Here is a 72089-nt window from a genome sequence, read left to right as displayed (position 1 = left end):
CCCGAGAATCCACTATTATCACAACAAGCGGTTACAAGTAAAGGAATTTCAGTACCTTATACCAACCTACAGTTGAAACCTTACCCCAATACCCAATTGGACTTGTTTTGTAGTAACAATCTCTCCTTTTAATGCACGACTCCCAATACGTGACTAATTAATTGCGTGGATCCCAATAGGCGACTTCAATCACCAACTAGAAAAGGTTGTTGGCTGTAATCAGTTCATCACACGATGTAGATCAAGAAACTCCTTGGTTACAAAACCCTATGGTGCACAAACACATCAGCTTCTTCACAAAAAAGATGAATTAGGGCAAATTTTATCTCTAGTCACAATTTGCATGAACAAACTTTGCTCAACACTTTGCAACTTGTGTCACATTTGACGACCCTTAAAATAATCCTTATATATGTCTAGGGTTATGAGAAAAGAAAGCCCAAATATATATTCACGGATTGGATGAAAAATAGTCCTGAAAAACTGAACTTCATAAACCTCGACAGATACCCTATCTGTCGAGTTATTGTCGAGCCACGGGCTGGAATAGCTCTTCAAGGCTCGATAGATGCTAGTTGTTGAATTTTAATGAACAACACTTTTCACACTTGAATCTTAGATAGACTTGCATGGCTTTAATACTTAAACTTGAAACCTTGTTTTTTGAAATATTAAACACATCCTAAATCTACCCAAATACAAGTAAAATGCGTTTTGTCAAAGGATTAGCCAATTATATAAAATAGTGACATATGTTCCTAACATGTGTAATATATATGTCCTAACAATCTCCCTCTTTGACAATCCGTGACAAAACCACAACAAACAAATTAGATATGAGAGAAGTTATAAATCACTCAACTCATATTCACTTATTGAATACAATAAAATCTATCTTAACACAAACTCTTGAAAAATTTTGCAAGAAGAAAGTTTATGACAAGTAGACTTTGACAACCTGTATTTCTGAAACAGTTTAAATAAAATTCATTAAGGCATCTTAGTGTGAAACAGAAATAATAGATTGCATATAAGTTATAAGAAGCATGTGAATAAAGAGAGAAAAGAAACAACACATGAAAGGGTAGGTGAAAAACATACATCAATATGTAAAGAATATAAGTACAATGTATGTCAAAATGGTCACAAAACCCATGTATAAGACATAAACGTATCTAAAGTAGACTGAAAGAAAAAAAAAATACATTATATCCTCACTACATCCCTCAAAATCAACACTCCCCTAACAAAAATCTCCTAAACTAACTCTCCCCCTAATTATGACTACTCTTATAACCAAAACTACTCTCCCTTTTTGTCACGAGTGACAAAAGGTAAGAGTGTTAAGTAGACATCTCGTCAGCACTGGAAAAGCTAGCATCTCCATCATCCTCATCATTAAAAGCAGTAGCATCATCATCATCATCCTCATTCTCATCATTAGAAGCCTTTGGAGTAGGTGGAGGAGAAGTAACGAAGCCACCCATGACTGCCTAGCGTTGTGCAATACGACCAACATGGGTGTTCACCTGACACAACTCATCACTGAGAGTGTCGAGGCGAGCATCTATGCACTGAAGCTGCACCATGATGTCCTCGAGAGTCACACCACTCGTAGAAGAAGAGGGAGCAGATGTGGATGTAGCTGAAGGAGTGGGAGGAGCTGCTGACCCAGACCACCTCGACTAAAATTGTGCCTCGCTCCTTTTAACGATAGCGGCATCTATAGCACCAATATAAGAGAAATGGTCGGATAGTGAAAAAGGAACAGAAAAATGGCGTAAAATCCTCGTGATAGCCGAAGGGAAGATGAGCTTATCACGGGTCGCCGAATCCCTATACACATCTATGATAGAAAGAATGAAGTGAGAAGGAAAATCTATACTAAGATGCTTAAGAAGGGAAAGCAAAAGCCGAGCACGAGGCTCTGTGATAGAGTTATAGTGAGATAGGGGATAAAGAACAAAAGTCATAACTATGTTAAAAAACCGAACGCCTTTAGCAAAACCCGAATAGTAAGTGAATTGACGTTTACCCCAATCAGAAAGGTGCTCATAGAAAGCAGAAATAAGCTTGTCTTTAGACACGGTCTTAAAATGATCACAATCAGGGCAGTCAGGATGCTCTACCCTAGGGACACGGAGCACATTGGAGACAATCTCCGGTGTGACAATTGATGGAAATATGAATGAACACAGCGAAAAATTAATGGATCAACTTCATTCACAATTGATAACATGTACTAAGTAAATTTCAGAATTTAGGAATAAGAGAGTGTACCTTGGTATGGTGAATTTCAAAACCAAAGATCAAAAATTCTTGAGAACACTTTCAATCTTCACTTCAATTCCACTTGTGCCTAAGAAGTGTGATCTCTTAATCAGTTATATGTATATGTTCTAGAAAGAATAAAAAGTGTCCAACAACCATATACATACCATTTCATGTTCTTACAAAAATTCTATATGTTTCTCTCCACATAACTGATTATTTAATTAGGCTAACCTTTTGGGCTTTTCCAATTGGGCCTTAATGTGTGGCTTGAAGTTGGACCAAAAGGGAACAAATAAGACTCTAGCACCAATGGGCCTTGAGCCTTTCTATCAGCTCTTGATAAGTCCAAAGTTACCATTAATTATATTTAATATCACTATATAAATATAATTGCACTCTAGCCCTTATTAATAAATTATATCCTAAGACTTTATTGTACATGTAACCCCTTCATAAAATATTTGTAATAATATAAAGTCATGAATGAAGACTACCACTTTGTAGATCACTACATCTTAATCCTTGAGTACCCAATTTAATAATTTTAAGTTATTCATCATATATTTATGAAATCCAATTTCATAAATATATACTTCAGTAATTCCTTACTAAAGTGGCTAGGCCTAACACTCTGAATAACCGAACCCATTAAACTTATTTCAAGATAATATTTTATATTTTCGTTAAGAGACTATGTATTCCTTCTTGAGAATATATGTTCCATCTACACTAAATGTGACTGCCCAATATACTAAGGTTTTGACCGTAACTTTAGATTTCACTCCTGATATATCAAAACAATCTACATTCTATGATCAAGTCCATTATTCTCTCAGGATTAAGAGTTCATGTAAATATAAGTCGTGAGATTTATTATTCATTTGACAGTCGTTAGGAGAATAACGAATCTCATAGCGGTCGAGTTCAATATGTTTTAACTCTTAAAACATATCAACACATCAACTAGAAATTTTCACTTCCATGATCAAGACAAATCATCTTAGTTGATATATTATAATTTTTGCAGATGAAATGCTCAATTTCATCATCGACTACAAACTAAAATTCTAAGTTTACAAAAAACTTGTGACTTATATCTTTTGTGACTTAATCACATAAATCACATACTATGCATCTTATGAATTATATGATAATGTCCGAATATTTATGTTACCATTATTTCAGATAATAATAAATCAACTTTATTAATCATAATATTAAGTCATACATAATGTCATACATAATGTCATACATAATATCATACATAGCATCATACAATAGGATTTAAGGGCATTAATCCTAACAACAACAATGTGCGTACCTCGAACTCGAGTAATGAAGATAGGTATTGAAAAATCAAATCCATGCATGTTGGAGTAAAACTCTTGGATTAGTATGGATGGACATGTGACCGAGACGTCACATAGTGATTCCCATTCCCTACTGTGAATGACAGTGGGAAGGTCAGTGTCGGAGAAGTTCGACAAGATGACTTGGCACTCAGAATGAATGTCTCGTCGAGAAAAGTTTTCAAAGAAGTCTGATTTGGCCTTCTCATCACAGAACCGAACGAGAAAGGAGTAGGATTAGCAAAAATGGATGCCCCAGAATGAAGAGAGTTCCGAGACGGAGTAGATTTGCGTTTAGGTGCCATAAAAGTAGACTAACGCAAACACAAGAGAGAGAGGGAGAAAACAAACAGAAAAGTCCCAAGCAGTTCAAATATTCCAAAATATATTGAAAAGAAAGAACGTATGCATGGAAATGCATGAACATGTGACATGCAATAAAAAAAGCATCATGGGCCCAGCCCAATCCAAACCTACCAGTACATAAACAGAGAACTTATATAACACACATCTAAATGCATGAAAATATAGTTTTTATACTCATGAGATGCAATGTATGAAGTTTTTAAGATCAAATCTTCAAAACCCATCCCAAAAATTTTGCAAAAACCTCTTTGATTTTGAAAAACCCCAAAATTTTCAAAAATCCCAAAAACTTAGGTTAAAAATCATGAAATGCATGAATATGAGGGATTTAGACACTTACCAAGTGAAGAAAACTTGATTAAGGCCGAAGAATCCTTGAGGAAGAGGTTTAAGATGAAAGAGAGAGGTTTTGGGAGGTGAAAAGGCTAGAGAGATTGAGAGATATCGAGCAAAATGAGTCTGAGATTGCAAGCGCCCTTTATATAGCACCTCAATAATTCTCAACAAATCAAGAGGTGTTAAGGATCTGTCGAGCTTTAAAGAGTTTGATAGAAGTAGCTATCGAGTAGGTGTCCAGGGTAAAAGAAGCTCGATAGATTGAGGGTAGCTATCAAGAGGTGTCGAGATTGCGATAAAAGCAACTGAAGAGCTCGATAGATAAGCTATGTGTCGAGAGTTGTCGAGGAGCTATCGAAATTGCTTAAAAACAATTTTTCAAGAAGAAGAAAACATAAAAATGAATGCAATCAGCCATGCAACTCAACTAAGGATCCAAACAACATTTTGATCTCTTAAAAACATCTCTCAACAAAAAAATGTTAAGCACATAGATCCCAAGACAGACACACACACTAAACAAGTCTAACCAATTTTATATTTCAAAAATAAGTTAAGACAGTTTAATGAACATACATTCACATAAGTATCCCTTGTAAGTGCCAAATCACATTGTACCTGCACATGTATTAAGAGTAGTAAAGAATATTGTGTATTGTATGTGAAAAACATTGCAAGATTGCATAAGTGTCTACTTGTTATGGCAATTTGAGATATGAGAAAATCACTTTAACTCACACACAATCATAACTGTTTGATGGGGACTATCACTTTCGAGGTACATCCTATAACTCCCACATCTCCTAAAAAATACGCTAGCAATCACATATAAAGCATTTTGATTCTTTTTGCTTTTATTTTTCTTTGCATTTATATCTTTTAAGCAAATCATGTATGGACATATAAGAGAGAGAAAAGAAATACCTAATGATGTTAAACTTTTGACATTACACTTTTGCTATGCCGAAGCATACAGATGTCATTTTATGATTGGTGGGCAATATTGGTAAGATGGTTATTTATGCATTTCTCTTAGGATTTTCTAGTCCTTCCAGTAAAAAAGAGTGATATGAGTGTTAAGTACAAGTGATTACTTAATCTTACTCATCACACACACGAGCCACAAAGCTCACTTGCTTAGTTGTGCATAGAGATGCTCATCTAAGTTACAAAAGATACAAATTTTAGAAAATTTTGTTTCAATGACCATCCAAGGTACACAAGTACTAATGTATACAAACACACACTGTTTTTGTATTTTTCAATTTTTTTTATATGAAAAACAAAATAAACCAAAACTGAAAAGAAGAGAAACAAAAACAAATTAAACAAAACAATGCATAAAACTAGATTGACTCAAAACAATAAAGCAAAATACATAAGTAATGTAAACAAACATAAGAAGAGAAGAGAGAAAAAGTGACAGAATCACTTGGAGCCCTTTTCCTTCCATACTTTGGAAGAACCTTTCCTTTGAGTGAATCCTTGAACCGGAGGTGAAGGGGAAGAATTGAAACTGTTCAAGTTCGAAAGAAACATGAGGGCTTTGAGAAGATCTCCAAGGGGAGCAAAAGAGGATGGAAACTGATTCTGGTTTCCCAATGTCATCATGTCATTGCTCTATTGAGTGGCTAACCATTTATAGCAATTTGGTCGAGTATGACCGGCTGCTCCACAGTAATGACATAGATGCTGCTTCTTCTGTTTAGGCTTTTGAGAGTTTGCCTTCTTAGCTCTAGGGTTTTTAACTTCTTTCTTATCTTGCTTAGGGGTGCTCCTAAGATAGATTTACCCTTGTCTATGTTCTCATTAGCTAAATCATTTTTAACAACATTGTTCTTAGTTTCAACATTATGAGTAGGAGGAACAAAAATAGTAGTACTAGTAGAAGTAATACTAGGAGAAGAGAAATCATACCCTAGACCGGTTCAATCAGAAGCCGATTTCTAAAGACTGAGCATCTCATCGAGCTTGGTGCTTGAAGTTCTTTCCAGTTGAGCTTTGACTTGGAATAATTTTGCCTCAAGCTTCTTGGTCTTTTCAGCTAAAAAGTTATTCTCAAACCTCAGTGCTCCAATAGTCTGATTTGCTTCATCAAACTTTGTAGAGATTTCTTCTCGCTCAAACTCCACATCACTAAACTTCTTGGTGGCTAACCTATACATCTTCTCATACTTTTCTAAGACCTTGTATAACTTTGCATAGGTTGTGTGGATGTCATCTTGTTCATCCATCTTCTCAAACTTGGACTCCACCAATTCTTCTTCTTCTTCATCCATATCTTCAACAACCCCTTCAGTAGGATTGACAGTGACAATGAAGGCATTCTGGATTCCATCATCCTCATTGTCAGAATCATCCTTAGGTTCAGTGTCACTCAATGTAGCAGCAAGTACCTTGCTTTTTCAAATGGTCTTGAGATATGGGGGGCACTCTTGTTTCATGTGACCAAAACCTTGACATCCAAAATATTTTGGTCTTGAGGGAACAATATACTGACCACCATCCCTAGCATCCTTCTTCCCTTTGTCTTGGCTCTTGAACTGTGAGGAGCTAGATTGCCTATGGTCCTTGTCGAAGCCCTTCCCATTTGCATTCTTCATGAATTTCTTGAATTACCTAGTGATGTAGGACTTCTTCTTAGAATCTTCATCATTTGAAGACTCATCTGTGTCACTGCTCTTGGCCATCAGTGCCATGCTCTTGCTCTTACTCTTACTCTTGCTCGATTTCCCAATTCTAGACAAACCCAACTCATAAGTCTGTAGATTGCCAACCAGCTCTATCAAAGGAATTTTGTCAATATCCTTCGATTCCTCAATTGTGGTGATCTTGGCATGAAATCTCTCGTGTAGAGATCTGAGCACCTTTCTCACAATCTTGGGTTTAGGAATGGTTTCCCCAAGATTAAAAGCTGAGTTCACTATGTCTTTGAGCTTGGCATAGAACTAATCAAACGACTCATCCTCCTTCATCTTAATTTCTTCAAAGCTTGTAGTGAGCCCCTAAAGTTTTGAATCTTTAACAGCCTTGGTTCCTTCATAGGTTGTCTAGAGAATGGTCCATGCTTCCTTTGCAGTTTCAGTGCAAGATATCTTCTTGAACTCCTCATTTGTGACCGCACTGAATAAGACATTCAATGCCCTACTATTGAAGTTTGCCACCTTGATCTTAACATCATTCCAATCGACCAGCGCTTCCTTCGGCTTGGTCCAGCCTATCTCCACAGCTTGTCACACTTTCTCATCTAGAAACTATAAGAAAGCTCTCAAGTGTACTTTCCAGTATGCATAGTTAGTGCCATTAAATAAAGGAGGTATGATAAGAGACTGTCCTCTATTCATGACAAACATGGATCAATGGATCACATAGCAAAGATTAACCTTAATTAGAGTGTGCTTGCTCTGATACCACTTGATAGGCCAAAAACATAATGACCCCTTGTGATGAATTAGTTGATTAATTAGCCAAGTTTATTAATTAATCAAATTAACATGCAAAATGCGTGGTGTATAAACAAATCACCAATAACTAAAGTATGCAGTGGAAAATAAATTGACATGGTGATTTATTTACGAATGGAAAAAACCTATATGACAAAAACCCCACCGGGTGATTTTAAGGTCATCACTCCTGAGAATCCACTATTATCACAACAAGCGATTACAAGTAAAGGAATTCCAATACCTTATACCAACCTATAGTTGAACTCTTATCCCAATACCCAATTGGACTTGTTTTGTAGTGACAATCTCTCTTAATGCACGGCTCCTAGTACGTGATTAACCAATTGCGCGGATCCCAATACGTGACTTCAATCACCAACTAGAAAAAGTTATTGGCTGCAAAGTTCTTCAGTTCCTCACATGATGAAGATTGAGAAACTCCTTGGTTACAAAACCCTACAGTGCACAAACACAGCAGCTTCTTCACAAGAAAGATGAACTAGGGAAAATTCTATCTCCGGTCACAATTTACATGAACAAACTTTGCTCAACACTTGTGCAACTTGTGTCACCTTTAACGGCTCTTAAAATAATCCTTATATATGTCTAGGGTTGTGAGAAAAGAAAGCCCAAACATATATTCACAGATTAGATGAAAAATAGTCCTAAAAAACTGAACTTCATAAACCTCGACAAATACCCTATCTGTTGAGCTGCTGTCGAGCCACGGGCTGGAACAGCTCTTCAAGACTCGATAGATGCTAGCTATCGAATTTTAATGAACAACACTTTTCACACTTGAATCTTGGACAGACTTGTATGGTTTTAACATTTGAACTTGAAACCTTATTTCTTGAAGTATTAAACACATCCTAGATCTACTCAAATACAAGTAAAGTACATTTTGTCAAATGATTGACCAATTATATTAAATAGTGACATATGTTTTTAACATGTGTAACACATATGTCCTAACAATCTCCCCCTTTGGCAATCCGTGACAAAACCACAACAAATATATAAGATATGAGAGAAGTCATAAATCACTCAACTCATATTCACTTATTGAAGAACTAATTTAAAGGTAGCTTATGTCGGTGCCATGTAGCATATGCCTATCAAATCAGTGTACACTACCTTGGAGAGCAAGCACAGAAAACACAAAATTGTATTTATTTTTTTTTTTATCAATTCAAATGACTAAATTATGTGCTTTTTGGGTGCATTGGACATTTTTTTTTGAACAAGTTTATACAGGTAATGCCAAACTGATTTGTTTGGGCTTGGGGGAGATACTGCCCACATCTCAAGCATATCCCTATGAATTGCAATACCAAAAAAAAAAAAAAAAAAAAAAAAAAAAAAAACCTCTAGACATTGAAATGTATGGCTTGTTGCTCACACTTGCTGTGCTGCCATGAGTGTTTGGTACTCAGTTATCAAACCTGTAGCTCTCTCCATGATAGATCATGGCTCTTGCTAAATGTGTTTGAAGTAATATTTATTTCTTGAATTCCATATGGACCATGCCATGACTGCCCATCTGTCCAAGTCTACACTTTCTAGAATGTGCTGCAGATGTTTGAAGAGGAGAAAGAAGTCCTCTGCCTCATTACTACATTTCTAAACCCGTCCCTTGATCAGTGCCCACATGTTCCTTGCAAATACGCAGGACCAGAGTACATGTGTTACGGTTTTAGGTTCGTTGCGACAAAACTCACAGGTTGCTTTGATCTACACTTTCTTTCTAAGCAGGTTGTCCCTTGTTGGCAGAAAATTTGAGCATGCTTTCCATAGAAAGGTTTGAACCTTTAGTGGGATGTTGAGCTTCCAGATGTTTCCCCATGTTGCACCATGGACTCGAGCCGAGGAGTAATGTTCAAGCCTTTCCGATGTCTTCAGTTATAGAGCTACCTGGAAGGCTATTTTCACCGTGACTCTTCAAGTCTTTTTCTCAACCCAGGTTAGGGAGTCTTGTGAATCTAGCTGGTTAAGGGGAATAGCTAGAATTTTTGCACATGTCCTTGGGGTGAAGGTAGAGATTATTTTACCTCAGTCCCATTGTCTTGTGCTCTGATTCATCAAGTCATAGACCTTCATATCCCTATCGGGCTCGTGTAAGAAGATTGGTGTATTTGGTAGCCATTTTTGTGAGGTAACACCTACCATTTGGCCATCACCCACTTGCCATGTAGACCTTTCCCATATCACATCTCTTGTTGCCAAGAGAGATCGCCAAACATATGATGGATTCAACCCCAGTTCTGCCATTAAGAAGCTAAAATTTGGGAAGTATCTTGCCTTGTACACCCTATAGAATAGTGATTGATTATGGTGGATGAGCCTCCATGCATGCTTAGCTAGCATTGCCAAATTGAATGCTGAGATGTCCCTAAACCCCATTCCTCCCTTTTTCTTTTGTATACACAATTTTTGACAATTTATCCAACGGATCTTCTGCTTATCCTTCGTTGTCCCCACCAATAGTTTGACAGAAGTGAGTTGATTTTGTCACATATGGCCTTGGGAAGTTTGAATAAGCTTATGGAATAGGTTGGTATGGCTTGGGCGATGGTCTTGATTAAGATCTCTCGACTTGCTTTAGATATAAACTTCTCTTTCGACCCTATTACCCTTTTGGTTATTTTTTCTTGAAGCTCTTTAAAGGTGTTAACCTTTGATTTTCCACTTGCCATTGGTAGACCAAGGTATTTCTCATAATCAGACATAATTCTTGCCCCCAGCATCTGTTGGATAGCTCTCTTGAAGCTCTTTAAATGTGTTAACCTTTGATTTTCCACTTGCCATCGGTAGACCAAGGTATTTCTCACAATCAGACATAATTCTTGCCCCCAGCATCTGTTGGATAGCTCTCTTCACCTCCAGTTTGGTATTTGTGCTAAAAAACAAAGATATTTTTTGTCTATTAATTGCTTGGCCTGAAGCTGCTTTATAAGTCCCCAAAATGTTAAGTAATCTTTGGAACTCCTCTATAGTGACCCGGCAAAATAAGAGGCTATCATTAGTAAATAAGAGGTGAGAAATACATACCTTATGTTGGCTAGATTTTATACCTCTCAAATAGTGGGTTTCTTCGGCTTTTCTTATCATGGCAGATAGACCTTTAGCACAAAGTAGGAACAAATATGGAGAGAGTGGGTCTCCTTGTTTAAGGCCTCTTAACGGGGAAATGAAGCCACATGTTCCCCATTTATTAGGACTAAATACGAGGCAGTAGTGATTGTCTCTATTGTCAAATGCACCCATCTAGTGTCAAATCCCAGCTTAAGCATAATTTGTCGCAGAAAGCCCTATTCCACCCAATCATATGCTTTGCTGATGTCGAGCTTGACAGCCATTTAACCCATCTTTCCTTTCTTTCTATTCCTCATCCTATGTAACAACTCATATGCTACAGTAGTAGTATCAGTAATAAGACGATTAGGCACAAAAGCACTTTGGGCATCAAAGATCACCAAATGGAGTACATGTGGCTAGTACCTTCGACACTATTTTGGAAATCACATTACCAAAACTTATAGGCCTAAAATCAAACATGTGTTTTGGCTCATTAATTTTTGGGACTAATACAATATAGGTAAAATTCATCTTATGCAACATGTGACCAGAATTTAAAACTGAAAGAACAGCTACTGTAACATCTTGACCAACTATATGCCAAATTTTTTGGAAAAAAAAGGGGGACATACCATCAAGTCCAGGAGATTTTGATGGGTGCATTTGGAATAGGGTTTGCTTCACTTCCTCTGGGCTATACCTTTGGAGTAAGGTATTGTTTATTGTTAGAGTAATGAGGTGATCCACCGAGTTCAACACCCCACTATAATCTGTCGGGTTGAATGTTGTAAACAAATCTTGAAAGTATTGCTCAGCTATTTTTGCTATTTGGTCCTCGGATGTGCATCATTCCCTGGTTTGAGAAGTGATCTCGGAGATTTGATTTTTCCGAAGACATTGGTTGACTCTTTGATGGAAGAATTTTATATTTTTATCACCCCTGGTAACCATTTGGATCTTGATCTTTGACACTAGAAAAGTTCATCTTGGTTGAGCAGTGTATTAATGTCATTTTTTAGTGTTTTGATTGTTGGTAGATTTTCTAAGTCATTTTGTAGGGATAAAGCCTCCAACACCGACTGCTTTTCCTAAATTTTTTTTTTTAAATTCCCAAAAATATTACAACTTCATCGAACCAATTCAAGCCTACACCTTTTAATCTTTATAAAACGTCGAAACATAGGGTTGCTAGCCACATTCTCGGCTTCTCGTGCTCCACGGACTACCCCCTTACAATCTAAATGGTAAGCCCACTTTTCTTCAAACCTCGTTGGTATTTTTTTCTTCCTGCAATTCTGGTTTGGTTATGACAAACTGAGGAGGATCGGATTGTGGTTTAAATAAGTAGATTGGATGTTAATGACCTTTGCATGTGGGAAGAGCTCTGTCCATTCTGAGGTTGCACAAGCCCTATCCAATCGTTCTTGAACAAAAGCATCCCCCGGTCATCCATTGTTCCATGTAAAAATATTGCCTTGAAAGCCCAAGTCTAATAGACCACAATGGAGCAGAGCTGACCGAAACTCCATCATTGGCTGTTGTTGTTTTGGTAAGCGTCCCTGCTTCTCGAAGGAGTGTAAGATCTCATTAAAATCACTGCAGCATAACCATGGGATAGAGAATCTTGTATGTAGGTGTTTAAGGAGTTGGCATGATTCCTTTCTCCATTGCTCCTCCAGCCATCCATAGAAGCCTGTCAATCTCCATGGGGGGTTTGAGTTGTTGAATATGAAGGCATCAATAGGATTCAGTGAGTAGGTTTGAATGTGCAAGTCCACTTCCTCATTCCATAATAATGCCAATCCACCTTTCCTTTGTATACTTGGTACTACTAGCATGTAGCGGTAAGGTAAATCAGCTTGGATCTGTTGCATCTCTTCCACTAATCGTTTCATTTCCATCAAAAACAACATTTTGGGAGCTTTTCCTCACAAGATGAGAGATTACATCGATTGCAATTTGGTTCCCAAGCCCCCGGTAGTTCCAACATAAGAGATTCATTGGGCTTGGCAGGGTTGGTCTGTAGTCTCCACCATTTGAAATTGTTTGACATTTGCAATAGCTAGAGTTTTGCTCCACTTTCCCCTTGAGTTGATCTTCTTAGTGATTTTAGATTCATCATGCAACACTCTTCTCTTTGAGTCGCTGGAAACAGAGTCCCTAAGGTTGATCGTTGTGTGAGGTTTTTATGTTCTCTCTATCTTTTTCCACGTGCTTCCTTCCCTGGTCATGTGATATCTCAAGTGGCTTTTTAATTCTTTCGGGTGGGGTGCGTTGGCTACAAATGTATTCTACTGGAATGCTGATTAGGTTCTTAGGTGAGTTAGGGACTGTGTCTCCATTCATGCAATTAACTTCTTCCTTAATGATAGTTTCGGTTTGGGAAGAAGACAGACTTAAGATTTTCGCCCCACTTAATCTGCTCCTTAATGATTTGGCCTCAATCAATAATTGGGGATTCGTTGTCCAATTGTTTGCACCGTTACTGAATTTGGCATTGAATGCACAATTATTAGGGTGTTTAGGGCTTTGTGTTGTCTAAAACAGCTCCCTCTCGATGCTGGGTTTCTCCAGTGAAGCTTCAGGTCTCGGTGACTGCCTTAGTTCAAAGCCTTTCCTCGTAGTACTCTCTTCCTTTCTCCAATGACCTACCTTCAACCATTCGCCGTGCGATAATTCTTCTAGAGACAGATCTCTTGGTTTTGAGCATTCCTTTGTTTCGTGGCCGAAGAATCCACAGTGGAAACATAATCTAACCAGGTATTCATATTTGAATTTGATTCCTTGAAACCAAACCCCCCCTACGGATTGGTTTGTCCAAGGGGATCTTTATACGAATTCTGATAAAACGAGCTTGTTCTGACATGAATGCAGTGGTATCAACTTCCACCACCTTCCCTATCCCTTTCCCAATATCTTTGCCAGTCTCCTTCGTGATAAGGTCAAATGGTAAGCCCTAAATCTGAATCCATATTAGAAGTGTGTGAAATTTCATCGGGGTAGTTGTTATACCTCTCTCCCATCTTTGGAGTACCAAAAGATAATTATTGAAACTCCATGGTCCATTATTCATGACCCATTTCATCTGGCTGTCTAATGTAAATTTAAATTGAAACAAATCGTCCCCATTGTCAATTATCCTCAAATCTGGCCCCATTTTCCAAACTGCCCTGAGCATTAACTTGGCAGCCCTTTGGTTGTACTGTTGAGTTGTAAGAAAGTGTCCTAAAAGACTTAGGGAGCATTCTTCCAAGATTTCCTTCCTTCGAGTAGTCCTGACTTGACACACTTCGCCCTCCTCCTTCGTCATTAATCTGTTGTAATCTTTTATGGCCTGTTTGGAAGTTAAAAAAAGGAGGGGGAGTAGAGTAAAGGGAGGGAGAGTAATTCAATTACCCTGTTTAGAAGTTTTTTAAAGGAGGAGGTGGAGGGATTTGAAGGGCTTTAGAGGGGTTTCAACTACCTCTAACCCCTCATTTTTAATTCCCCCAAATTGGAGAGATTTGGAGGGAGAGTAGAGGAGATAAATTATTAATTAAATAAATTTCCTAATTTATCCTTTCTAAATTAATAAAATTACAACGAATAATTTTTGTTTGTTTCTTGAGAAAATTTAAGATTAATGAAAAAATAAATTGCTAATAAATAGTACTTCACAGTTCACACCTTTTGTAGTTGTACATTCATACCAATAGTCGGCACCGGAACTCTGCACAGAAACCGGCCGATCGCGCCTCGGACTCACTGCCGGCGACATCTCGTTTGTATTCCGGCGAGGACCAGGCCTCGATCTGAAGCTCGAAGGTGGCGATTCATTTCCACCGCGACTAATGCGGCTCGCCAGAGACCTTGCTGGCTTCATTACGACGATCGGAGACTCGTCGTTCCGATCGTAAACGAAGTTCTGGTGGCCCATTTGGTTTTTAGCATTCTTTGAATGCAAAAGGCCTTTGAGTTGCAGAGCTTTGAGAATATGCTTCAAAGTCTCCAAATCTTTGGACGGTTCTTCAATCCCTCGCATCAATTCGGCGACAAAAACGCACCGTTTGTCGATGCCGGAACTCTGCACAGAAATCGGCCGTTGATTGGGGGCACAAGACGGCGGCGTTAATGACATGGCGAACGTGACGTTGGGACTTTCGTTTGACCGATTCGGGTCGTGGTTGCTTGACTTTTTTTCTTTTCATTTTTTTTTTCTTTTTCTGGGTAAAGGTGGTTGCTTGACCTGCTCTAAAGCTTCTTGAAAATTTTTCATAAAAAAAAAAATTATTTTTATTTTTATTATAATTTTTTAGGTAATAAAAATTATTTTATAATAATTAATAGTAGTTTTATATTTTTATTAGTTGTAAGTTCATTTTTAAAAATTATTTTCTTCTCTTCTCCTTTTTAATTTTTAAAACATTCAAAAAAGGGGAAGAACTAATTACTCTCTTCCCTCTTACTAATTTTAAAAACATCCAAACAAGGTGGAGGAGAACTATTCTCCTCTACTCTCCTCTCCTCTACTCTCCTCTACTCTCCTCCCTCCCTAAACTTCCAAACAGACCATTAATGAAGTCCCCATCCATTTCGAAGAGAGTGAAGCTAGAATAAAGCAAGGAAATTTCTCCCAATAGATAGACGAAAAACTCACCTTAAGTGAGAGGAAAAGCTCACCTTAAGAGAAAATAAGGTTTAGTGATCATTCTAGCCAGCTATCTAACTATATTAAATTAAAAGAAATATTAAAACATGTAATAAACAATTCATAGCATTCAAAGAAACTCTTGGAATGGAGTTGATGGGGATATTTATAGGCTTATAAGAGAAAATAAGGTTTAGTGATCATTCTAGCCAGTTATCTAACTATACTAGTTGACTAGATCAATCACTAAAATGGAAGATAAAGATTTTTCCGGTTCTGTCTCAGTGTGGCATACACCACCCTCACTCTAGCATACTTTGATATGTGAGTGCCGTACGCTACTTTAGAGCGTTTATCATAAATCAACTAAGAATGAGCTTTGATCTTGCAATTTGAATAGTTAGGCTTCATCAAATGATGCCAATCATTTTGGTGAAGATTGGGTCTTTCTTCCTTATCAGGATCGGGGACTTTGAGAATAGGCTGTAAGAGAATAAGGTGTCTACCCCCAGACACTTAACAAGTGGGAGGTACTAGCTAGGTTCATGGCCTTATTCTCCTACTTGTCAAAGATAGTGGTAGGATCCTGACCAAGGCTACCATATGAGCTAAAGAAGGAGAATACATGCATACGATAAGTACAAGGAGAACATGAATTAAGGATCGACATGTTGATGCTACACTAGGGGTGATGAAAAAAAGGATTAAGATGCAAACTTGGTCAACAATAAGGGAGTCCGGATGTTGTCACACAAACTCGTTGATTTTGATGTTCATGATTGCCCATTATTGAATAGACAACACATAAGATAAAGATAAAGATTAAGATTTGGTGCAATAGCTACCATGCAATACCACTCTTAATGGCCAAGATTAAAAGTAAAAAAAGTTACTTTTAATATCAACTCTTGGATCAATACTTTTGACTTATAACCGTTCGATTCAAATCCTAAAGATACGTTAGTAATACAAAATATATGCATAGTAGATGAATTGGTTGGGGATGGCATTGAGCACTCAAATTTGGAAGGATAGATAGCTATTGTCTCCTACTATTGTTGACACCCCATTTTGCAACTCACATTTAACCTCACATGGAGGGTAAAAGAGTAATTTCAACTTGGAGATAAGCATCTTAATTTGTGGCCATTAGATCCTTAATTTCATTTCATCAAGGTGATCTTGATATTTTAATGATCAAATTGATTGGTCATAAGCCTCAATTGGACTATTAGATTGAAAATTATCATTAAATCAAGTTTTGATGACTAAGATGTACTATCACAAATTAAGTCCAACTATATGTGATTATGAACAATTAATTCTAATTGGTTAAATTATATCAATTTAAAATTAATGACGTGTCATAATTTGATTGGTTAGGACTATTTTTTATGGTAAGGTTGCACACACTTAATTAATTAGATAATTAAACATTAATTATTCAATGAGTAATTTGTGTAATTATCTTTTTAATTGAGGTAAATTTGGAACTGATTAAGTTTGAAATGGAAGTAATTGGAACCTATTAATGTTAATTGGAAACTAATTTGGAGCCTATTAATGTTAATTATGCTGAAACTATTTTCCAACAAATGACCTCTGCTCACCATTTCGTTGATATCTCTCAGAATATTTTGAATTTGTGAGTGAGATTAATTTTGCTAGACATCTAGGACTTCAATTTGAGCACAAGAATAAGGCAATTCCAATCAAAATTGAGAAAGATATGATTTTTTGAAATTAGCTCTGAAAACTGTTACAAGAGCTACCGAAAAAACCGAGGTTTTAGACATTTTGCTTACTCATCATTCCCACTAACCTCCAAATTTAATTCAATAGCTTTCTCTAAATATTGAAATAGGATCTAGGTTCATGATTCTCTTTGATTCTTTGTCAACCCTCATTAAATACCCTTCCATTCATATTTTCTCCACCATTACTATATAAACCTTCATTCTCCTCCATTCCAAAGCACATAGATTCACCCTCTCTTCTCCCTTCTTAAGTTCTAGTGAAGTAGAATAGTCTTGTCATATCTTGGTCTTTCTGTGACTTAAGGTATTAAGTGAGACTCACTCTCCCTCTCTTAGTTCTTCTTTCTCTATTCCACCCTTAGGACCTTCGCTAAAAGCCTCCTCCTCCACTGTGTGGATCTTGCATGTAGGTATAACCCCTCTCCATAACTTGTTTTTTATGTTTCTACAATGAGAATTTAAGATTAAAGCATGCTAATGATTATTTAAATTCCTTGAATATGTTTGAATATGCTTGATATTCTTAAATGCTTATAAGCGTTCTTCACATGTTTTTGGTTGTTCATAACATGTTTGTGCATGACACTAACTTTGATCTTAAATCCACATCCAAAATATAATAAATATGTTAGTTTCATAATTATCTTAAATTCTTGAATCTAGGATATCACCATTCATACACATTCACTAAAATTTATTTTTCAATCAAAATGCAATGATTAATAAATGGAATTGGAGTTTATCACATGCACACACATTAAATTCAATATGCAAATTGATTGATAACATATTGGATAATATGATATGCATGTTGGCCACCATAGTTTAGAAGATCGATTTCACCAAGCAAGGTGCATGGGTGCCTAATACCTTCCTACCTTGTAACATAACTTTCGAACTTAGATCAAGGGTTAATAAATCAATACTTATTCATGTAATTTTTAATTTCTAGATTGTAACTAGGAAATAAAGTCATTTATTTTATCTTAAATTGTATTTAGGACCAAAACCATGTAATTTTCTATGATTAATGTAAATTCAGTTTCAAATTAATAAAATGATAAATTTTTCAATTACGATTTTCTTATTTTTTTCAACAATTAAATAAGTGGTGTCTCTATTGTAAAACTGTTAATCTAAAGGAGAAAATATAATCTGTCGAATCTCCATTTTGAGAGGCAATAACACAACTCCACCCATTTACGTGGGTTTGGCCCAATTCTAAAATGGGCCGGGGGCGTGGTCTCTTATAACTGTTTAGAAAATAGTTTCCCCCTCGCAGATGATTGCTTGAGGATATGGAGATTGCCATTCTCATAGATTTTGAGACAATCTCTTAAAAGGAGATTCTAATTGATGAGAAATTCCTTCCCTACGAGGTTGAACTAATTAAATTTATTTCTCTTAGTCACTATAATGCCTAGTAGGAATTGATATGGACTTGAACAGTGCATGGAAGCTATATAGTGCGTAGTGCCTATCTAATGCAAGCGGAAACCCTTGTATTGGAAAGACATAGCATAAGTACCTCCGAGGGATATCATAGTCTTCTAAGGCGTTGGGTGTGATCTACAAAAGTGCCAAATCATATTTAAGTGTTCATGTGGTGGGGATTGCATAATATTCTACCCATGAAAATGATCGAATGGATTCTCCAAATGCATTATCCCAAAATATTCATACAATATTGGGGGCAGGAAGCAAAGATAGTCATAGTTACCTTATTGTTGTGTCACGAGCCAAGGATGTTGTTAGGACATATGTGTTTCACATGTTAGGAACATATATCACTATTTTATGTAATTGGCTAATCTTTTGACAAAACACACTTTATTTGCAATTGTAGATTTAGGATGTGTTTAATACTTCAAGAAATAAAGTTTCAAGTTTAAGTGTTAAAATCATGTAAGTCTGTCCAAGATTCAAGTGTGAAAGGTGTTGTTCAATAAAACTCGATAGCTAGCTCGACAACTAGCATCTATCGAGCCTTAAAGAGCTGTTCTAGCCCGTCGCTCGACAGCAGCTCGACAGATAGGGTATCTGTCGAGGTTTATGAAGTTTAGTTTTTTGGGACTGTTTTTCATCCAATCTGTGATTGTATGTTTGAGTTTTCTTTTCTCACAACCCTAGACATATATAAGAATTATTTTAAGGGCCGTTAAAGGTGACACAAGTTGCACAAGTGTTGAGCAAAGTTTTGTTCAAGCAAATTGTAATCGGAGACAGAATTTGCCCTAGTTCATCTTTCTTGTGAAGAAGCTGCTATGTTTGTACACCGTAGGGTTCTGTGATCAAGGAACTTCTTGATCTTCATCGTGTGATGAACTGAAGAATTTTGTAGCCAACAACCTTCTCTAGTTGGTGATTGAAGTCGCATACTGGGATCTACGCAATTGGTTAGTCACGTATTGGGAGTCGTGCATTGAAAGGAGAGATTATCACTACAGAACAAGTCCAATTGGGTATTGTGGTAAGGATTCAACTGTAGGTTGGTATAAAGTACTGGGATTCTTTTACTTGTAACTGCTTATTTTGATAATAGTGAATTCTCGGGAGTGGTGACCTTAAAATCACTCGGTGGGGTTTTTGCCGTGTAGGTTTTCCCCATTCGTAAACAAATCACCGTATTAATTTATTTTTCATTGCATACTTTAGTTATTGGTGATTTGTTTGTGCTATAACGCGCTTTGCATGTTAATTTGATTAATTAATAAACTTGACTAATTAATCAATTAATTTATTACAAGGGGTCAATATGTTTTTGGCCTATCAGATGTATGGAGTACGAGCAAGTTGGGAAAGCTTAGGGATATTAAAGGACCATTTGTAGATGTGGCTAGCTAGATAATGGACCATCTAAATAAGCTAAGCATTGAATTATTTTTTGTATGACTCTGTGGTTGTTATGGGATTGTTGAAATGAATTTGTGGTTCAAGGGGGGAAACCATTAGGATCTCTCAAGTATCACATGACAAGCAAGAGATATGGTGGAGTTTGAGGATTCATAATCATGTTCTCAATTGAGTGGCATTGCAACTTTGCCATTTAGAGATGGGAGAGATATCAAGTTTTGAGAATCTTTAGATTTAAGAGAGAAAGAAACAAGAAACAAAGGAGAGAGAGTCAGAGATGGGAGAAATGAAATACTAAAGAAGGAGAGCAAGTTGTGTGGCAACTGTGACTTATGACGCATATGGCATATCTAATCAGATATCTCCGATCAATTTCGGTGGCCAAGGCATGGTAAGACTATGCCTACTTTTGCTGGTGATGGCGTGGCATCACTGTCTAGAGCAAAGGAGGCGTGACTCATGAGACACGCTTTCTCATAGTCTCACTTGCTATTAGATTTTAATTTCAATTTAGGGTTTTTTTGTGTGGTAAATTTGAAGAGTTTTTACGGACTGGATTTTTTTTTTATTTTTTTATTTTTGTTTCTGAAAGGCTTAAACTATGGATTTGTTGATAAATTTTTTGTTGTTGTTTGGGCTATTTAGATTAATTTTTGTGGTTATTATTTGGGCTATTTTTTGGGTTTTGAGGGTCAAAGAAACTATAGGGGGGCAAAGTTTTGTTTCAATGGGCTCAAATTCTAAATAAACCTTAATTATACCTACTATTTTGAAAAAAATAAAAAAATTGAGGGGGGGGGGGGGATGCTGTGGCCCCCCAAAGCCAAGGAATGGCTTCGTCCCTGCTTGTGAGAGGTAAAGGTTGATTGCTACTCCCATGCAATCATAACGACCTTTAAGTCGGCGAACCAACTTTTAAGGGGGTTTAGGCCATATTCTATTTGACATCAAAGTCTTAATTGAGTGTTTTAAAACCTAAACACTTCCTATGTTGCTATAGAAATTGTAATAATGCAGCATTAGCTCTTGCTCAAGATGCAAGGCACTATATTGATTCAAAGGTAGGGGTGACAATTTTTATCCAAACCTATTATCTCCCCATGACTCATTTAATTTGGGTAAGTTTTGATCCAACCCAATTAAACATTTGGGTTAAATGGGTAAAGACCTAGAGTAATCTAATTAAATGAGTCTAAATGGGTAAACCCACTAGGTAACCCATATTTATTTATTTATTTATTTTCACCCCTTAACGTTAATAGGAAAAAAAAATGTCTACCCCTAAGAACCTAAACACATCTTCCAGGTACCTTTCCCTCTCCAAAGAGAAAATCTAAACAGACTAAACCTTAACTAGAAAATTTCTTATTGATTTTCTTGAGTTTTCTTTCATTTTTCCTGCTACCAAGCATATCCTAAGATGGTCTGGTTTCTTTAACCCTCTTTTTCTATTTGATAAACTGTCTATATTGTGCTATAAGATTGTTGAGATCCATTTCTTGATCTTAGAGTGTGGCTAAGGTGATGGCGTTGCAGACTATTGAGGTCCAAAATATAATAAGGAGCCAGGTCTATAAAAGAAAGAAAGACCTAGCCTATGGAAATGAAAAAAGGAAGAAGGCTTGACCCTTAAAATGAAAAAGGGGAGCCTAGCCTATAAGAAGAAGAAAATAAGTTCTGGGCTTTGGATAAAGAGGGATGAAGGAGGCTTGGCCCAAGGGCTTAAGGAAGGCATGATACCTAAGGAAGTCTAAAGGAACAATTAGGATTTGGGCCTCGGTTGCATAGGATCCACCAACCTTAGAGAGTAGGTCATTGAGGAGAGCCGGAGGACGCCAACCAGGATGTGGACAACTCAGGATATGGCATGGTCATTTAAAAAGGAGCACGAAGGACGAAGAAGGTCCTGTCAACATCAGTTTCCCATGACCCAAAAGAGAGTGATAGAGATAGATGGTGATTTCGGAGCCAACACCTGTTGAAGGAACCTAGGACCTCGGGCAAGGCAGAAAAGGTGAACCAAGAAGGAAGATGGCCAAGAGCCTTTTCAGCTACACCATTAGCAAGAAGGATTTTTCCTCATTTCAGGGAAAGAAATGAATCGTGAGAAGTCAACATCAAAGCTTCGAAACTTTGAGGTGACCCTTTTAAGATTTTGGATGAAGAATGAGAAGTTTTGACCTTAGAGAAGAATTTGGATTTACTAAAAAAAAATCTCCTACAAGAGGAAAGTCAGCAGGTGGGCTTTTAGCTATCAGTACCTAGGAGAGTGAAGTAAGAGAAGAAAGGGGAAAGGATCAGCCACCAATGCTTCAAATAGAACATTGGTCCTGGTACCCAGAGCACCAAAAGGATGTATTATTTTTTTGAAGAACATTCAAACAACACTATAAAAGAGGTAAAACCCAAGATACAAAGAAACACCAAAAAAGATCCTTGAGCTTTTACTTGAGATAGAGTGGGAAGAGTGAGGCATTGTAAGAGATCCTAGAGCAAACGTTTCAAGAGTCACTTGGATCAAAGGGATTCAAACTTTACAAGTCTTGAAAGCCCAAGTGGAATATTCAAGTCTATGATTTTTGAACTTTATTGAGCCTTGTGGAACATCCCAGCAAAGTAGAATGTAATGTACTTGAACACTCAATATAATAAAATATAATACCACTCTATTTGGAGGATCTTTGTCACTCTCTTTGCTTTGTATTTTATTTGATATTCCTTAATTATTTACTCAACCAATATAATACATTATACATATATGTATATTTGTGTCGTGGAATTCATATCTTGTGCACAAATTGGCTCATAAACGGCCTAATAAGGTTGCGGTGAGCCAAGCCTAGTCTAACCAACTATCAACCACACCCTTGAAGACCTAGGATCCCTTGTCATTATTGGGCCTAGGTAAAGACCTATTGGGTAATCTAATTAAATGAGTCTAAATGGGTAAACCCACTAGGTAGCCCATATTTATTTATTTTCACCCCTTAACATTAATAAGAAAAAAAAAATGTCTACCCCTAAGAACCTAAACACATCTTCTAGGTACCCCTCCCTCTCCAAAGAGAAAATCTAAACCTTAACTAGAAAATTTCTTATTGATTTTCTTGAGTTTTCTTTTCATTTTTCTAGCTACCAAGCACATCCTAAGATTGTCTAGTTTCTTTAACCATCTTTTTCTATTCGACAAATTGTCTATATTGTGCTATAAGATTGTTGAGATCCGCTTCTTGATCTTAGAGCATGGCTGAGGTGACGGCGTTGCAGACCATCGTTGACAACGAAGTCACTGGAGTCCCTCCTTGCCGCCACACTCAAGGGGGTTCACTACGAAACCATCATTCAAAACCATGACTTCTCCTTTGAGATCAAATTGCATTGACGATGTGAAATTCAGTGAAGAAGCTTGAGTGCGAAATCAAAACTAAGAGAATTGGAGAGATTTGATTTCTTATTGCTTTGTTTGTTTAATTTGTTGAGATTAGATTTTTTGTTTGATTACTGAAAAATCTAGAAATCTCTCTCTCTCTCTCTCTCTCTCTCTCTCTCTCTCTCTCTCTCTAATCATGATTAACTAAATTTGATTTTTTGATTTATGCAACCAAAGATAGGGATAGGAGAATTTTATTGGATTTTTAATTTTATGCCTTTCATCCATAAGGTGGGTGTTTTGGTAAATTTTTTTTTGATTGGATATATCTTGGCAATTTTATAAGTTTTTGGTATTTGTAAGTATGTATATATAAATCAAATAATGAGTTAAAAGGGGGGGGGGGTGTGTTGGTGATTGAATGGGTTGGGTGAGTAATGTGCATTTAATATTTATTTAAACAAGTAATAAATAGGTAAATAGATAATTATGTCCTTCATCCATTTTTGACCATACCCAAAATGCACCCAACCCGCCCAATCCCCTATGCAGAGGTGTGGCAGGAGAACTCTTTCCCATGCACTGTTTTTGTAATGAATACCAATGATCAAAAGATTAATAAAACAATTCTATCGTTTACTCTTCTTAAAAAAAAAAAAAACACTATTAGACAACATGAAAAAGCTAAACACTTGTACCCTTCCTCTATATCTATCTATCCCATGGATGGAAGAACATTGACCTTTGGTGTCTAACTTCTGAAATTTTCTATGCATTCACAAGTTAAGGACCACACATATTAAGGCTTTTTGAAATCTCTTCTCAATATAAATGATAGAGTAATAGAATCGATTTTTATCTTCCCTTTTTTAGCTAATTGTCAATCACTAACATTACATTGTTTTCAGCATAAGATGCACCACTCTATCAAAAAAGAAAAAAAAAAAAGAAAAAAGAAAAGAAAAAAAAGAAGAAGAAGCATAAGATGCTCCACGACCCAATCATCTTTGAACCAAATTAGCCTAAAACCTTTTTCCATCATAGGCCAAGCTTAAGCCCATAAACACAAATTGGCCCTTTCTACAACGCTTTCCAAAATTGGTTACTCACAAAAGGCCATACCCATCTCCACAAACCAAACAATATTCAAAGCAAAGTAGAAAAAAGCAGCAGCAAAAAGCCCCATTTCTATCTCTCTCTCTCTCTCTCTCCGCAATTCGACTCAGCAGTCAGCACAGCGGCAAATCACTCTGATGTGACACACTCTCTCTCTCTCAGTCTCTGGTACGTACTATTCTCTTTCCCTCTCTCATTTCAACTTTCTCCAAACCCCTAATTTTCTCTTCCACTTATTCCTTTTCCTTATTCCTAACTTTCTTATTGCGAAATTGGATTTTCGAAAACCTAGACCTAATTGCTTATATAACTCAATAATTAAAGACAAATGCGAACTTTTTCTACTAAGAGATGCGTTAATTTCGAGCGGAACTTCGAAAATTATGCTTCATTTTACTTTTTAATATTTGCTTTCAATTCGCATTGTAATATTCGAATGTGATTGTGTTGTAATATTAAGCTAAGAGAATAATTCGAATTTAAATCAGCTCGGTAACGAGTAATTAATATGTACTATACAGTATTGCTTTTTTTATTTTTAAATAGTAAGTATTAGAAGCTTCTGTGATTTCTAGAGCTTGAGTTTTATTTGAATTAAGGGGTTTGTACTGTGTTATGGAGTATGGGATTGAGAAATGTTAAGCTGAGGAAATGTTTATGTGCCTTTTAGATTGAATTGTTTGGGGGTTTGGTTGGTGATTTAGTTGGATTTTGTTCAGAGAGTAAAACCTTAGGATATGGGTTCATTTGAAGTGTTCTATTTGCAAAACGGTTTGGTTAATTTTGTAGGAGTAGTAGAATTTGTAACCTAAATTGAGATTGAATTGTGTTTGCTTTTGGGTTGGTGCTTCAATAGGTTCTTGTTCAGAGACTAAAATCGTAGGATACGGGCTCGTTGGAAGTGTTTTATTCTAAGTTGGGTCGGGGTGTACATGGCTGTGGTTTATGGAGAGGCATCCGAATGGGTTGGGAGGCTTTCAGCCAATATACTTGGTTTGAGATTGGGGTGGGAATAGAGTAAAATTCTGGCAAGATTGTTGGTGTGGGGACCAACCATCTCAACTGTCTTTCCCGGTTTTGTATGAGATTGCCATTAATAGAGAGGCTTCAATAGAATTTTTCTTGGCTAGGCAGGGGGAGGGGGAGAGGCAGACTTGGGATGTACGTTTTACTTGGAATCTGAATGATTGGGAATTGGATTTAGTAGTGGATCTCTTTCATATTTTGGAATCCAATACACCTTCAATGGATAATGAGGATCACATGAAATGGAAGTTGAAGAAGAATGGAGATTTTGATATCTGTTCACTTTATTATGAGTTGCGAGTTCCCCTCTCCATTGTCTTTCCTTGGAAAGTTATTCGGAAAGTTAAGGCCCCTTGGCGAGTTTCCTTTTTTGTTTGGGTTGTAGCTTGGAATAAGATACTCATGGGTGATTATTTGAGAAGTATGGGTTTTGATTTTGTTGATTGGTGTGTTATGTGTTGTTGTTGTGGGGAAGCATTCTTTAGACATTTGGAATTTATTTCCATTGTGTTTGATGTGGTGTATTTGGAGGGGGTAATAGGTGGATGTTTGAGAATGTGGATAGTTCGGATAACCTGCTGATTCTTTTAGTGGTTCTTTGTTTGATTGGTCCTGAGCTTGGGGACTCACATCTAGTGAATCCCTCCCTCTGTTTATTAGTTCTCTTCTCTCTTGTAATTAAGTTTGTCTTTTGTATATATATATCATTCTTACTTATCAAAAAAAGAAAAAGAAATCTTGCTTGGTGATTTTAGCTATATTGGTATGTAAGAACTTAAAACAGAATTCAATGAAGACTGCTACTTGTGTTAGTCAAAGTTGTGTTGATGTCAGTTTCCAAATGTTGGAAAATATGTGTTTCAAATTTCAATTCTTTGTTTTCCTGCCTTTTGGGTTGTAATTTTGTGTTAGTTGGAAGTGATATCCTCTTTAGTGTTGGTGGTCATTTTATTTTAGAGAGCTTATTGTAGTGCTGGATAAAAATTGTATATGGTGCCTTATTAATTTATCAAATTTCTAATGATCACAATAACTCTTTGGTGGGTTTTTAGGTATTGAGTGTAGTTTAGTATCAACTCTTTTGATAGTATGGATGGGAACAAGCGAAATTTTTTCAATAAACGCCCCAACATCCAATTTAAGAAGAAAGGAAATAACAGGAAAGGTAAATGGAATAATTCAAGCCGTGAACAGTCTTTAGGGAATTCTGAGTCTGTTGACACCGTCTACCGTATACTCTGCCCCTCTAAAAAAATTGGTGGTGTTATTGGGAAAGGTGGCAGCATAGTCAGAGCCCTAAGAGAAGAGACACAGGCGAAGATTACAGTTGCCGATTCTGTTGTTGGAGCTGATGAGAGAGTAATTATTATCTATAGTTCTCCTAACAAACTTTCAAGGAACCAAAATGATGAAGAAGATTCAGCTGGGGAGAATGAGTTGGAGCCCATGGAGCCTCATTGTGCAGCCCAGGATGCTCTCTTAAAAGTTCATGACAGGATTATTGAGGAAGATCTCTTTGGTGGAATGACATTTGAAGATGATAATGAGAACAATGTTGTCACTACACGACTTCTAGTTCCAAATTTCATGGTAGGATGTCTTCTTGGAAAACGTGGAGATGTTATTCAAAGATTGCGAAGTGAGACAGGTGCAAATATTCGTGTTCTTTCTGCAGATCATCTTCCTACATGTGCTATGAGCACTGATGAATTGGTACAGGTAATATTTCTATTGTTTGATTCTTTTATTTCATATTATTCCTGCTCTGCTTTTAGCATATGAAACAATTTTTCTGCACCAGAATTTCATAGTAAGCATGCTCTTATTTTACCTTTAAAGTTGTTTTTTTAATTGGTTGGAATTGAGGCTTGATTGAAGGATATGATTGTATCCATATCTCCCCTACAAGCACACCACATTGCTGAGCCTCAATTAAGGCTTGGTTCGACTTAACTAATAATACCTTTCTTCTGCAACCCCCCACCCCTTCCTTCTTTTTTTATTTTATTTTTTATTTTATTTTAATTTTTTAAATTTAAATTTGAAATGGAGTGGTTTGGCTTGATGATCACTTCCTGTTTTCTGCATTGAGGTGATTGTCTTAACAAAGCGAGTATTATAGGCTTTTCTTATGCTTGGGAATTTGTAGCAGTTACTAGAGATATTTTGCCTTAATGTGCATGCTGATTTTCTCTTAAGTTATGACATGATTACCTAAATGCTTTAATATTGAGAGTCAAATGAATGTACTAGAGCCATTGCATTTGGTTTCAGAATTACTGTCAATAGTCAATTCTTGGCATTGTTTTCATTTACAAGGTAAATAGAAACAACCTTTAATATTGAGAGTCAAATGAATGTACTAGAGCCATTGCATTTGGTTTCAGAATTACTGTCAATAGTCAATTCTTGGCATTGTTTTCATTTACAAGGTTCTTAAAACCGGACCGGACTTGGCGGTTCAATCAGTTTGATTGTGAACCAGCTGGTAGTCTGGTCTGGTTATGCATATGACTGAAAAATTAAAAAAAAAGGTCCAGAAATAATTGGTAATCACTAGGTCAACCAACAAAACCAAGAACTAGAGTGGTTAAGCCGGTTCTAGTTAATGATTGAAAGCGACAGAAAAAGGTGTTGAGCTCAACAGCAATGACACCCGAAATGCTTGCAATGATGTTGATATGGACTTGGAAGGTTTGAGCTCGCCAGGAATCTCCCCTAAAGGTTGTTGCAACGGTTAACTTTGGAAGCTCACTGTTGTCTCAATGATGGAGGCTAAAGGTTTTCATTGTGTGGATGGAGGCCAACGGCTTGAGAGGGTTTGGATGGGTGACTGCAAAAATTAGGCTTGAAGCCTTTGCGGTTGTGTAAGGGGGTGCCTTTGAGAAAGTTTGCTTACCTCTTTTTATTTATTTATAACTTTTTTTTTTTTGTTTTGGCCTTTGTATTGATAGTTGAAGAGAATATATGCATTTATTACACAAAGAAAAGGAATGGTCCACTTGCATTGCATCTAATTTGGCACCCTTTATTTTAGAATTAGTTTCTACAAGAAAAGCCTATTATTCCTATTAAGTTGAGGGTAATTAAATCCTTTATTTTCAATTACAATGTAAAAAAAGGATAAAGGGAAAAAATGGTTATAAGTTATTATTATTTTTTTAATGTTAATTTGATTTTTTTTTTTTTAGACTTAATTATAAGGTATGAAACCTCATTCAAAACTGTTTATATATATTTTTTTGATTTTTTTTTTTTTTGTAAATATGATGAGTTATTAATATTATACATTTATTTTAATAATTTCTATATTTGTATAATTATTGATTTTATTATTTATGACATTACCAGTTCAACCATCGATTTGACCCTGGTTGGACTAGAAAACTAGAGACTAGTCTCCTTTCCTGTTCTCTATCCACTTTGGTTTCTAAAACCATTTTCATTTGATTGTGTGGTTTTTTTTTTTTTTTTTTTTTTTTTTGTTGATAATGCAATAGTTAGGGGATGGGGGATTTGAAATCTAGATGTCAAAGGTGCTAGTTTAGCTATAAGGCTCTTGGCCATTTGATTGTGTTCTAGGTTGAGTATGTTTGTAAGTCACATATATAGGCATTGAGTAATGCTATGTTCGTAACATTCTTATAACACTTTCACAACAAATTTTAAGTGGCAGTATAGTTGTTAAAACGTGAATCGTATCGTGAATCGATTTTTGATTTTTCCGTATCGTGTATCACATCATATCATATATCGTAAGAGACACAAACACTTAATAAAATTTATAAAAAATTATAGATATACATATATAAATGGTATGTTCATTATAAATTTTAAATATATTCAACTAATGACTAATTTATTCATCATTTATGTAATAATATTTAACAAGCTAACTAAATAAATCAACCTAGCATGTGTTTATAACATACACATTCAAATGGTTTAAATTTAAAAGTGATAATATATTACAAATGATCAAAAAATAATAATTTATTTTCATCACATTGTCTAATAAACCCCATCTAAGTCAATGCTGTCATCATGTTTATCATTTTGTAAACTTATCTCTTTATTAAAATTTTCTTCATCGTCATTAACATTTACTATCTCTCCTTGCTCTTTTTATTTTAATAATTAAAAAAAAAATCTTCTTGGCATTCTAGTTTCTTGGACTTATAACAATAATGACAAAAAAAAAAAAAAAATTATATTGTCAATTAATATCTTATTCATAGTATAGAAAATAAATTTGCAAATATTAAAGTGGAGTGTAAGTGGGTACTGTGTAGTCTAAATTTTATAGGAAAAAGAGAGGGGAAAAAAAACTTATGAATATGTTATTTTATTAGGCTAAATTAAGTAAACTAATAATTTTGTGTTAAAAACAAGTTTAACAACTTGTTAGATTCAAATAAAAGTACCAATTTTAACAAAAAATCTCATTTTAAAGCATTTTTCTATGTATTGTACGATACGATACGATTCATACGATACGTATCGCGTATCGTACGATACTGACAATTATGAGTGGCAGGTTGTTACAAGGTGTTATTGGTGGGACAAAAAGTAATTTTAATGATAGATTCAAATTATAACTAATAATAGCTAATCATCTATGATTTATTGTGAAAATGTTGTGAAAATGTTGTGAATGTAACCCTTCTCATAGGCATCACACCTAAACTTCCTAAGCATTAGACCTAGGGTTCCTTGGCATCAAACCTTGGAGAAGGTTGTATCACACAAACCAATCACAAGCTTCATAGCTTCTCTAAAAATTTGAAAACTTTACTATTATTCTAAATAGAAAAGCGTTACATCCCTTTAAATAGAAGACTAATAGCTATTCCTAGTTGAAATTGGACTTTATTTAAAACTCCTAATAAGACTTTGAGTTGGACTCCTTGGGCTTTAATACTAAAGCCAAACTAAATTACTAAAGTTAAATGAAACCAAAATAAGACCCAATGGACTATTAGCACAGCCCATCCAAGAAATTATGAAATTACCAAATTGCTCCTACCACTTAAAAAATAAGTAAAATTGACATTGACCCACTGCCTTCATCAGATTGTTTGCTGATTTGGCTTCTTGGTTGTACTAAAATGTGTTGCAAAGTTCCATTCTTGATAGTGGGGTCCTTAACTTGGATTCTTTTGTGCGAGTCCAAAAAAGTATTTTGATTCAGTTTTGGGTGACGAGGGTGTTATGACTTGCGAGGCTTGTCAAGACACCTGTGTCGATCAAGATAGGAGTTGCATGAAGTTTGGGGACACTTGAGACATGCGGAGCTGCTGGATAAGTGCTGAAGAGTTGGCCAATTTCCTTCTTTCAGTAGGAGTGTTTAGTGATTGAGTTTATCAATAATAGTTTTTAGTTTTATTTATTTTTTAATTTTTATAAATAACGAAATATTTGATTACAAAAGAAGCCAACCTGAGACATTGGGGATTTACTGTGGGAGCAAAAATCAAGAACCAAAATTATAATGATTAAGTAAAACAAGAATGGAAAAACAAGTAAAATGCAATAGAGCCACACTCCAAACAAGGAGATTATGGCAGACAAAAAACTTAATCTCTAACAAGGACCATTCACATCCCTCAAAACATCTAGCATTCCTATCACTCCAAATACACCAAATCAAACAATGCAGCATGAGTCTCCAATAGCCTATATTGCGATGACGCCCAAACTTACCTAGCCAAGACTCAAACAACTCAATTACCTCATGTGGCATAACCTAGTGAATTCCAAACAAACAAAACGCCAAAGACCACAACTCAGATGCTATGGGGGCAATGAAGAAGAAAATGATCCATCGACTCCCCACACCTCTTACACATATAACACCAATCGAGAACAATAATACGCGCCTTTTGTGAAGGTTATCTGTTGTAAGAATTTTACCTAAGGAAGTAGACCATGAGAAAAAAGCTACCCTTGGAGGAACCTTCGATTGCCACACCATTATCCAAGGGAAAGAGTAAGAGTAGGAGGGTAGAAAGAAAGATAAAATCCTTAACCTCAAAACCTCTACTCCTAGTTGGTTTTCAACAAACTTTGTTTGGGTCACCACCCCCCCCCCCCTCCTCATAGTCGAAGAGTAGACAATGCCCATAAATCGATCAAAAGATTCTTGCTCCCAATCTTGAGATGGCCGACGAAATCAAACATCCCAATGAATCCTCCCACCAGACCAACCCATAACCTTCGCCACTGAAGCATCCCTTGCCCTACTAAGACAGTAAAGTTTTGGAAAAGCCTCATTGAGGGTACAATCCCCATGCCACACATGCTTCCAAAACTTCACTCTAATACCATCACCCACCTCATATCGTAGGAGTTTAGAAAAGATCAACTAGCCACTTCTAATAAACCTCCAGAGGCTAACACCATACGCACTTGTCACCTTTTTCGTGCACCAACCACCCCATTAGTCTTATTACATGCTATAGCAGTGTAATGTTGAATGAATGTCTACAACCACATGTTAAAATATTTTAGGTAATTATTAATAAAAAAAAAGTTTTTTTGGAAGTGGATAGGATAGGTGATATTATCACCGAATTTCATTATTATCAGATTTTATTTCAATTATTGGTACTCTGATAGGTGATATTATCACTAAATTTCATTATTATCAAATTGTATTTCAATTATTGGTACTCTTATTTAAGCAGTGGAAAATGAATAATAAGACAAGAAAAATTAAAATCTCTCTCTCTCTCTCTCTCTCTCTCTCGTTCTTGGAGGTTAGTCACCTTGAATTTGACTAAATTTCTGTTAGTCCATTAAGTGTGCATTTGCGTAGTGGCAGCGGTGCGCGTTTTGCATTTTTTTCCTTGGGCCCCATGAACTATTCACAGACTAGTAAGTACAGAAAAACACAGCAATAACTTTAAAACTGGGTCCTACGGGCATTATTCATAGTTTAAAAATTATTTTGCTACAATGTTTTCAGCAATAAACGGTATCCAAATAGACCTTAAATACAATTAGATTACGTCATTTTGTATCAGACTGTCAATCTGAAATGACTTAATCCGCTGCATCTCATCTAAGATCCATGGAGGTACCAAGATTCAAAGGAAGAGATGCTTTTTGGTGTATTCTCAAGGTTAATGAATTCCTTGTTCTCCACAACACCTCACTAGACCGCATGATTTTCATTGCTTAGCATGGTTTCAAAACATGGAGGCATCAAGCTTTTCTACAAATTGGGTGGAGTTCATAGGAGCCTTACAATATCGGTTCTAAACATCATTCGAAACTCTTATCCAACCACTCGAGTGTCAGTGATCAAGGGACCGCGAAGATGCATGAGCCAACAACTCCAACAATTCAAGAGTCCAATGAGTTCTTGGAGATCAATGAACAAACAATCATTCTAAAATTCAATGAAGGTTTGGACATTGTCGAACAAATGAAAACTCAAGAATCTTAGGCAAGTTTGAAGTTCTTTTGGGAGTTCATCTAAGGATGGTTGATCAATGTAGGTCAAATAATCTTGAACTCAAAACCCCTGCCAAAATTGGGTGTAGTAACAAAGAGATCAAAATGTCACTAAAGTATGGGTCTATTAGAAGATTGCCTTTGATGAAGAAGCATGGGGAATACATATCCACAATCGGTAACAACAACACAATAGTGAGGACAAGATTGTTCTAAGGGGAGAGGAATCTTATGACCCAAGGCTTGTTAGTAGGACACGTGTGGATCGAGATGAGTTCCATGAAGTTTGGGGAAACTTGAGACATGTAGAGCTTCTTGGTAAGTGTTGAAGATTTGGCTCATTTCCTTAGTTTAGTAGGAATGTTTAGTGATAGAGTTTATCAAGAAGTCTCCCTAGTTTTTAGGAAAATGATATGGTAGGTGATGTTATCAATTGTTTCATTTGTTTTAGTTGCATTTCATTATTATTAGACTGTATTCAATTATTGGTACTGTTATTTAAAGCAGTGGAAGATGAATAATAAGAAAAGCTTAATTACTTTTTTTTTGATAAGTAATTCAATTTTTATTGCTATTGAAAAATAGAGTCACCCAAGTATCCAGGGAGTGTATAGTTGGGGACCATACAATCAATCACACAAATTATATGAATCTATCAAATCACTAATGGACCATAAACACTGACTATGCAAAACTGACATCCAATCCAACAAAGTTCTAAAAAAAATAAAATTTGAGATCAGACATAGTTCTTTTTGTGTTTTAGAAACTCCTATTGTTCCTCTTCCTCCGTATACATCACATCAAGCAATGCGGAGCAGCCATCCACAAATGACCATTCTGATGATGGCAAAAATGACCTGGCCAACAAGCTAACATCTCAACAGCTTAATCGCCATCAATCTCAATCTCTCTCTCTCTCTCTCATTCTTGGAGGTTAGTCACCTCGAATCTGACCAAATTTCTATTTAGTCCATTAAATACAATTGGGTTACATCATTTTAGTGTTATGACCCAATTCTGTCAGGACAACCTAGGGGCGGATGTGGATGTGCAATGTTGCATGAATAGCATGGACTCAATGATGGATTGCATGGATTTACACATTGGCACCCAAATTGGATAAAGCCAAAGCTATGCTTGACTGTTTAAGTGCTTGGCTGGTTCTCCTTTTGCTGTAGGATTGTTTAGTTGTTAGTTGATAAGATTTGTCAATAACGAGATAGGAGATAAAGATTTAAACTATTGTCAGTAGCTATTACAATGTCAAACAAAAAAACAAAGCAAGTCTTGGAACTCAAAAATAGAAATTAAAATGTGTAAAAACCCTACATGCAAGACTGATCAAACAAATATTTTTACTCATATAAAAAAAAATCAGTAGCTATTTCATTCTATCGTGTCAGTATTTATTTATTTTTATCAGGCTTTGGCTTCTCGTGATCGTGGTCGCCTTTATAGATCGTTATCAATGATTAGGTACATTGTGATCGAGACCTGGAAGCATACCCCTCATTAAGGGCTGCTCTTCCAGCTTCTGGTACATAGGCATAGATAGATCCATCCATTAAAGCTAGGGTAGATGCTTCATAAGTTGATAAGTTTGAGCATCAGCTTACCTTTGCTGGTTCCAGCGGCTAGTCTGGGAGGCCCTTATTTATATAGGTTTGAATCTATCTTCCTTGTGTACAATTCCATCTTTGAAGATGAAGTAAGCCAAGTTCTGGAAGTGAAGGTGCTTTTGGTAAGTGGCAGAGGGAACAGAGAATTCCTTGTTCAGTCGTTTCTGTCCATCAGTTCTTGGGAGGGGTTGGGGCTATGTTATTTAAGGAGGAGGATGGATGAATGAAGATGACCAAGCAGAATTTTAACAATTTCTCTCTCCCTCTCACTCTCAAGTCATTGGAGGCTAGTTCTGGATTGGAGGTGACTAGCCTCCAAGAGAGAGAGAGAGAGTAATTTTGCTGTTCTTCTTATTCATTTTATACTGCTTTAAATAACAGTATCAATAATTGAAACTCTAATAATAATGAAATGCAATTGAAACAGATGAAACAATTGGTAACATCACTTATCCTATCTTCTTCCTAAAAACTAGGAAGTTTTCTTGATAAACTCTATTGCTAAACATCCCTACTAAACTAAGGAAACCGGCCAAGTCTTCAACACTTCTTATCTAGTAGCATTCCACGTCTAAAGCTAAGAGGCACATGTATGAGTACGGGTACGGTATGATATGGGATACGCCAATATGGCAATTCTTGAAAAACTAGGATACGATACGGCGGGGATACATGTATTAATTAATTATTTGATATATTTTTTATATATTGTTAAGCATTTATTTTTCATATATTGTTAAGCATATATCAATTTAAGAGCAATAATGGATAATAAAGTGAAATTGTGGCATTAAATGATGTTTAGAATACAAACCAAGATCCAAAAGAGTAAATAAAAGATAGCTAGATAAGTGTTTAAACTTTGAATCCAATATATAAAAAATGTAAATAAAAATTCTTACAAGTTTGGGCTTTCTCTCACTATTGAGGGGTTGGGTTACAACTGTATCCAAGTGGTATCATGGACGGATCGACATCTTTTTTTTTTTTCCTAAAAGAAAAGAAAAGAAAAGAAATAGTTGGGACATGCATGTAGAAGTATCCTAGAGGTATCTAATATGATATGTATTGGATATTGGTACTTAAACAAAAATGGAGTATCCATGCTTCCTAGGTCTCAAATGTCCCCAAATTTAATGGAACTCTTAACTTGATCCTTACCTGAAATTGAATCAAAATACATTTTTGGACTCACACATAAAGAATCCAACTTAAGGATCCTACTATCAAGAATGGAACCTTGCAATGACAACACATTTTAATACAATCACAATGTCAATTCAGGAGACAATCTGGGACACAATATGAGAAATCTCTTTCTGGTTTGGCTGACGGAAAACCAGAAGAAAACTTGAGATAAAATGGCCATGAGGCACTAGTTTGTCCACATCAGAAAACCAAAAAGTTGTTCCATCTTTATTTTTTGTTTATATTAGAAAAGGAAAAATTTAAAATTAAAATATCTCTTTGCACACCATCCCCACCACTATTCCAAGAGCCCCAAATCCACCACCTGTTGATGCAGTCATGGAAGATTGATTTGCTACTGCTTTGTAAATTATGGGGTCCATGTGTAAAGTGCAATTGAAGTAAAATTTGTTTGGTTTTAAAGGTCTACTTATGAGTCTTTTAGGATTCAAAGTTTTTTATTGAATAAGGTATGGTCAATGTTATATTTAGGGGCAAATCTGTAATTTCTGTGAATTAAGGGTGTTTTGGCAATTTAGTTGAGTTTGTGTGTTCTTTTCTCCCTTTCTCTTCTCTCTTTTCTTCTTATTCTTCTTCTTCTTCATCTCCTCTTTCTTGTTGTTCTGTTCACGGGTACTGATCATACAGCCCCTGAACACCATAAAAAACCCCTTCATTTAGCTGTTAAAGCTGAATTAAATTGGAGGGCTGAGGTGAACAAGACACACGTGGCTTAAAAAGTTTGGGGGTGAAAGGTTTAAGAGAGTTGAAGGGGTTGTTTAGTTCTATTAATTATGGCTCTACCTCTGCTAGGCGAAGTGGTATTAATTGGGATCGGTTCTCTCTGTTGCTCAATGAATTTGAGGTTACTTTCTTGGAATGTCAATGGGCTGAATGAAGTTGAAAAGAGGCTTCAAATTTGTAATTTGTTGTGATCTTGGAAGGCTGATATTGTGTGTTTGCAGGAGACCAAACTATAATGGATTACTAGAGATATTGTTCGAAGTATATGGTGTTGTCCATACGTAGATTGGTTGTACCTGGGTTCTGAAGGTGTTTTTGGGGACATTTTATTGATGTGGGATAGAAGGGTTGTGGAAAAGGTGGAGGAAGCGGTGGGCCATTTTTTGGTTTCATGCAAGTTTAAAAATGTTGGTGACCAATTTGAGTGGGCTTTTACAGGCGTATATGGGCCAAATTTGAACAAAAGGTGTAGGTTGATGCAAGGTAGTCAAAGGCGCCCTTAAGGCGCCAAGGCCTTGTATCGCTCGAGGCGACGAGGCGCCAAAAAGGGGCTAGCCCGAGTGAAGCGAGGCGCCAAATTCTAAATACTGTTATTTTACATATAGGATTCCAATCTAATGTATTTTATGTATAAGAATATTATATAAACAAATCTAACGCCATTTCTAATGGATAGGAGCTGGTCTATAAAACTAGTTTGTGGGTTTGAATCCCAACTAAAAAATTAGTCTCCATCCAAATATCAACAGTCAACTAGGTCTAGATAATTATCAAATATCAACTAAGTCTAAATATTAACCATAAATCACCATTTAAAAATTAGTCTCCATCCAAATATCAACTAAATCTGAATATTAAACTAAAATATTGTTCATAATTTCATATTAGAAAAAAGAAAACTCCTAACAAAACATTGAAGATTGAACTTCATGACTATCCATGACAAAACAAAAGCATTTGAAGATTGAACATTCTGTAGCCTATTTAATAGCTTGAATGTGGTTGTTAATTTTAATCTAAAGGTCATCATCAGACTCTTCGCTCAGGTTTCCATCACTTGAACCAGATTTATAACCATCAACATTCTCTTCCTCGGTCTCATCAGAATCAATATCTTCCTCTTCAATATTTGGTTGTGATGTTGAGGCCTTTGAGCTTGCCCTTGATTTTGTTTGAAATCTAGTATTCTTCTTGGTTCTCCAACACCAGCAGCTCTTGCCACTACATCCCATGACAAACCATCATCATCATCATCAAAAACCAACTCATCTTCAACATTCATAGATGGTTCAGCACCCATTTCCCCCAACAACCATTCATTACTTTCATCTATATCATCTAAGGAGATGGGATCAATAACATCACGCTTATCATATCATACCTTCATCCTTTGATTATACTTCACAAAGACCAGATCATTTAGTCGTTTTTGTGCAAGTCTATTCTTTCTTTTTGTGTGAATCTACAAGCATTTATGAAAACGAAGTATTAGACTAGGAATTTTCAATGAAATAAAGTAGCTCATCAAAGGATAAAATCTACTTATTATACTTGAAAACTCACCTGCTCAAACACACTCCAATTGTGCTCACAACCACGTGCACTACAAGTCAAGCTCAAGATTTTTATAGCTAATTGTTGCGAAGTCGGAGTTGAGTTCCCATACAAACTCCACCATTCAGCTATGTTAAAAAAATAAGTATGAGTAATGATATATGATATATCATAGAAGTCAGATTTTTTATTTGTAAAAAGTGCCACTGTTCTAGTTATTATAAGTTAGATATAAATGCTTTCTTACTTGGAGCCCTTGTCTTTCTTGATCTTAAAGCCAATTGAATGCCAAAGAGTCCTTCAACTTTCTTATACATGGGTAGCTTCGCAATGATCATGTCCTGAATTTCAGTACTAGGAACTAGTCTTTGTATACAAGAATACAATCCTGCTGTAATTTCATGATTTGTTGCTATGTCAGGCTCGAAATAGAAATACTCTGGGTTCAAGAAATGACCCGCTGCATGCAAAGGCCGATGTAATTGACATTCCCATCTCTCATCAATGATTTTAAAAATATCTGAATACATTTCTTCATCCTCATTAAAAACTTTTATAATAGCTTCTTTGGCCCTATCCATTGCCTTATATATGTAACCCATAGCTGGTTTTCTGTCATTATCAACAAGGCGAAGAACTCGAACAAGAGGGCCCATAACTTTAAGAATGTAAACTATAGTATTCCAAAAAGAAGGCATCAAAGTCATTTCTACTACTCGTTTAGCATTTGCTTCCTTTGTCCATCTACTACGAACCCACTCCTCAAAAGTAACATGGCCCTTAGGTTATGCTTTTGCTTATAAATGGATTTTATTGTATGATATGAAGTGCAAAACCTTGTTTTCCCAGCCCTAACCAGCTCTCTTTGGTTTGTGTATTCTCTCATCATATTTTACACACCCCCATGGTTGTAGATATATCCAGTCAATTGAATGGCTCTTTCCAAAGTTTTTGCAATTCTAGGAATTTTTCCAATGTCCTCCAATATAAGGTCAATCTGTTCTACAGATGCATCAAGTAATTTGAAAGTTTTTCCCTAGTTTTCATAAAAGATGATGCATCAATTAACTTCACAAACATGGTTCTAGATGGGCAATTCGCCAAAGAGTTCATCAAGGTCCTATTGGTTCTACTATTCCACCCATCAGACATAATAGAATAGCCATATTTCCTCCAAGATTCCTTGTGATCGCTCAATAACTCATCAGCCATATTTCCTCCAAGATTCCTTGTGATCACTCAATAACTCATTTGTGTAAGCCACCTCATTTTTGAGAATTGGAACTCTTAACTCATGGTAACTAGGAGGCTTCGTATTTGGACCATACTGCCCAATAGCTTCAACTGCCCATTTAAATTCACCTAAGCAAGCAACATTGAATGGTATACCGGCTAGATAAAATAGCTGGCCAATATATTGACAAGCTTGTGCTCTTTTCTCTTTGTCAAGTTTATCATTGATGTTAGTTTGCTTCATCTTACCATGTTTTCTAAGCGCAACCACTTTTTATGGCTTTAATGTTACAAAAGAATCCATGCGACCTTTCAATTTTTTAGACTTTGGTATTAATTTCACAGTTTTCACTTGGGTGCTACTGCCAACCCCTCTCTTACTAGAGCATGATTTTTTCCCTTTTTGGATAACTTTTACTTCCTCTACCTCATCATCATCTACATTCTCAGTTTCAATCATATTATCTATATCATCAAAATCAGGCATCTTGTCATAGTTCTCCTTCTCACTCTTCTTCTCTGCCATATACTGCACATGCTCTTCTCTAACATGATCAAGACATTTTAAACACTTTGTACTGTTTTTAAAATTCTCTACTTGATGCTACTTTGCTTTATGTATCCTTCCCTTTGTGACTTTATTACAAAAGAGGCAAGTCACTACATTTTTGTCTACAACAAAGGCTAAATAATTATATTTCCATCCCGGATCTTTTCTCCTCCCATTATCTGAAGCCATTCTACATGTTAAAAAATAAAACCCAATACAATACATTTAATAGGATTCTATATTAAGCTAGCTATGTATCATTTACTATGGTTTAAGCTCTAAAACTTGAGTGAAGTAATGAGTTTGAGAAAAAGGAAAAATACAGGAAAAGAAAATAAAGAAAAAGATAGGGGAGAGTTGCTATAAGACAGTTAGACTAGAGAAGGGTAAAGGAAAAAAAAAGCAGAGAAAAAACAGAGAAGGAAGAGTTGGTGGAGATAGTTAGAGTCCAAGAGAGAAGGGTAAGGGGAAAAAAAAAAACCAGAGAAAAAACAAAGAAGGAAGAGTTGGTGGAGATAGTCAGGGTCCAAGAGAGAAGGGTAAGGGGAAAAAAAAACCAGAGAAAAAATAGAGAGGAGAGAGTTGCTGGAGAAATAGAGAGGAAAGAGTTGCATGCTCTGAAAGTGTGGACAAAATTACCAAGGCAGTGAGAGAGAACTCAGGAAAAAAAAAAGTGTAAAAAAAAAACTAAAAGAATTGGAAAATATTACTTGATGTTGGTTGACTGCTGGCAGCCACTGGCCCACTCTCTTCCAAACCCTAGAAGAAGACGAAATACCCGTTGCTTTGCTCTAAAAGTTGATGAAGAGGAGTTGTCCCTGAAATTTCTTATTGGGTCTTTTGTTTTATGCTTTTTATTTTTTTATTTTTTTTATATTAATTTATTTGATATAGTGGGTGACAGCTCATCCCCACTGAGGCAATAGTTTTAAAACCAACCATGCACCCCTTTAAATTTACAAAACATGCCATTAGTGGCTTTAAATTGCAAAATTTACTCAGGCGCTTGCCTCTCACCTCTTGCCTAACAAAATATATCTGAGCAAGCGCCTAGGCTCTAGAGGTGAGCGCCTCAGTGCCTTTGAGGCGCTTTTCTGGCGCCTCGCCTTGCCTAGGCGCCTAGGCGAGTGCTCGGAACACCTTTGACGACACTAGGTTGATGTGGGAGGAACTAACCGGGTTGATCAGTTGGTGGGATTTGCCATGGTGCTTAGGAGGTGACTTTAATATAATCCGTTTCCCATCAGAGCGATTGGGGGCTGCTAGTTACTCTCAGGCTATGTATGGATTTTTTGACTTTATCTCTCTTCATGGGTTGATGGATATACCTATGGAAGGGGCCTTTACACCTGGTCCAATACATCCTCATCTTCTCGACTAGATCGGTTCCTTTTCTCTCCGCTTTTGGCAGATCACTTCACATAGTTTACACAAAAAAGGATGTCTATAGTACTTTCAGACCATTTTCCTATTTTGTTGGAATTCCTTTCCGTTTTGAAAATATGTGGTTGAGGGTAGAAAATTTTGTTGATAAAGTGAAGATGTGGTGGGCATCCTATTTGTTCCAAGGAATTCCAAGCTTTATACTAACTAAGAAGTTGGCTGTCTTGAAGTTGGATTTAAAAAAGTGGAACGAGATGGAGTTTGGCAATGTCACATATAAGAAACAGGACCTTTGGAGCAAGTTGAATGTTTTGGATGCTAAAGAGGAGACATATAGATTAACAGCTGAGGAGAAGTTAGAACAAGTTAATCTTCGTACAGATATTGAAAAGTTGAGTCTTTTAGAAGAGATTAGTTGGAGATAATAGTCTAGGGTGTTGCAGTTGAAGGAAGGGGACGCCAATACTAGATTCTTTCATAGAATGGTGAATTCTAATAGAAAAAATAATGGTTTTGAAAGCCTAATGGTTAATGGTACCTTGTCTTCGAATTAGGGTATGATTGCAGACTGCATTACTCAATTCTTCATGAGTTTGTATTCTGAGCAGCAGGTTGATTGACCATTTCCAGATGTGTTAATTTTTCCAATGATATCCGGCGATAATGCGGATTGGTTAGAGACCTTTTGAAGAGGCAGAAATTTTTGATGTCATTCAGAGTTTTCATGGTGATAAATCTCCTGGACCAGATGGCTTTCCAATGGCTTTTTTTAAAGCTTGCTGGGGGGATTGTGAAACCTGATCTTATGGCCATATTTCATCATTTTTTTGCTAAAGGTCAGTTTGAGAAAAGTTTAAACGCAACTTTTATTACTTTCATCCCTAAAAAACATGCAACAAGTGAGATTAGGGATTTTCGGCCCATTAGTCTTGTTGGGGGGGTTTATAAAATTATTGCTAAAGTCTTGGCTAACCGACTCCGCACGGTTATGGGGGATATAATCTCAGCATCTTAGAATGCTTTTGTGAGGAATAGATAGATCCTTGACCTTGTTCTTATTGTTAATGAATGTCTTGACAGTAGATTGAAGTTTGGGGTGCCGGGGCTGATTTGTAAACTGGATGATGAGAAGCTTTTGACCATGTAAACAAGAGTTTTCTTTTGTAGATGTTAGAAAGAAGTGGGTTCTGTGCCAAGTGGAGACAATTGATTTTCTTTTGTCTATCTACAACTCGTTTCTCTATTTTGATTAATGGCTCTCCTTGTGGATTTTTTGGTAGCTCCAGAGGTTTGAGACAAGGTGATCCATTGTCTCCATTGTTTGTTTTGGTGATGGAAGCTCTTGGAAGAATGTTGATAAAACAGTTCATGAAGGACACATGTCAGGATTTAGTGTGGGTAACTTGGAGGGAAGATCTGGGTAACTTGGAGGGAAGATCCTTGGTGGTGTCTCATCTCCTTTTTACGAATGAAACTAATTTTTTGTGAAGCTGATCTAGAACATATTTTGATTCTCCGTATGATTCTTATTTGGTTTGAGGCAGTGTTGGGTCTAAAGATAAATCTGGGCAAGTCAAAATTGGTTTCGGTTGGAGTAGTGCATAATATTGACTTATTGCTGAATGTTCTTGGCTGCAAGCAGGATACTCTTCCAATGAAATATTTGGGTCTTCCTTTGGGTGCTAAATTCAAGGATAAGACTATATGGAATCCGATTCTGGAGAAAATGGAGAGGAGATTGGCGGGTTGGAAATGCTTGTATTTATCCAAGGGAGGTAGAGTCACTCTAATCAAAAGCACCTTATTTAATTTACCCTCTTTTTTTCTATCTTTATTTCCTACACCTACTAGTGTGGCTAACCAAATTGAGAGGCTTTAGTAGAATTTATTATGGGGCGGTTTTGGTGATGAACCTAAAATTTTCATTTGGTTAAATGGGTTATTGTTTGTGCTCCTATTTCTTCGGGTGGCTTAGGGATAAGGAAGATAAGGTTTTTCAATGAAGCTTTATTTGGGAAGTGGCTATGGAGATTTAGGATTGAGAAGGATGCCCTTTGGAGACAAGTGATAGAGATATAATATGGATGTGTGTGGACGGGGGGGCTGGTGTACTAGATCTGTAAATGGTCCTTATGGTGTTGGTTTAAGGAAAAGTATCAGTCAGAGATGGCCTTCTTTCTTATGCCATATTTTGTATGATATTGGTGATGAGTCTAGGGTGAAGTTGTGGCAAGACTGTTGGTGTGGAGAGACATCTCTTGCTGTTAGCTATCTTGACTTGTTCAGATTTTGCAGGAATAAGGAGGCTAGTGTGGCTGAGCTTATGAAGTCCTACAATGGAGTCCTCTTTTGGGATGTGAGCTTCTTTAGGGGTGTGCATGCTTGGGAATTAGAGGCTATGTTAGGCTTCATGGAAACCATATATGGTTCTTCAATAAGGGGGTTTGGTGAGGATAAGATGTGTTGGTTACCTAGCAAAGATAAGGGGTTCATGGTTAATGCTTATTATAGAATTTTAGTTGGCCCTATTATCTACGGTTTTCCTTGGAAAAGTATTTGGAAGCAGAAAATTCCCTCTAGAGTAGCTTTCTTTGTTTGGACTGCTGCCTTAGGCAAATGCTTGATGATTGATAATTTACGAAAAAGGAAGGTGTGGATTTTGGATTGGTGCTACATGTGCAAGAATAATGGTGAATTGGTTGACCATCTCTTCCTTCACTGTCCCGTTGCTATGGATCTATGGTCTATGGTTTTGGGTTTATTTGGAGTAACTTGGGTTATGCTGCATACTGTTTTGGGGCTGTTAGGGTGTTGGCAAGGCAGCTTTGGTCGTCATCAAAATGGTTATATATGGTCCATCGTTCCTCATTGCTTAATGTGGTGTCTTTAGAGGGAGAGAAATAGTAGATGTTTTGAAAATATTGAGAGATCTATTCCGGATCTCAAGCTTTTCTTTTTTTGAACTTTATTGGATTGGTTGTTTGCTTTGCAAAAACAGTCATTCCCTTCTTTTATTGATTTCCTAGATTCTTGCAATATTTGTATTTGATTTGTTGACCCCTTGTACACTCCTTGTGTACTAGGGTGTTCCTTTTTGATATCAATAAAACTTACTACTTATCAAAAAAAAAAAAAAGTTCCTTCTTTTAGCTATCAAACCCCTAAATGCATACATACTTTCTTCTACCAAATAGCAATCAAATAACTCATCAAACCACCTTATAATTCCAAACACAACCACATAACACTTTCTAAATCTTAGATCCTCAAATTCTCCATACTCTAAACCCACCACAGGCACATGTAGACAAATTCCTCAATTTGTCCTACTTCACCCTGGCCACGTATGCGATATTGAGGAATTCTCCATTTGCAAGGCATTTCATACTTTCATTTCAGCATTGTTGAGTAGGTGGTTTGATGGAGGAGCTCCTCAGTATTGTTGAGCCTAAGGAGTATCTTATGTAAGAAAGTTGGTGGATTATTATTGTGAGGGCTTTTGGAACAGTGGAAGGGTTTCATAGGTCTTTTTATGCAGGTATTGTGGAGATAAGGTGCTGGAAATTTTGGACATCAGTAACCAAAAAAAAAGGCTTGTGGTGGTGGGTTTGAGATGTTATTTTGGTGTGGGAAGGCTGGGATAACATGTAGAATTATAATTTGTGGATTGAGTGGGGATGACATGAAGCAAGGAATGTAGAAATTGGGTTACTGGCAATTGGGCACTCAACAGTGACAAGAGCAGTAACAGAAACATTTTTATTTTGTAGCTTGGCCTTTGTTGCAGGATATGTTCCTTGATAGGAACAGTATTGGGCTTTGTATGATTTCTATGGCAATAGGGAGTGGATTCCTATGTGAGCTTGTAGTTACATAATGAAAGGGTGCAGAAAATTAGAAAAGGACAATAAAGTTATAGAGAAGAAGAGAACTTACAATAGCACATGATAAGTAACCTCAAGCTGTAAATCTCAATCCAATATGCACTAGATAAGAAAGATAATAACACTTATTTTTATAAAGCTTAGCCCTAATTATAAAGCTGCAAAGACTTAATTTAATTACTTAGGGCTAAAGTATGGTCACTTAACCCTGGACCAAAATAGCCTCTTAATCTGATTGAATCTCTCAATTGGGGTCAGATTCGAAGCCTTCTGAGCTCCTTTGCAGTAAACTTTTCTCAAGCCATTTTATGGTTGTTGAGTTTTTCATGCTGGTTCATCCTGCATGATAAGATTCAAAGGTTTTGGTGGAGTCTTAGTGAGTTGGCTATGTTACTTGATTGGTTGTTGACTTTGGAACGTTTTATCTCCAATGACTGAATTATGAGTGTTCAATGCAGTAATATTGGTTTTTTTTTTTTTTTTGGTGGACCCATTTAGTTTCATTTAATATAAATAACTTTGTCAAGAACCTTCTAGGTCAATTGGAACCTCCTTGTGTTTCCAATAGAGACGTCTTGGCCTCAAATCCCCTCTCCCTTATTATAACCATCCAATTATATGTATATAATAAAGAATATAAATAACTTCACCTAATGCAACTTTCAAGAAGGTTTTCCTTTAATAGTTCTGAGCATTAGGTATGTTCTGGTTAAGCCTGAGTTGGTTCAGTGGCAGTAATATATGAAGGATTGCCCTGAAATGAAGGTTTGAGAAGTATAGAACATTCTGGGCATCTAACTAAGAAGGAAGATGGTAGGACCCTTTTCCCTTTATTTGTTCAGTCTAGATTTTTGTCTTTTGTAAGAGTCATTGCTACTGCCTCTGAATATGTATGATTTATTTATATATATATACACATGCACATATATGAAGTGAGGTTTGCTGTTGCAAAAATGTCTTTTTGATATGAAATGCTGTTATTGGGATTATGATCTCTTACTTTGCACATCTCTTTATTTTAACTATTTTTTTGGGTGCTTTTCCTTGTCCATGTTCTTGCAAGTCTCTCTGATTTTTATTTCTTCACCCCACTTTTTTTTTTATTTTTTATTTTTTTTATTATTTTATTATTTATATTTTAAGAACATGCTCTTATTTGGAAAATTGTTTGGATAATCCTAATTTTTCTTGGAACTCCCTACAATTTGTAATTTTTGAAGGTATGTTGCAGATATCTGGAAAACGAGATGTGGCAAAGAAGGCACTTTATGATGTATCAACTCTGTTGCATCAGAATCCACGCAAGGATAAACCTCCTCTGACTTTCCCTATGCCTTTTGGAGGCCAAGGATTTCATCCCCCTGGAGCTCCCTTGCCTAATATGCTTCCACCTGGAAATCCAATGTGGTCCCATTGGAACTCTGATTCCCACGGTGTGCCACCAATGCCATGGATGGGGGGATATGGAAACCGGCCTTCTGAGTTTGTACCAGGGGGTTTCAATGGCGTTCCTCCTGGACCTGTTGCTGAAGCTTCAGCTGAGTTCTTTATGAAAATTCTTTGTTCAGCTGGGAAAATTGGTGGGGTGATTGGCAAGGGAGGTTTTAATGTAAGACAGTTACAGCAGGAAACAGGAGCCGGTATATATGTTCAAGAGGCATCAACCAATTCAGATGAACGTGTGATTCGGGTCTCTGCTTTCGAGGTCTGCCTTTTCTGTGCCCCATTACAATTCCCTCTTTTACAGCTCTTCACATAGTATGTAATCATTATTAATATGGGGCATCCTGTTGTATCTGAACTGTTGATGTCAATGGTGCTGCATTGCTGCTGTTATAATAGTGGTGGATCATTGCCCTTATGTTGTTTCAGGCTATCTGGAACCAGAGATCACAAACCATTGAAGCAATTCTTCAGCTTCAGAATAAAGTTAGTGAATACTCTGAAAAAGGTAATATCATTACTAGGCTTCTTGTCCCGTCAAGTAAGGTTGGTTGCATTCTTGGACAAGGAGGTCATGTTATCAATGAGATGCGAAAGAGAACCCAGGCAGACATTCGTGTTTTCTCTAAAGATGACAAGCCTAAGTGTGCAGCTGAAGATGAAGAGCTTGTGCAGGTGATGAGTTGTGACATGCATTTTTATAATCTGTTTTGTAATATGCTACTGTTACCAACTTCTTCTATCCTGAGTTTTTATGGTGTTCTGATTATTATAATTTTTGTGATATGCAATTTTCCACACTAAGTCCTATGCCTTTGGTCATTCAGGTATCTGGAAATTTTGGTGTTGCTAAAGATGCATTGGCAGAGATTGCATCAAGACTCAGAGTGAGAACTCTGCGAGATGCAAATGCTGCTGCAGAAAGTGCTCCTGTTGGTCCTTCCCAGGGACTTCGTCCTGCAGGAAGCATACCTGGTGGAGGGCTCCCACAATCTGGCACAATGGGAGCCGGTAGCTCTGGTAGATATGATCCTCTAAAGGTACTCTATTAGTCTGTTGCATGCTTGTCTCTGAACATTGTCAAATCCATTTGCTTTATATAATCATTTATTTTTAATATGAAAATACCGTATTTAAATAAATATCTTCTGATCTTTAATGTATTTGTAAATAATGCTCCTACTCAGCGGCACCCTCTTATAAATGTTTAAGGGCATAACAGTCTTAAATAAAACTCATAGGCGATTCCTTCTTACTACCACTTTTCATTCTGTTGTAACCATTATGACTGCTCAAACCAACCCCGACCTGCCCAAAGCAGTCCTACCCAGCTAGAAACGGTTGGTAATGAGTTTTATTAAATAATACCCTGCGGGATATGAGCGGGTGTTGGGTTTTCATAATGGATTTTTCTAGGCAGACCTGACAGTATTTGTGCCAGGGCTCAATGGCTGCCACCTGTATAAAAAAAAATATTAATGCAAACTATTACTTATTCTTTTTTTTTTGGAAGGAAAACAATTTTGATGATGTTATGCAATGTATTTTTTAATATATTAAATTAAATCCTTTGTTTTTTTGGCAAGTTAAGTCGTGCATGGCACAAGTCTTGTAATATCAGCTTTCCTGAGAGACATGGTTGTGATAGTTATTTTGTTGTAGTAACAATTGATTTGTTGTGTTCAAACTCTGTTTACAAGTCATTAGCAAATTTGTACTTCTCAAAAAAAAAAAAAAAAAAAAAAAAAAAAACAAATTTCTTCGTATTACTAATTATGTTAATTCTATGATTCCTTGCCTTGATAACTCAATTATACTTGATGCTCTTGAAGGTTGAGGGATATGAATATGAACCACAGAGCTATCCAGTTCCAAGAGCTGCTACTGGGTAGTGTGCCATTCAAATCATTGTTTTATGTAAATTTCATGATTGATTAACATAATTGAGATGGTGGCTATCTTTTTGTTCCAGATACCCAAATGTCAATAGTGCTTCAGATGTCAAGATTCCAAGTAGTGCAGTTAGTTCGGTTATTGGATCAGGAGGGAGCAACATTTCCAATGTTGGTGAGGTATGTTACTGCAACCTTGTGGCCTCCCAGAGGGGAAGAAATTTGGTAAATGGCTATGACTGTCTGGGGATTACTTTCCTGGGTTGTATTGTCTACCCTTAGAGCAGGTTTTGACTTAGCCAAAAACTAAAAATGAAAGTAGATTACCCTAGTTTTGGTTCTAGGTTTGAAGATACTTTTTGGAACTGAGTCTGAAGAGGCTGAAATTTGGTGTGGTTATCAGTTTACTTGATCTTTCTCCTTCAGACACCCTGTAGTCAGTGTCCTATTGAATATTGATTTACTAGCATTTCTCCTTCCCACATTCTGCAGTTTCACTGTCCCATCTTTTTTGTAAGTTGATTGTTTTTTGGCTGCACTTTGCCATTTTTAACGTGTTATTTGTTAGATATTAGCTTCTCTTTTGGTGTATATTTTACCTCTTTACAGAGTAAGATGTTTTAATCGATGATGTTAATTTTGTTTCAATATTTTGTACTAGTTATAAAACCTTACACTTAATCCCTATGTTCCACCTTACCTATCCAAAAAAAAAAATCCCTGTGTTCCACCTTAGCTCATATTTTAGTGTCTCTTGGTGCATTGTGGCCGATATTTGCATTTTGGTCTGGAACAAGTCGACACCTAAAAAAAAAAATTGCTGTTCCTCTCGCTCTCATCTAATAGATCTTGAACTCAACCTCACCCTCCACTTAGAACCTATAAGGTGAGGAGGAGCTATTACAGCTAGAGCTCATTGGGACAAGCTAATCTCTCATTTCTTCTTCTTCTCTCTGTAAACATCTCATTTATCTCTTTTTTTATCCATAAAAAAAATATTGTTAATGAAAACTAAAACTTTAACTTTATCAGAAGAGAACTTGCCTCATCATAATGGCCACATTTTTTTTGGATAAGTAATGCAAGTTTTATTGATAATGAAGAAATACTTAATGTTCACGATGATGAACACAAAGTATCATAAAAAATACAAATATGTCAAATGGAAGAACTAAAAGAATTTTGGAACTCTAAAATGGAAGAATAGTGTGTAAAACCCCAAACCCAAGACAAATCAATGAGAGAAGAACTAGCAAGGATTTCAATTGATCCAAGGATCTCTCAATATCTGCAAGTGTATGACTATTCCGTTACACACAATCTACATCAGACATGATGGCACCAAGTTCCATACACCCGAGTCATGTTTCCCAAACCAATTTCTCCAACAAAAGAATAAAGTTGCAACTGTCCCTGACATTATTCAATGATTCCCAAACATCCTAAACACTTCACCTTACAAAGCAGAAGAAACATCAAAATGGATTAAAAGATTGTTTACCGTTTCCCTGTTTCTTCAACACATACAACACCAATTTAAAAACGACACACCCCTCTTGATAAGTTTGGCAATGGTAAGAATTTTACCCAGTGCTGCCACTCCCACTAAGTCTCCATGTCATCCTGTCATCCCCCTCCCCATTGGGTATCTAAGAATAAGTAAAATCAAGGAAAGAGACAGCCTCCATCTCCCAATCGTGAAAATCCCTATGAAGCCTCAAATTCCAACTCCTAACCACCCCCATCTAATTGAGAGTCCAGTACATAAAAAAAAAAATCTTCCTGAGGGAGTTCAAGAATCAATAAATTCTATAAAAGAAGAAAAGGAAAGACCTCTCATTGCCAACATCCAGTCATACAAAGAATGCAAGAATAAACTTTTCAGCTCCAAAACTGAGTGCTCTTTCCCCTCAAAGGTACGCATATTCTGCCCTCTCTAAATAGTTCACATGCGACACAACGGAGCAGCCCACATATACCAGCAGATCGACGATGTCCAAATCCTCCCCTCCAACAAGCCAACACCTCCACTACTCACTTAGGCATCACCCAGGAAACTCCAATCAAACAAAAACCAAACGACCATAAACTATGTGCATATTGACAGTGGAGGAGTAAATATCTTCCTTATCCACTGAACATTCAAATAGATCAGGGTATAATAGTTTTAGATGAAGGTTTCCAGCCCAAAGATCATGCCAAAATCTTATTTGATTGCCCTCTCCAACTTTGAATGCCATACATGCTGGAAGAATCCGCCCCACCCTGCTCTGATACTCCTCCATAAACTACACACACACATCACTCTACTCACTATGTACATCACCCACCTTATCTTCTCCATATTTGGAGACAATCACCTGATGCCATAAATAATTAACTTCATGCCCAAATCACCATAACCACTTCCCTAGTAGTGCTTGATTAAAACTCGCAATCCTCCTTTCCTCCAGTCCCCCCGCTTCAATGGGTGTATCCCATGCCACCAAGAGTATTTCAACTCCTCCCCCAATGCCCCCATGAGAATTCCTATGAATCCTCTCCAATCTGCCACAAACTTAGGCATAGTGAATAATGATAAATAGAATGTTGGAAGGCTGGAGAGAGTACTCTTCAATAAAGTAAGTTTGCCACCCTTGGATTAATAAAGTCTCTTCTAGCCCAAAAGTTTCCATTCCATCTTCTCCAAAATAGTATTCCAAACTAAAATTACCTAAAGGTGTGCACCCAAAGGTGTTCCCAAATATGTCATTGACAAACTACCAATTACGTAACAGAGAATATTAGCCAATGTTGCTAAGTTACTCACCTACCCAATTGGGACTTTGTCACTTTTTCCCACATTGACTTTCAAGCCAATAAAAACTTCAAAACATATCAAAACCGTCCTGATGTATAAAAAATGCTTCCTAGAGGCATCTCAAAATAGAATGGTATCGTCAGCAAATAAAAGATGTGAATACTTACCTTCTTAGACGTGTTAAGCCCCACATGAAAACCATGAATGAAACCTCTCTGCGTTTTTCTTCGTCATTCAACTCAACACATATGACTAGAATAAATAAAAAAGGTGACAAGGGATCTCCTTATCTTAAATCTTGAGAACTGCTGAATAACTGGGGGAACCATTGACTAGCATTGAGAAGCATATGGTAGATGCACAAGCCATCATCCACCTCCTCCATCTCTCTTGAAAACCCATCCTATCCAACAAATAAAGCAATGTATCCCAATACACATGATCATAGGCTTTCTTTGTGTCCAGCTTACAGATCACACCTGGAATATGGCTCCTCAGTCTACTATCCATGCACTCATTAACAATAAGGACTGAATCTTAAATTTGCCTGCCTCCAACGAAAGTGTTTTGAGACTCAGAGATGAGTTTGTCTAAAACCACCCACATTCTATTAGCCAACACTTTGGCCAACGGTTAATACACACTACCCACAGATGGGCTGGAAATCCTTAATATTTAGGTGTTATTATTTTCAGGAATTAAAATGAGGACAGAGGCATTGAGAGACTTCTCAAAAAGCCAATGCCTATGAAAGTCAACAAAGAAAGCCGTAACATCCCTTTCAACCACACTCTAGCACTTTTGAAAAAATGTCAGTAAATCCATCCATACCCAAGGCTGTAGCACACTCCATGTTATTCAACACTTGAATGACCTTGTTTTTAGCAAATTCTCTCTCAAGCAATTGCCTCTTGTTCTCATATACAAGCCTTACCCATCCATAGTAGTTCGCCAGGTTTTAGTCTCCTAATACAATTTCTGACAAAATTGAATCACCTGTTGTCATTCAACACACCATCCACCTCTATGCCTCACATGATTAGCCCGTTTGTGGGAACTAGCCAATATGTGAAAAAAGCGAGTATTATTGTCATCCTCTTTCAACCATAATGCATGTGGCTTTTGCCACCAAGAAATTTCCTCCATAGAGGCTAGATGATCAATTTCAGCCTCAAGCTCAATTCTGTGGGCCTTTTCTACTTGAGATAAGCATTGTGATCCTTCTTTAGCATCCAACCCCAATAGCTGACTCAATAAGCACTTTTTCCTTAAAAGCCAATGTCATGTTTATCCCACTCCTTCAAATCTTCTTTAAGAGTCTTCAATTTGTGGGTTAGAACAAAGCTTGGGGACGCTGTGAAATGGTATCCATTCCACCACCGATTGATTTCTCCACAAAACCTTCCATGTTCAATCACATGTTCTCAAATTGAAATGCACAAATCCCCTACTCATTCCTCCTGTTTCCACATTAGTTTTTAGATTCTTTAATGTTACTAAAATATTAAAAAAAGTCATAAATATTTAATTAGCTGTAATTCACAAGCAATAGGAAAAAAGAAATTAAACCTAGAAAGTTTTCTAGTTTAATGAACATCATTTGTTTTATTTAATTTTTTACTCTCATCTCACTTAGGGAAGTCATTTAATATATAATCTAGCTTCATTGTGTGATGTGAACTATTTTGGAGAGAACATAACCTCCATATTTTTTATGGGGCTGAGTGTTCATCTGTAGCGTTAAAACTGAATCTTTTACGTACTGTGTCTGAGTGGCTGGCTGCTTATAGTAGCTAGACATGGCAAAACGGGTCAGAATTTCCTGACCCGACCTGACCCAGAAAATACACAACTCGAACTTGAATTTTTGACCCGAAGCAAAAAATGTTGACCCGTGACCTGACCCATGACCCAAACCATTTTTTAAAACTTTATTTATTTATTTATTTTTTTTAGTAATAAAATTAAGACAATATTGGTTTAACTATTTTTTGTGAGCTTTAAGGAAACAATTAAGACCTTTACATAACTGCCTGCCAATGAATTGAAAGATGAATGGTTGAGGTATTCTGGAATGAGTAAAGATTTTTAGATATCAAATAACAAAGTACATGCCAAGATAGTCTGGTTATAGTAGAGTTAAAAACATATATTTAAAATTATAAATATGTATGAGAAACATTCATAAGTGTGAAAAGGCTGAAGCCAAAGTATCAATGTAATTAGCATAAATTATGAATGCTTAGGCTTATTTTTTAATAATTCATGTCTAAAATAGACGGCTTTTCAAAATAAATTATGAAAATTGAGTTATATGGCAAACTTGTAAAAAAATAAAGGTGCTGGGACCCACACTTATGACCTGTCTACGTTAAGTCAGAACCACATGCAATGTTTTGTATTCACTTTTCAACACTCCCTCTCTCTCTCTCTCTCTCTCTCTCTTTCTCTCTCTCACACACACACACACACACACACACACAAACCAGAAATTTCTGGTCTCTTTCTCTCATCTCTTGTAGTTTCCACTAAACACCTCCACCACTCCCAAGCCTGTACATATCCACCTCTCCAGCTTGTATCACCTGCTAGATTTGCCATGGGACCGATCAATGAAGAAGCAAGGTAGGGAATTGGGTTTTTGGGTTAAGATTGGTGGGTTTATGGGTTGAGATTGGTGGGTTTATGGGTTGTTTATGGTGTTGTTGGGTTTGTGGGTTGTTTATGTTGGCATTGAGATCGGTGGTTGTTAAGTTTTTGTGGGTTGCGGTAGTTGGTTTCTACATTTAATGGTGGTGAGTTTGTGTAGCGGCTGGATTGATTGGTGGTGGTCGGAGGCTGGGCGGCTGGGTTGATTGGTGGTGGTCGGAGGCTGGGCGGCTGGGTCGATTGGAGAGTGAGGGTGGTGGTTGTGTTTTTGTAGCTAAATTGTTCTATACAGTGGTGGTTGGTTTTGGCTTCTTTGGTTCCTCAGTGGGTTTGTCTCAACTATGGTCTGTGGGTTGGATTTTTGTGGGGAGATAGGCAAAGTAGTTGTTTCACGCTGGTTGTGAATGAAGGGCAATTACCTGTTCTGACTAGTGGGTTCTACCAACTGAGATAGAAGTTGCATTTTCAAACCAAAAACCAAGGGGATTTTAGAATGAGTTTAGAGTGCCAAACATGATCTGAAATGAGTTAAGAGAAGATAGGAAATTAGAACTGAGACATGAGATTGAGTTATAAGCAAAGAAAACTAAGATATGAATTATGAGATATGAGTGAGGCTAAAACCAAACGGGCCCTAAGTATCTTAGGTTTTCTTTTTTTCTAAGTCCAAGTTAGTCTTTTATTAGTTATTACCTAATTATGCTTTTAGTTTACTACTCAAATTAGGAGTCCTAATACTACTAGTACAAGAAATAGTTATAGTTGATTAATATATTTTGACATTTTTTTTTTACTTCTAAAAAAAGAGATATAGTTGATTAATAAACACATCGAGTGTTTTGAGTATTAAGGCATTTTTGGTTTTTAAATGTTCATTTCTTGTTTTCTCTTTTCAAGTATCAAAAGGCATTTTGGTTTTTGAATGTTCTTTTCTTGTTTTCTCCTCTCTTTTCTGCTTCACTTTCTTGTGCTAATGTTTAGGGTACTTATTCATATATGTCTTAAACACTATACACTTCTCTTTTCTCCTTCTTTGTTACAACCCCAAACCAAAGCCTTCCTCTTTCCTATCAAAACTTTAAATCCTCCACAACCACACGTAGACAAATTCCCCTATTTGTCCTACATCAATTTGGTATTAGAGCCAAAATCCTTCCACAAGTTCTTTGTTGAAAGTTTCTCCACCAATTGCTTGATGAAATTTCTCATTTAAGATGGTGGTCATCAATGTAGAACTAAATTCAAGGTTTTGGGATTTTCTTTTCAAGATTTTGTAGAATCCAAGAAAATTTGCAACAATTGAAGAAAGGGTGTGTTCAGTAAAAGTGAAGTTAGAAGATTTGTCTACCATGCAAGAAACTTTGGTAAGCTGACAGTTGCTATTTTGGTAAAGCTGACATCCTGCTAGAATGGTAGCTGATCAAGTTCTTAATATTCTAAGTTAGACCCTCAAATTTATCCCCACCCTTGTTGGCATACATTGCATTTGTTATCCCTTCAAAATTTGATGGTTGCCCAATTTGCTGTCACATGTTGGTTTAGTGCATCAAGGTGTTAGATTAAAGAGAAATCCAGCCTTACAGTTCATCACATGTCCAATTTCAAGAACAACACAAAAAATGCAATATAAGGACAATGGAGCAAGGTGAGCATAAGGCTGATCATGGAAAAGTCTAGAACGAGGAAGATATTGATGTTATTCTATGGATAATTTCAAGAATGATTTTAAGCCGAAATCTTTCGAAGGATTGATTTTATCATTCCAAAAGAATTCGATGATATTGTGGGATTATCCTTAATGCTTCCATAGGTAATTGAAGAGTCTGTGCAAGTTCTAGGCTGAGTTGTTTCCATCCAGGGAAGAATGATGCAGCCATGGAAGATTAATTTTTTACTACACAAATTTGTTTATTCAAATTTTATTTGGCGAAAAGCTGAAAATACCATTTTGATCCCTACATTTTGGGTTCACAGTCAATTTGATCCTTACATTTTGATAATAATCAATTTGGTCCATGTTATTTTCAACTTGTAGTCAATTTAGTCCCTACCTGTAACTCACTAACGGAAAATGCCTACGTGGCTAATAGTGTGCAATGTTGGCATGCTAATGTTGATGTGTCTAAATTTCAGGGATCCACATCAACACTTAGATGGCAAAAAAAGCCACATTAGCATTTATCTATATATATACACGCGCACACACACACAGCAGTTCAGCAGGACCACTGACTACCAGCAACCCAACAGTCCAGCACTACCACCAAACCCAAATCCACCCAGACCACCCTAAAAAAATCACAAACAAACCCAGATTCATTGCCACTGCTCAAGGTAAATTCTTCTCCAATTACTACGATCTCACCACACTGCCACACAAGGCAAATGCAATTCCATCTCTAGTAGCCGATCTCATCTCTCTCTCAATGCCCACTATCATAGCTGTCTTGGGCTATGCCTCAGCCATCGGCTTCATCTTGGCTCTAAGCCATGACTACATCCTTATGCGAAATGACAGAGGTTCCATTACAGGGATGAGTCCAAGAAAATTAGAGATAGAGGGAGAGAGCAAGCAAATGGTGGCTCATGGGAGTGAATGGCGAGGAGCAAGTTGTAATCCTGAATGGGCTCTCTCTCATCCTCTTCGATGAGACATAGGGAGAGAGCAAATACTTGGAATCTCTCTTTGATCTGGGTTTATATCAGGTGGGTTTGATTTTTTTTTTGGGCTTTGATCTGTTGAGCTAGTGTAATTTTGGTGAGGGCGAAATAAAAAAATCCCAATTTTGGGGTGGTTGGCTGGTGGTCCAGAATAAGGATTATATTTTCTTTCTTTGAAATTAAGAAATTAAAAAAAAAAAACTCATTCATATGGTGATGTGTAATTTTTTAAAATTAATTTAAGTTTTCAATTATTACTTTGATAGCCACATAAGCTTTAAATGTATCAACTGTGTACGGTTTTAGCCACATAGACATTTTTTATTAGTGAGTTAACGGTAAGTACCAAACTGACTGTAAGTTGAAAATAAGAGGGATCAAATTGATTGCTACTAAAATGTAGGGACCAAATTGACTGTGACCCCAAAATGTAGGAACCAAAATGGTATTTTCACCAATTTATTTTATGGGGCTCATTTGTGAAGTCCAATTGAAATAGAAGTTATGTGATTTTAGAGGTCTAGTTATTTGTCCTTGGGCTAAACGCATCCCTTAATTTGGGTTTTATGTAACATGTTTTGGTAAATTTTTATTAGGGGCATTTTCTAGAGTGGACAAATGCGTCATGTGTTTTTTACTTTTATTAGTTATTACCTTACTATTTTTTAGTTTACTAGTCAAACTAGAAGTCTTAACACTACTAATACAGGAGACACTATATATGTTTAATGTACTCAAAGGAGAGAGAGAGTTGATTAATAAAAATATTGTGTTGTTTTGAGTATTGAGGTATGTTGGCCTTCATGTCGTTTTTTCTCCTTTTCTTTTCTCTCTTCTCTTCTCTTTCCTGATATTGTTTATACAACCCTTGAAAATTTTCTTCTTTCCTTCTTTCTTACTACCTCAAACCATGCCCTTCCTCTTACCTATCAAAGTCCTAAATCCACCACAACTACACGTAAAGAAATTCCTCAAACTGTCCTATGCCACACTGCTTAGGCATGATCACGTTTAGAATCTAGTCCAGTGGCTGTGTGCCTTAAACAGATTGTAGGGCGCTTGAGGCAATCCACCACAATTACACGTAAAGAAATTCCTCAAACTGTCCTATGCCACACTGCTTAGGCACGATCACGTTTAGAACCTAGTCCAGCGGCTGTGCGCCTTAAACAGATTGTAGGGCGCTTGAGGCAAGAGAATCAATGAAGTTTGGCAAGAACCCTCTATACTTGAAGAATCCTCTATGGTTCAAGAAGATCTATAGCTTTATGAAGTTGAAAAGGTTGATTCGCCAAATCCACACATTAATTTTGTGATTCCTGAAGAGTTTAGTGAGCTGGAGTACAAGGTTTATACATTCTCAATGCTCCCAAAGATGATTGTGAACAGAAGCAAGTATTATGTGTTGGAATCCTAATCCTTCAATGTTTCAAAACTTGAGGTTGAGCTTTTTCAAACCAGGGGAGTATGATGTGGGGACAACTATTTTTTTTTTTTGGAATTTATTATTTCTGAATTTCTTTATCTCATAGGAAATTGGATTATTTAAAAACTTTTATTTTTATTCCGCCCATTTCTGTGCTTAGTGTCATATATTCTATTCATAGCTGGTCCCAAGCTTTGGGAAGAGGAGGGTTGTTGATGGCCAACGTAAAATATAGTCACACTTTTATGAATATATCCACTACAGATACTTGTTGTATTAGTTTTTAGATTAGCTTTTGTTTTTAGATAGGATTATTTTTTATTCTTGGAAGTTCTATAAAGAAAAAGGTTTAGTTATAAAATTGGTTGTAAAATAAGGTTACAACTCACTTAATATCTTTTTACTGAAGGTGAATTTTGACAAATTTACTATTGGATTACATTTTTTTCTTATATCTTTCATGTTTACAAAATTTCTAGAAATTTAAATATCAATAGCTATGACATCAATAAATTGTTAAAATTGCAAGTTTTTGTAGTTTAAAATTATGCATAAAATATAAACTTATAGATCATATAGTAAATAATATCCGATTGACACAAAATTTGACATGTGTATTTAGAGCATAAAGAACATGTAATTCAACAGTTAGATATTCAAAATATGTAATAATGTTTATTTTATTGAGTATGGTTATAGCTTAAGGCTACATCCAATTTTGTAGCTAAACTTTGTCCTTCTATAAAAGGATTCTAAGTGGTTTTATTGAAGATTGATGTTTTGATGAATAAAATTGAAATTGGAGATTTTCCAAATTGTTGGTTGTTGATTCCTAATAGCTTGGACGTCGATTCCTAAGTTTTCTTGCTTCGCGCTGATTCCAGGCAACCCCTGAGTTCTAATTGTTAGGGTTATCTTTTAATTTTTGTTCTTTTTATTTCTTATTGATATTGTTTGATATTGTCTTGCATCTCTTAAGCTTTTTGACATGTGATAATTTATCATGATATCAAAGTAGGTGATTCTAAGTTTGAACCCTATTTCCACTTTACCTCTCATTTAAAAAGATATAAATCCCACATGTTGGGCCTCCCTTATTAAGGGATAGTCTTGGTTTACAGGTGAGGGCATGTTAGAATAATAGTTAAATGATTAAATTTACTATTTTCTAACAATTTAAAGCTTTTGAGACTAGTAGTAATTTATCACCCTTTTTTTCTTCAAATTTTCCGTCACTCTTTCATGGACATGCATGCAATTGTGTCCCAGGCGTGCTCGTGTTTGATGGCTTTTTGTTGTGTCCTTGCTTTTTAACCTGATACCTGTGGTTTGTGGGTTATCCCAGGTATTCAGAGTTTATCCTGTCCTACTAAGTGGGATGTGGGTGTTTCTTGTCATTTAAAAAAAGAGAAGAAAAAAGAGCTTATTGCATCATTTCATATAGGAATGTTGTATTCATAATTACAACTTACAAGTTTCTTTAGTTTTTTTATCTTAAAAAATGTCAGGCTCAAGCCTTGGTTTGTGCTTTGTACCTAGGCTCTTTACACTTTCAATGTATCTTGTACCCTGGATAACTCTAGTTTCAGTTCCATTCCATGTAAAGGTGTCAGTCTAGTAACATCAAAATATCAAATGCTATAAAATTGAAAAACAAGCATTTTCCTTTTTGTAGAATGCCAAATTTGGCCATCATATATTTTCAAAAATTTTGAATTATCAGCTTGTTAGGGATCTAGGTTTTCAACTTCTATGGGCTTCAACTTGTTAAGCATGATGCAATATCATATTCAGGACTTCTATATTCAAAATTCATAAAAAATAATTTCTTGTTCAGGTTGTTGGGGCAAGAGTGAAGCTTCAAAACTCTCATGCTGGTGGCTTCGGATGTGCTGTTGACATCCGGGGTTCTTCTGAGCACTTGAATGCAGCACAGAGTATCCTTCAGGCCTTCATGGCTTCTGGTGGACAAAATGTGAATTCTCAGAACTACCAGAATATGAATGCTCAACAAGGCTCCTACCAGAACATGAACGCTCAGCAAAGCTACCAAGGCTCCTATCAAAACATGAATGCTCAGCAAAGCCCCTATCAATCAAGTGGCCAGCAAGGATCGTACCCCAACATCAATGTACCGCAGGGTGCTTACCACAACATCAGTGCCCAGCAAAGCTACCAGTACTAACTCTGATTTTGCCGATTTTGTACCATAATTAATTCTTGTGTTTAAATTTCTTAATTTAATTGCTCAAATTAGCATACTGACAGGGGGATTAGAGGTCTAGTTATCTCATGACTTATAGGGGTTATTTAGGTGTGAACTAGAAAAAACATTATGCTCTAGAGTGCTGAAGGGAGTTGTAAGCATCCTCACAAAATACAAGAAAATTTACAAATTGTTATTTATGAGGATTGCTGTATAGACAGTTCAAATGTTGGAGTTCAAATCTTAAAAATTTGCTCAAAATGTGTTGTAAGGTTGTAACATCATGTGGATACCCCCAGTTGAATCGAAAGTAATTTCCAGGAATCACTTGCATGTTATGGCTTATGCACTTAGGCCTACAATTTTTAATGTTTGAATGGCGTCAATATGAATTTGTATGGATATCTACCTGGCATATTAACATTGTCACGCAAGCAGTGACAGCCCTCTGTCAATATTTATTTTTTTAGTGTGAGAATTTCTTAGACAATTTTATCCCTTTCAAATCATCCCCTTCTTTGTTGATGTAACAATAAACATGGTTTCCGAACCTGCAAATTATAAAAGGGTTTGTTTCAATATTTTGGCGTATATTCAATCCGGCATTTTCTAACAATTGTCTCTTTAAAATTTCCATTGCTTTTTTCGTTTAAAAGCAAAAACCATTCAGTCTCTATTTGAACACTCCAATTCTAAAGCCCGATTTTGAGGAATGGGGAGCCGACCTCAAAGCCTAAATTCGAAAGGCTGCCTTTGTTGAAAACATTGGACTCTAATGAGTTAAAAGAGTACCAAAGCTTTTTTTTTTTTTTGCTTTCTGGGAAAAAGTAGTACATTTTTCTTTCCGAGACAGTCGCAGTTGTAAAATTACAACCCTATATCTAACTAGGATTTACTTTAAGCAGAACCACAAGGTTTTATCTTTTTCCTCAAAACCCTGTTATCCAATCTTTTTAAAATCACTTTTGAAAAATTTACATGCCTTTTTTCATTTCAAAATCAAAATTTTCGTCTGCTTTCACCAAAATGCTAAAACTGTTTGGCCGAGCTTTTAGAATAAAACTTGAAAGTTATCCGTGCGATGTACGGATAATGTTGTAATATTTTATGTAAGATGATTTTGGAGAATGTTGTATAAGTATTATAACATAATTTTTATAGAACTTTATTTATAATGAGTTCATCATAAAAAGCAACAATTATAAATTGTACACACATGTTCATTATAATAATTCAATTGAAGTGATGAGAAATAAAAAATAAAAAAAAACTTTGGAGGAATATTATTAAAAGTTGATATAAAATTTGTCTTTGTCTTTCTCCTTAATTCTAGAACAAAATACACATTCTAAACACCCGCAGTCAATCACATCATTTACAAAACCTATAAATTTACAACATCCGACCTTAGCATCAAAATAGTAATGGTCGTAATCATTTAATATAAAATGCAAGCCCCCCATCTTTGGTTGTGGTCAACTCATATGGGGTAGGATTAGATAAAACAACAATGTTAGGGTTTGAAAAATTGAAGGTAAATGACATCGTTTTTGGTCTGTGTGTTTGACATAGAATGGTATGAAGGGTTATGGCTGGGTAATTATATATAAAGGGATAAAAGTGTAAGAGGTGAAAATGGTGAATTAAAATGCAAAGAACTTTGTGATATGTGTGAGAGATGAAAATTCTTGAAATATTGAACCAAAAGATACAAAGAATATTTATTTTTTAATTAGAAAAGTATTGAAACATTGAATCAAATGAAACAAAAAGTCTATATTTAATTTGTTCTTATCTTGAGAACATTTTAATTCTTTTTGCATAGAATGTGCCACTTGACAGAATTTTATGCTTTCTCATATGAGATCTCTGTTTTATATATATATATATATATATATATATATATATTTTGATGTTAGAAGTGCCTTTTCTCCTGAAAATTTCCCCTTGGATTTTAGTCTTTTAGCTGAACCTCCTAAAAGAACTTCCAACTTCTTCAAAATTTGCTTCACGAACCTAGTGTGATCCCAAAAAAGGGCCAACTCGATAGAAGTTAAACCTATTCAAATAAATGAAAACTATTAAAAAGAAAAATATGGAGAAGATTATAGAGAGAAAGAACAAAAATGATTAATGTGATTCGACGTTAAAAGACTTATGTCCATAACGAAAATTGTTAGTGCTCCAGTGCACTCAATGCGGATATGGGATAAGTTTTAGACACGTGTCCACATCATATCGCGTCCAGTGCACTATAATATATACTCTTTCAACAAAGCTTTGGTGACAACTTGCGTCCACTATATATGCAACTTTGAAGAACCACGACAACCATGGAAGAGCACTATGCGTATCCGTGGTTGGCTTATATGAAGTGGTCTTCTAATTGGTATGCAAAAGTACGACTTCTATAATGTGTGTTATGACAATGCCTGTCGAGGAATTGAGACCATTTTACACATGCAGTATACAAAAGGATAAAACGCGCGTATGGTACTTAAAGCAACTCATAATGAAGCACAGAAGATTTTCTGATAGATGGTCATTTCAAATCCTCTATAAAGGAAGTGCTCCTTCCACTTCGCCAATTATGAGAGAACTGATATTGGTGGTGTGCCCTGTTGAAATCTATTGTTGTTTGCCTTATCATCCCCAGTATCAATTCCATGGATATCCAGGAGGGCACTTTCCATTTTATCCATAAAAGTTTCTATTTGAAGCACTGGCTTATGGTTGTCATTTCATTGATATGTATATGTATAACTCTTACCTCACCACATAGAGCAGCACTATGTTTATTAAGCACTTGACAATTTGAGTGCTCCAACTATACCATGCAATCAAAATTGTCTACTTACCTGCTCAAAAGATTAGCAAAAGTTCCTGTTGGGACGTAGATGTCTTCTGTGTTTCCTATAAAGGAAAACATGTCTTTTTTTTAATAAGCATGTAATAGTAGAGTTTGTTGAGACTGGCGTAGTAATAAAAATATATTGCTCGATTTTTTCAGGAGTTAGGATTCCACCCATTTCTACCTTGGTTTGTGCATGGATGATTCTGTGCATTTAAGAGATTACTCTTCTGGTTTGTTTGAATGTAGGATTTAAAGAGAGAGATTTGAATTTTGATCTTTAGTTTATATGACTTGAATATGGCACTAAATCAGAATATATATATATATATATATATATATATATTTTGGATGAAATTTATGCCTAGATTTGGGTTTTCTTAAATGTGGATTTCAGATGAATACGTGTAAGATGTTATTTCAAATTTGTAATATCACAAATATTTTAGCTAAAGTAAACTCTGTAATTTACATTATTATGTATTGACGTTTATGTTTATATATAAGATTTTTTTTCCAAAATAATCAAATCCCTCAAACTATTTTATTAGTTAGCCAAGGTTTTGAAATTATTTTGGTATCTAATAAATCGAGTGCAGATAACTTGATTTTGCTCTGTGAAATTGCACTTGGAAATCAAGTGTCTCACACTCGAGTTCCAAACTTGAGTGTCTCACACTCGATTTCTAAGTGCAATTTCACAGAGCAAAATCGAGTTCTCTACACTCAATTTGTTAGATACCAAAATAATTTCTGTGGGGGGTAAAAGACTAGGAGGTCCATGTCAATGTCTACATTGGGCCAAGGGCCCAGTCCAAGAAAAAACCCCTCCTCGGCCATGGGAAGAACCCTCCTCGGCATGGATGTAGCCGAGGACAAAGGGGGCAACCTGCTACTAGTAGTGACACTCCAAACCATTCCACGGAACAGGAAAAGTACTAAAACAGAAAATGACAACGGAGAAAATGGAAGTGTCTAAGGGAAAGACTGCCATTATTGCATTCAGTGCCTTATGCCTGACATAACCATGCTTTTCTGCCTTTACAACCACTCTCAACAACTGGAGGGAAGAGCTGGGACAAGTACCTACCTTAGGAACCCCATTCAGGAGGAAGGAAACTACTATAAAGAGGGGGTAGAGGGAGATAGGTGAGGGGGGCTAAAACCCCTATCATACCAGAGGCTCCAGAAAAAGCTTCTCGGACTGTACCGAGGACCAATCTTCTTTGGTAAACTCAGCTCATCTCAGCTTGATCGTGAAGAACACCATGCTAACTATTGTCCGTACACTAAAGCCTAGTTCTTTGACCCACTTTCTACAAATTCATTATACCGGGTCACTGGTCTAAGGTCCCATACGTCTTGGGCCTAGGGGCCGAAAAACGTGACCCTACAATTTCAAAACCTTGGCTAACTAATAAAATAGTTTGGCTTTTATAGTAATTTTGGAAAAAAAAAACCTAGATATCTATATTATATATAAGAGGATTCTCACATTTCAACTGAACTTTTATATGGTTAAAAAATAATCTGGTTAATGAAGGATAATTTCTTTTAGAAATAGGGTCATAAATGTCAAATAACAAATTTTATTTTGAATTCAAAAAGAAAACTCCTAAAATTTAGGATTTTTTTTTTTCCCTTCATGTTCATCTTTTTATTTCCTAAAATTTCGTTTCGTTTAGTTTCTTTTTTCTTTTTTAATTTTTTTAATAATAATAGATGCAAATTATTAACCTTTACCTAAAAATAAAAAAGCCTCTAAGCACGCAACACGCATACTTAGAGACTAGTGTGTGTGTGTGTGTCTATATATATATTGAGATAGTTTCAACCTATATATTTCAAATCCCTTGATTTTAAATTTTCAAATCCAAACCTAACCATGGTTTTAAATGGATTGCTAACTCCCTCAGAAATAGGGCAAAAACTGGAATTTATATATATATATATATATATATATATTTATATGTATATATTCCAGTTTTAACTTTGGACAAAGTTTATCTACAAAATTACTTGTAATCTAAGTCTACAAACTTTTAACATCTTTTTATTAGATGTAAATTTTGACAAATCCACCATTAGATTATATCTTCTTCTTATATCCTCCGTGCTTACAAAATTTCTACAAAATTAAAGATTAATAGTTATGTCATCAATAAATTGTTTAAATTGTAAGTTTTTGTTGTTTAAAATTATGCATAAAATATAGACTTATAGATTATATAGTAAATAATATCTAATTGACACAAAATTTGATATGTGTATTAAGAGCGTAAAAAATATGCAATTTAAAGGTTAGATTTCCAAAATATGTTGTGATATTTATTTTATTGAGTAAGGTTGTAACCTAAGGCTACAACCAATTTTGTACCTAAACTTTGTCCTTTAACTTTTCACTTCTACACCTTATTCACTTAGTTTAATGACATAAAATAAAGGGCTAAGCTCTGTACCATTATAAAAAAGAAGGGAATTTAACTTTTCACTGGCAGATGTGCTAGGATCCATATTAACATCTATTGGTCTCCAAAAACTACTACACTTCATTGCTCACTTAGAGCATCTCCAACGGTGTAGCTAAACTCAAAATTCTCTCTATAATAGAGAATGAAACCATAATTCATTACTCCAACAGTCTCTCTAGTTCTCAAAAAGTTTTTTGCTCATGAACAATAACTCATCAAGTTTGATGAGCTGTGTAGATTAGGAAAATAATTTATCATATTTAAAAATTCTAGAGCTAACTTTTTTGTGCCGGCGTGAATAAAGGAAGAATTAAAAAAAAATTAAAGAAATAATGAAGAAATAATATTTTAATGGAATATAGAAAATATAGAGAATCTGTTGGAAAATGTATTTTATAAAGTAGGTAGATAAAATGTAAAAGTCACCGTTTACTCACCAAATAGTACAGAAATTTGAAGAATTTACTGAAAATGCTCTTAGAAACTACTTATTGTGTGTCAGCATTTCACTTTGAAGAAGAAAACGACTGCTCCATTCCTAGCTAGCATACTTTACAGTACGTGCTCATGCTAACCTGAGCAGTACAAGCTCATGTCTACCCCTTTTTTCGACATCTTTTATCCAAAACTTTTATCTTCATTACTTGTCTTATCAATAGCTATATCAATGGGCTGAAAATTCTTTTAACTGTTCTGACTCTGAAAATAAATAGAATTTTTTTTTTTTGGTAAACATAAAATAACAAGTCATTGGGTGCTTATGTGAAAATTTATAATGCAGATTGATGGAAAGTGGTTCAAATATGGAAAGTGGTAAAAATGTTCGTAAGCTGAAAACTTGGGATGTTGAGTGAAGGGTTTGACATGATGTGAAAGCCTTTGTGAAATATTATTCAATCTCTAATGTCAAATGGAAACTATACTAATTGCTCAAAGAGGTCACAATGCACTCATCCTCCTATACGAATCAACTTTGGTGGAGGGCCAGTTGACAAAATAAGTCTATAAAGGAAACCTTTAATCAAGAAGGCTTTCATTTTATAGATTACAGTTAATAATGCGTTTCAGCTTCACGTTGACATTTGCATCTTATCATCTAGGGGGTGCTCATTGTATTATATCCAAACCGGGCTAGAGCTAAACACCTGTGCTTGCTAGGGTAAGATAGAGTTTTTATTAGGGATGTAAAAATTCTCTATCCTTCCCGTGATTTTTTTTCCCCTCGCAATGATGAGGTGATGGAGAGGGAATTTGTTTTCTTTGTTCCATCCTATCTCGTACCGCCCCACTCTAACTGTGTATATGTATTATTTTTATTTAATATATATTTAATTAACTTAATTATCTATACTATTATTTAAGGGGTTTCCAAGCCATTTAAGCCTTGAACTCTACATAAAACTCCTAAATTTTAGGTAAATTTAAAAAATTGGTGTTTTTTTTTTGCCTTGTTTCTCCATATCACATAAAAATAGGCACTACCTCTCCTTACATTTTCTAACATTTTTTTTTTTTTGTTGAGATTATATCAACTTGGGTTTATTTTTGATAGAGTTGAACATGTACAAAAAAAGAAAAAAGAAAAAAAGAAAACAGTAAGAGAGAAACAAAAAAAGAAAAAAGAAAAAAGAAAAAGGAGAAGAGATATGTTTTGTTGTTGTTGTTGTTTTTTGGTTAGAAAATTGATATGAATGTTGTTTCAAAAATAGAAGAACCTTACGCCCATGCTCAGAGGCTAGTGTGTGTGTATATATATATAATTTAGTTTTTTCCATATACATATTCTATTTATAATTTATTTATTTTACATATTGTATATTACCATCTCCAAAACACTTATATTTTTCCCTATCTTTTGGCACTCTCGTTACTAAACACCACTTTTGTACATATTTCCAACTCAATCCCTCCAAACCTAGCCCATTTTTGCCCTATGCAGATTTTTTTTTAGTGCACGAATAAAAGTACAATTTACACATTTCAAGACATTGTCAAAAGTAACGAGAAAAAAAGGCAATATCAAACGATTGGGGAAAAATATATATTTTTATTTAGAATAGATCTACTTTATAGTTCAAATCAAATATTACAAATTTAAAGATATATTTAGTGCTACATTAAAAATTAAATGGCATGACTGTAAGATCTATTGAATAAATTTTGATTTTGAAATGGTCTATATCCATTTTAGAGAAGTCAAAACTTAACATAGATATAATTCGTTGTTCTTATGTTTTCACTTCTTTGTTTTTTCTTTCTCTTGTAAAACATCAATAAAATGAAATGTAATTTCATTTCAATTATATTGTGATTGCAGGTTATGGATTATTAACCAAATGTAGTAGTATTCCTTTCAAATTTCAAAACTAGGAATATAGAATATTTGTCATGAGAGTAAGTAGGATTAAGGGTTATTTATTTTAATGGGGAGTATGCTTAGTAGGGCCAAGCATTCTTTGATAACAAGCCATCATGTATTCCTAAATTACCTACTACTTTTTTATTTTTGTTTTGTGAGAATCAAATTCCTAATATTTATATAACAGTACGTAAATCTAATAGATACGGTTCACAAAAAAAAAAAAAAAAAAATCTAATAGATATGGGAACCGATACACCCTACTTTTAATTTTTTTTTAAATATTTATTATTACAACGGCAGTGATACCCATTCAAAAAAAAAAAAGAAAAGAAAAACGGCAGTGATACACCATACTTATGTTTGCCTATCTTTCGTGCAATCCTATTTCTCTTATTATATATACGCCGAGACTAATCTTAAGATCTGTACAAAACATTCTCTAATCTAAAGGTAATCATGACTTTTCCAAAACAAAATCTTGCAACTCAAGTTGATTGGTGGGAGAGATTTGGTGAGATCTTGTATTGCCTTAGTCAAAGAAGCTATCAAGCATGCATGATCAGCATCTTTTGTTTTTGGATTTGGGATATTCCAAATATTTGCATATTTAGTGAATAAGACAATAAGCCAAAAAAAAAAAGGGAGAGATTTTTTCTACTTTGTTACCATGACTTTTGAGTGGAATTGTGATGTGCCTTTTTATTAGAATCCATTTTCCTCTTCCTTGTGTGTGTGTTTGTTTCTCAAAAAAAAAAAAAAAAAAAAATGGAAATATAAAGAGACTTAGTTTGAATTTATTAGGCTTGTATGTAATACTATGAATGTGTACGTTCTATTACTTATTAGATAGAAACGTTAGACACACATGCACATGTTCTAGACTAGGGACCCTTTCAATTTATTGTTGGTTATCTATTTATACTTCTCCCATCAAAGAGTATGTCTGTTTATCAAATGACATCTATTTAACCAAGCGTTATAAGTGTTTGTTCACAAAAGACTCCTAATTGGATGGATCTTTATCTATCACTCTTATTATCAAATAAATAATAAATCCAAAAAATAATTAAAATAAAATGTATGTGGGCCACTTTAAGTCTCCTTATGTAGATAATTTTACAATTTTCCACTTGACCCACATGACATTTTAAGAACTTAATGAGTGATAGTCACTATAATAAGGCCATAATTTTACCCATACATTCTAATTCTGAAATGCTCCTAATCAAATAAAGAATCCTATACACGAATCATGGCGGTAATACCCTTATAACGATGACTACTTCCTTCCATGTATTGCAATGTATGTACTCCCTACATATGCACTTTATGAGCCATTAATATTGTATGAATGGACTACCTACTAGCCATTCGAGTCCTTTATATATCCCCACAGATATATTCTTTATGTATTCCAACGGATATACATCTTTATATATCCTCATGCATAAATAAACCTTACATATCCCCATGGATAAAACATCGTTTACATATCTCCATGGATAAAACAAACTTTATGCAAATACTTTATGTGCACAAAATAAACATGATGTCTTTTATTCTCTAAGAATATCCAAATACATGTCCAGAAAACAAAAACAAAACAATTAGAAAGAAATTAAACATTTACTAAACTACCAAGTCCCATGTGTCCCACGTGATCTTTATATTGTTTGGTCAGCAAACCTTTAGTCATGGGATCAACAATCATAAACTTGTATTGATACCTCGTGGTGGTTTGACCACCCACCGCGGCGACACTCACGTGCTTGAACATACAAACTTAGAGCTCGGGTGTTGTGAAGAAGGGTATACCTCTTGTGTGTGACTGGAAAGTAAGTCAATTTTAATTAAGTTACCAAAGGTAAGTGAAGTTGCCACCAATCGTTGGGTTTCTTTCAAGGTGTGATTGGTCACCTGACTCTATTTTGTTTTTATTACCAATCATAGGCTAGGAAAAATGTCGTTTTTCCTAATCTAATATGGATGGATAAAAAATCTTGATTCTTGAGTTCAGAAGTCTGGTTATGTATGGAGAAGGTGTTAGGCATCTGTGGACACAACGGAAAGTGTTGGAGTCGTCACCTAGTTTTTGCAATGGTCTAGGAACCGTGTATATAGCGTCCTCTCGAGGAAGGACTATTGATCTTACTACCAGAGATATGAGTTCAAAGTTTAAGCACTCAAGATTGCCTAACCCTAAGGTTGGCCTCCCATCATTGTGTCTTACGTCTTAACCTTGATAAAATCAAGTTCAATACTTTCACACAAACACACACACATTGTCATACATCTAAGCATACAATGTGGCATCATTCATCCCATAACACATACATATCCATCCATAAAGCATAAGGAACCCAACCACACAAACACAACCCTAGCATTCATCTAATAATGGCATCAAGGCATTCATCACATTACAAACCCTAATCATACATCTAAGTATGCTCCATCACAAACTCCATCATATTATACCAAGGAAACAGCAAAACAAGGCAACAAAGTAGACATGGCGAACAAACATATACATGAAATCGCACATCGAACAAGCATATTCATCTCTATCATCAAAGCAAGACCATATCATAGATGTATGAGCATTTCTAATGCATGATTTACCTTTTACTTACCTTGCAGCAACTCAGCACCAATGGCATATTTATGCGTGAACATGTAAATGCATGTTCATGTCATTAAAACAAGGAAAATACTAAACAAACCCTAATTCTAACATATGATAGTAAACCAAGAAACTAAACATGTGAAACAGAGACTTTGGAAGTATAAAAACATGGAAAAGAAGCTAAACAAAACAAACATGTGAAAGTAGAAGCAAAACAAACAAAAACAAAAATTAGGGTTTCTAGGTAGTGGTTTGCGCATGCAAGAACAAGCCTGCGTGCGTATAATCAAGCCTATGTGCGCAAGCAAGATTATGAATACATAAGTTCTTGCCCAAAACCCTAAAGACACAACCAAGCCTAAAACATTAAATCTGAAACCCGAACTTGCATTTTAAACATACAAACCTAAACTAGAAAAGCGTATAAAAACATATTATAACAAATGAATAAAGCAAATAGAAAGATTTAAAAGTAGAAAATGAAAGAAAGGAAAAAAGAAAAGTTTCGACTAGATAGCTCACACAAAAGCTTTCCAAACTTGATTTTGACTATTCCCTTCAGTCAAATCTATTCACAAACCAATAAAAAAGTGATTTGTAACATTAAACTAAAAGGATTGGGGCTAGAAAAGGTCTCAATCAAACAAAATTGACTTGAGGGTGTTTATGAAAAACTCCCTTTTGATTAACTATTTTCTAGTGAATCTTGTATTTTTCCTGTGGGATTTTTGTCTGTTTTGAAAATGTACTATGTAGGGCTTTATATAGTGGAAAAAATGGGGTTTGGAATGGTTTTTAGATGATGTAGGATTCATTCCAAACCTCAGCCATTATGCTTTGGCCCATGTACGCAGGCTGTTGCCCACATACGTGGGCCGAGAGCCTCTTTGGTCATTTATTTCCAAAAATATATTTTTTCTCATTTAAAAAGTTATATTTTTCATTTTAACACTCCTCAAGTTAATTTGATATCTGATTAGGCTCTAAACTGGCCTTGGGCCTTAGAGTTTGGGCATCGTTGGGGAACGGGGGCCCGAGTCGTAAGGGGTACAAAATGCAGTGTCTACAGATGCCCCTCTTTTGATTCGTGAGCTTCGCTAACAAACATTTTGTTTTGATGTACGGCTCGAGCCCAACCCACGCACACGACACATATCACACATACATGGGGTGGGGTGCAACTCCAAAGAGTTGCGTGGGATTAGTATCTCTGAAGTCCCACCTTTGTTACTCAGGAAACAAGTAATGACAAGTTCGCTATCCCAGAACCTGTTTTGCCACTTGTAAGTAAATAGTGAGTGACTCACTATCCTAGAGTCACTTAAAAAGAAAAAAAAAAACAAACAAACAAGGGTGCTCTTCGAGCTAACCCAACAAACAACAAAAGGATATGGTCTCTGTGGTGTCTATCTGAGGCTCTTGCCTCAAACTTCTTGGGGTAACTTGCTCCTCTTATCTTCTTCACTTCTTTCTCTACCTTTTCTTGTG

General features: G+C 35.9%; 1 protein-coding gene across 3 annotated transcripts; it reads left to right on the top strand.

Annotated features, from left to right (window-relative positions):
• Positions 1-24528: 24528 nt before the first annotated feature.
• LOC115975820 (KH domain-containing protein At4g18375-like) lies at positions 24529-60746 on the top strand. 3 transcript variants are annotated; one of them, XM_031096822.1, is made up of 8 exons: positions 24531-24740; positions 26651-27317; positions 46446-46919; positions 47057-47332; positions 47485-47697; positions 48490-48545; positions 48630-48729; positions 59923-60746. In XM_031096822.1, exons 2-8 carry the CDS (start codon positions 26688-26690, stop codon positions 60268-60270), a joined length of 2097 nt encoding a protein of 698 aa, XP_030952682.1. In that variant the 5' UTR covers positions 24531-24740; positions 26651-26687; the 3' UTR covers positions 60271-60746. The 3 variants fall into 3 exon arrangements, with proteins under 3 accessions (XP_030952684.1, XP_030952682.1, XP_030952683.1); XM_031096823.1 differs by having other exon boundaries at positions 24534-24740; positions 47087-47332; XM_031096824.1 differs by lacking the exons at positions 48490-48545; positions 48630-48729 and having other exon boundaries at positions 24529-24740.
• The last annotated feature ends 11343 nt before the right edge of the window (positions 60747-72089 follow it).

The sequence above is a fragment of the Quercus lobata genome, chromosome 2 (assembly GCF_001633185.2).
Source record: "Quercus lobata isolate SW786 chromosome 2, ValleyOak3.0 Primary Assembly, whole genome shotgun sequence".
NCBI lineage: Eukaryota > Viridiplantae > Streptophyta > Magnoliopsida > Fagales > Fagaceae > Quercus > Quercus lobata.
Note: the sequence above shows the minus strand (reverse complement) of the source record. Positions and strands in the feature narration are given on the sequence as shown.

What these genes read in the sequence shown, in the direction of transcription:
- LOC115975820 (XM_031096822.1), top strand. Translation starts at nt 26,688, where the DNA reads ATGGATGGGAACAAGCGAAATTTTTTCAATAAACGCCCCAACATCCAA. An exon ending in GCACTGATGAATTGGTACAG is followed by an intron (nt 27,318 to 46,445) that starts GTAATATTTCTA and finishes GGTATGTTGCAG; the next exon opens with ATATCTGGAAAACGAGATGT. An exon ending in TTCGGGTCTCTGCTTTCGAG is followed by an intron (nt 46,920 to 47,056) that starts GTCTGCCTTTTC and finishes CTGTTATAATAG; the next exon opens with TGGTGGATCATTGCCCTTAT.